The sequence below is a fragment of the Eucalyptus grandis genome, chromosome 4, assembly GCF_016545825.1.
Source record: "Eucalyptus grandis isolate ANBG69807.140 chromosome 4, ASM1654582v1, whole genome shotgun sequence".
Taxonomy (NCBI): domain Eukaryota; kingdom Viridiplantae; phylum Streptophyta; class Magnoliopsida; order Myrtales; family Myrtaceae; genus Eucalyptus; species Eucalyptus grandis.
In genome coordinates, this window is record NC_052615.1 from 30,313,351 (window position 1) to 30,385,439 (window position 72,089).

The 72,089-nt window shown below is 38.8% G+C and overlaps 2 protein-coding genes, 1 long non-coding RNA gene and 2 pseudogenes across 3 annotated transcripts in view; 1 reads left to right on the plus strand and 4 right to left on the minus strand.

Annotated features, from left to right (window-relative positions):
* Window positions 1-12,269: 12,269 nt before the first annotated feature.
* Window positions 12,270-21,523, minus strand: LOC120292609 (annotated as a pseudogene).
* Window positions 21,524-31,232: 9,709 nt separating this feature from the next.
* Window positions 31,233-34,086, minus strand: LOC120292960 (annotated as a pseudogene).
* Window positions 34,087-38,799: 4,713 nt separating this feature from the next.
* LOC120292959 (heavy metal-associated isoprenylated plant protein 39-like) lies at window positions 38,800-39,708 on the plus strand. The gene is made up of 3 exons (XM_039311574.1): window positions 38,800-38,875; window positions 39,071-39,149; window positions 39,319-39,708. The coding sequence occupies exons 1-3, from the start codon at window positions 38,867-38,869 to the stop codon at window positions 39,501-39,503; spliced, it is 273 nt and encodes a 90-aa protein (XP_039167508.1). The 5' UTR covers window positions 38,800-38,866; the 3' UTR covers window positions 39,504-39,708.
* An 11,266-nt stretch (window positions 39,709-50,974) lies between these two features.
* LOC104441766 (O-glucosyltransferase rumi homolog) lies at window positions 50,975-54,708 on the minus strand. The gene is given in 6 exon segments (XM_010054983.3): window positions 50,975-51,630; window positions 51,710-51,920; window positions 52,012-52,076; window positions 52,350-52,542; window positions 53,521-54,083; window positions 54,395-54,708. Coding segments are annotated over 6 exon segments (1,578 nt in total). The 5' UTR covers window positions 54,575-54,708; the 3' UTR covers window positions 50,975-51,264.
* A 16,960-nt stretch (window positions 54,709-71,668) lies between these two features.
* LOC120292859 overlaps window positions 71,669-72,089 on the minus strand; it is a 689-nt gene continuing 268 nt past the window's right edge. Inside the window, exons 2-3 of the long non-coding RNA XR_005550476.1 lie at window positions 71,922-72,060; window positions 71,669-71,839 (exon numbers count right to left, since the gene is read on the minus strand). This is a non-coding gene — a long non-coding RNA (uncharacterized LOC120292859). The remainder of the gene's footprint in view (window positions 71,840-71,921; window positions 72,061-72,089) is intronic.

The window sequence follows — 72,089 nt, forward strand, 5'->3', positions numbered from 1 at the left end:
CCACTTAAAGATTAGGGTCCGTCCAATTACATATGGTCTTCCAAACAGGGAGTTTGAAAATTCTGTTCCTAGGAGTGTGTGTATGTAGTGAAGCCCGCTTTGTTGAAACTTCCCTTCTTTTCTTTAACTAACCCCGCACTATCAACCCCATTGAAAGTGGCAAGCAAGTCGACGTTGATAAACTAGCTTTAATTGAGATCTTTACTCGAAAATTATTAGATGCCATCCCAAGTTGATGAGTTTGTTTCTAAGTTGCTCCTACGTTTTCACATGGCAAATGTAAAACAAACAAAAATATCATTCGTCGCCTAATACACTTTTATCAAGTGGGCATTTGATTTGTTCTTTATTTTTGAGATAAGCGTACTAGAAATCTTAAAACTTATCGTAAAAATATTATTGAATTCTAAAATTTTCAAAAATATAATCAACTTCTCCATTAATTTTGTCCAATTTAGCTTATGAAAAACAATGACATGGCTTCTTCTATTATCTTCTCTTTCTACGTGGCTGTCAACATAAAAATCAAGCATGAATCAATGCACAAAACGACTCGTATTTGCCCAAAATCTTGATTTTTTCGCTCAAAACTTAATAAAATCCTAACTGCGAATAGGTCGTGCTGGTATCTGCTTTGAGGTTTGGACCGTATCTTGTAATTGCCTGGAAATTCATCCTTAGTTTCGTGCCCCAGTTTTCCACAACTGAAATAGAGCCGCGGAAGACCTTCACAACAGAATTTGATCCACAGTGGATTCTTGTGTTGACTGACATCAAATTCGAATCGACACTTATGAACTTATGCTTAGTTCATTTTTAATGATGGGACAGTGAAGATACGAGCTCTGGTAAGGTTGCTTTCTGATTGCAAATCAAGGGAAACTTCCATAGATTTGCACCCAGAACCGAGCGGTGGTAAAATGTTCCCTCATATGGGATTGGGTTTAGGTTTACACGTAAAAATCCATGGAATTTCCCTTCACTTTGCCTGGTAAAGTGGTGGGAAACTCCTCATGCGCAGCATCCCGAAATAAAGGACGTAGCACGAGATAAGCTCCCAACAGAGCCTAAGGAATCCCGAGCTCAACTCCGAAGCTTATCAGGCTCTTGTTCGAAGGTGAAGAGGATAACATTCACCATCCTTCCTTCAACGCGTACCCATCGAGAGGGGAGACCGGAAGCAGTGTGCAGGAGCCACGTTGAGGTCACCTTGTCACTGGCAAGTCCAGCGAGCCTCGCCAAACGCCGGCAGTAGCCGCCTTTGACTCCGAAGTGAGCATGTACATTTACATAGAGAGAGATAACCCGCCAAGGCTGCTGCAATTGTAGGCCTTGCCATTGGTCAGGGAGGGCTGTACGCGTGCTTAGATTGTGAAGAGGGTATGGCCCTCGCATCAGATCTTCTGCGAGCGAGGGACTCACTGCATAATGTTGGCGACGGGGCGACCTCGCCCATTGGCCCAGATTTCTTGCTCACTTGACTAAATTGATTTGTGAGCAAGGGACCCTCGATTCTAATTTGTCGGCATCGAATATGACCCTAGCCCACTCACCCAGATCTGTCGCGAGTGAGGGACCCTAGCTGCTCGTCTGACGCTGGTGCTGGCCGCAACCCTAACCCACTCGTGCAGACCTGCTGTAAGTAAGTCCCAACTTACTTAGAAGTGCCACAACTCTTGTGGGTGGCTGTTGATGTTGATAACCCTATAAGGTTGCTAAATGAGACCAAAAATCAATTCTAAAATCCAAAATCCGACTATGATTCATTAGGATTCAAGCACCTTGAGGATAGAGTTAAACCAAAGCTTGCAGGGCGATATTATAATGGTAGAGATGCCCGAATTGTTTTCTAAAGTCAATTCGCTAAATGGTGTGGAATACTATAAAACCATAATGAAAACCAGTGGTCATAATCAAATTTTAACTATTACCATCTCGTCTCATTTATAACACGGAGACAGCTGAGAAATGGAGAATTTTTTCAACTTTTGTTCTTTCCTGAAGAATATGCACGGTACCTTATTCTCAGGTTGCCAAAGATATATGTGATTCCAAGCCAGTAAACATGAAGGACTCTTCTAGAAAATTGAGTTCTCTTCTTGCTTCAGTTTAATGAATATCGTTTCAAGTTTTATCTGCAGATAATTTCAGAAAAGCTACGCAGGTGCGGCATGGACTCAGACCAACTTACGTCGACCCCCACTATGGCTTCCTGGACACCTGGAGTCGATCAACCCCTTTCACCACTGATCCAGCGCTTGCAGAGCTCCTCATTCCGGTCGCTGAAAACATTTTGCTCGCCTCTAATCCTTCTGTTGGAATGCTAGTCTCTTATGAGTCAATTGCACTTCAAAGTCGAATACTATCTTTATCTGCCTCTACTTGTGTCCCAACCAGTGACTCTTATATAGAAGAGATTGCTCTTCAGCCCTAAAAAAAGAACAAATAGACCTAGCACTAAAAAGAGAGAAAAAGCAAAGAACACGCAGTCATAAAATAGTTTCGCCCGTACTCAGTTTTCGGCTCCCGATTGAAAGGACAAACATTATTGCAGTATTATATTTGAAATAATGAACAGGCAAATCATGTACAGTTTACAAGTGGCATAACTTTAAGATTCTAGTACTCGTTGATATTGGTTGACAGTGTTCATCACTAAGAATCCCCCCGTGATCGATTTGCTCTTTTTGGTCCATAAAAAAGGGGATTTATGTTTCGGGGACAATGAATTTCTGTCCCTACATTAAGCAGAAGTCCCATGATTTTCTGTTCTCAGAAAACAAGTATTTTCACTAAATTGTGAAAATGGTTCTATAAGCAACTCGAGTATTCCCAGATTGACAATTGACGATTTATCTATGGAATGTGAACTTGATTTCCTGTACACATGCCATTTTCCTAACATGGTTAGTGGAAGCTATGATCCGTGATCACAAAATGGAAGGGGTATATATCCATTTATAGACTTGTGTATGTTGGTCGATGTGAATATTTGGAAAACTAATACTCCTATAGAGTCAATGCGCATCTCATTGTTAAGTCCTTAGACTAGAGATAGTAAAATCCATTTTATTGCAGACCAATAGGCGAAGCGAATCATAGAGCATGAAAGTGGCATCTATGTCGATTGAAGAGGCGTTCAAGGTTAAGTCCAATTGTAGTATGTTTGGCTTGGTCTACAGAAATCTTGTTCTCGGAATTTTATGTTACAGGGACCCTCATAATGGGGAATTATTTTTGCCTAAACCTGGATTTTCAGAATAATTAACAGTATATTCATGTCTTTAGAAATTGTATCTTACAAAAAACCTGGTTTATCAGGATGAATAACAGTATGTTCTGTTCTTAGAATTTTATATTACAAGAACTGTAAAATTGAGAATTTCTTGCCTAAACCTAGATTTATGGACCGAGTGCAAGCACAATTGTTGATCTTATGGGGCTAACAAATGTGCTCACCAGAAACCCTAGTAAGCAATTGTTGTGATTAATTTGGTCCACCTAGAATTAGGACTAGGCAAGAAATTCTCGGCGACCTGGTCATTAGCACGTGGTACAACCAAAGGTAACTAAGAAAAGGAAATTAAAACCCCACAAAGGTGCGATGACAACAAATACTAGGTAGGTCTTTTCCCCTGCTAATGCAAAAGATACGGAGGAGACAACGTTGCAAATTCACACCACACATGACCAAGGAAACACCCTACCATAAAGCACTTAACCAGCACCGGTCTCCACTGTAATTAATTCCGTCCACCTATATCGGTCAACTTAGGCGTTTGTTCATGCCGTCTGCATTTGGGTAACCATACGAGGCAAAAGTGGCCGTGGTAATCTTCTGTTGTGCAGCCGAAACGGACGTAGCAAGTCCATGAAAAAGAGCGCAATCTGGCATTGAACCCGCCCATGAAGTTTTCGAAGGAGACCATGCAAGTGAAGCCCAAAGAGCAATACAAATGGCACTACAAAGACGCGTTTGGTAATCATTATGTTCACGGGAACATTCTTAAGCATTTTAAGCCATTTGGTAATTGCCTAATTTTTTTTTTTCCGGAATAGAATTGTGTTTGGTACCATTCTGAAAATTTCTAATCCAAATTATTTTCTTTTTAATTTTTTAATAATTTTATTATTTTCTTCTTCTTCTTCATCTTAAGAACAAGAACAAAAGAAAGAAAAGAAAAAAGAAAAATTAGGTTGATTTGATTCTCGAATTGTTTCCGAGAACAAAAATAATTTTTTTATTTTTTATTTTTACATTTTGGTTGTGTTCTAAATCTACTTTCGGGAAAAAAAAATAAAAATTTATTCCCAAAAATAAAAGTTTTATCAAACGGATTTTTATTTCAAATTTACTCCCTACGATAAAAGAATAAAAATTTTCACTATTTAGTCGGTTGTCATAGACGAAGTGAAAGGAGCCCAAGAACGACAACGATGCGAGGGAAACCAACGAGAGCGAGGCAGTGAGGGTCATGAGTCTTGGTACTAAGACCTGAGCGCAAGGACGTGAACCAGGAGTGATGGCTGATACAGATGGTTGACCAAGAAGCAATACAAAAGAAGGCCAAAAATGGCAACGGAGGCGGTGACTGGATGGGGCCAGAAGGAGACTGGCCTTCCTTTGTACTTCACTTCAATGAGATTCGCCAGGACTGGAATGATGAAGGTTCAGAGTACCATGGCGGTGGGAACTAATGGTCGGACATTTCAGCACTTTTGAAATATTAAAAGTTATTAATTTTGTAATGATTTTTTAGTGTTATCAACTTGTAATAACTTTTGTTTGCCATTGATATAAAATGGTTGTGACATTTTACAACAGTTATTTAATGATAATGTAATGATTGTATAATGGTTTTCTAACAGTTTATAACATTGGATTATTTTATAATGGTTATATAACAATCATCTTCTTCGGTAAATATCAATTTATTGTAATTGTTTCTTAACGGCTCTCTTTTTTCTTTTACCTATAAATTGCTTCTTCGAGCATAATTGAAAAGTGATATTGATATTTTAAAACCAAAATATCTTTGTTTCTTTATTTCTATTTTTCTTATGTATTTTTCTTTTCATTATTGGGTTATACAATTAACATTGTTTCTGTTTTTTATTATTTAGTGCGAAGTATAAAAGAAGGTCTATTATATTTTGAGAGGATAGTTACTAGAGTCCATGTACTAAGTTTTGTATTCCAAGAGGCGAAATTATCCGTAAAAGATAATGTTTGCATGCCTCAAACAATTCATTTTAATTTCTATTATTTTTTAAAGTATTTCCAATAATAATAATTTATTTAATAATTTATTTATTATTATTATTATTATTATTATTATTATTATTTCCAATATTTTTCAACAATCTTAAGGATAATGCCTTATGGATTTCAAGGACGTGCTTGCTAGGTGTGCAACGGAAACCGCCCAAACCGAGACCGAACCGGACCGACCGAACCGGCCGTAGTTTTGGGCGGTTCACGGCCACGGGTCCGCCTTCGGTTCTAAGGAACCGAACCGGACTAAATTTTTTTATATATAATTTATATACACAAATTATAAATACATAATATTATTGAATATTAATGAAACTTTTGCAATCGGAATTGCAATTAAGGTAATAAACTCTTATGTGGCCAAGAGACCACCAAAACTCTTAGAAAAACTTATTTGTTAGTTTTATCTTCTCTTGATGTAGGATAAGGCCTCCTAGGAGTTCCTCATGCTCACTCTCTATCTTGCTCTCCTCACTTGCAAACGACAAGACACTTCAAACCTCAAAGAAATTGATATCGACTAAACATTCAAAGCATAGAAAGAGATTGTCTGTAAAACCTAAGCTAGCACAGATTTTACTCAAATTGTTCATGGCTTTTATGCTTAAAATTAAGAGTGAAACATATAAATTATGATTAACTAGCTTTGATCACGTACATGCACCTGATATTCTTATTTCTCATCACACAATATCATGTAATTGATCCGGAATGTATGTGCAAACATCGTCATTGGACAGCTAGTACTTTTCTTATAAAATGAACATTTGGTTTAATCTTTAGTTTTAATAATGAGTAATATGGGCTTGGGCCCCGTGTCATTTGGTCTAGTTTTTATTTTATTTTTCTTGTGCATCTGGTGATGGCGAGCGATTGCGTGATCATCATCCGAATGCAAATAGGCTTCAATTTACTCATAACAAGTGCCTTAATTGACTTGATTTGTTAAACGATACGGTATACTATGAACACATAATAACATCTAGTGATCATAATTGAATTTCAACTATTGCCATCTCCATTAATTTATACTTGGGAGAGAGCTTAGAAATGGAGGATTTTTCAACATTTGTTCCTTATTCGAAAAGTATACAAGGTGCCTTATTCTCGGTTCGTACAAAGATACGTGATTCCAAGCCAACAAAGCATGAAGAACTTTTTTTCCTAGAACACTGGAGTGCCTATGCTTTACGAAAAATTTAAAATTCTATAAATATCTTTTGAAAATAATTAATTATATCGTTAAGAAAAATTAATTAACAAAAGTGTTCATTATTGATAATAATTTATACCCATCTATTTTTGTGGGCCATAAAAATATTTTTTTATAACTTCTCCAAATTTTAAATTTTTAATGAAACAAAAAAAAAAACTATATTTCGTCGTTTTTTTCCTTAAATTTATTTTCAGATAATTTGAGAATAAAGATAAGACTGGTTTTCCGGTTATAATTTGTCTACCTTTATTTTCCCTGAAAATGAGAAGGCTCGTATATTATAGAATTTTGCATCCGCCATTGTTTTCTCCGAAAAGATCCTCCATTTCGCAGCTGTCTACGTCGTTCTCGCTTGTCGTCTTCTTCCGGACTGCCAAATTCCAATTGAAAACTCTTCAACTGATGAGTGATGAGCTAGCTACTGAACTGCATTTGATTCTTCTTCGAAATCCTCTCTTCCTTGTCAACGGCGTAAGTTCTGAAATCCCACACCCCCGGTCTTCCCTTCACTGAATTTCTTCTGCTTTCTGAATCTGTATGCTCGGCCTGAGCTCAAATCATGTCCGACGCGGAGTTTGTAGAGTTCCATAAGCTCGTTTCGCGTGGATGGCTCTTGGGTTTTTATCCATGTCTGATAAAGTTGGCTTTTGTTTAGCGGCAACTCTTTCTGGGTAGCTTATGTGATGTAAAAAGACCTGCTTGATGCTGGTAGATTGATTTTGCTCAGTCGGGTTTTGGAAAAATCCGATTTTTCTTCAATTTGTCTTGCGGGGCTTTGACTGTGTCCAATGCTATAGTCAGTTTGGTTGCTTGCGTGTGATTACAATCCATCTGGGGAATTTCTAAGGCATAAGCGTGTTGTTCTCTTCCCTCCTTTTTTTCACCAATCCATCTGACAGAAAAAATTAGTCTTCTTCTCTTTCTCTCTCACATGTTATTTTTCTGCTGTTAAATATCAGAGTTTAGTGATTCTCTGTTCAATCTCATCAGTTTGATGGGTAATATTTGCTGTTCAAATTGTTCAAATCACTCTTGCAATCAAACAGAGGTTTAGCCTAGCAAGCCACTGATTATGCTGGCAATGTCTGGACACATCGGTTGGGTCCAGTCAAAATAACCTTACTGGGATTTGGGAAAGAACTTCATTTCTTGTTTGCTGACTTTGAGCTGTATATATCTTTTTCCCTAAAAGTGAAACGGTGAGATGAAAATCCAGTGGGAGGAATATGTAAATACATTTTTGGTTGTCAGATAATGTGTGCAAAGCTATGTTGAGATTTGAGTTTCTTCACCAGTGCTTGCTGAAAACTTTTAACTCTATTTAGAGAAATTACAGAGCAAAGTGGTTGCTTCATGATGGACGCAAGTATCAAGGAAGGAAAGTACGCTGCTGATATTTCCTCCATAAGAGAAGCACACGCACGCATCAGCTCGTTCATACACAAGACTCCTGTTATCACTTCAGAATCTCTTAATGCAATGTGCAACAGAAGTTTATACTTCAAGTGCGAATGCTTTCAGAAGGTGAGAAGTTCATAAGTGGAGTGCCTTACTCATAGTATATGTGTTTCTCCATTTGGTTCATGTTCAGATTTTGCTTTGGCCAAAGGAATTAAAAAAAAAAAAGTTCAGATTTTGCACAACAAGCATTCCCTTTTCTTTGGCATGAGTTGTTGGCTAGAACCATAGGCATTTTTCTTTTACAGTCAATTTAATCTGGGGTCTTCAAAATCACAGCGGGGCATTTAAGTTTAGAGGTGCTTGCAATGCCATATATTCCCTGATGATGCTCAGGCAGCGAAAGGGGTTGTTACACACAGCAGGTAAGTTTGGTATTCAATGATGTTCTAGACTCTTACTTTTCTGACTCATGCTTTAACTATCCCCAAGTTCTTCGAGTTTAGCGGAAACCATGCTGCAGCATTATCCTTAGCTGCAAAATCACGAGGGATCCTGGCATATGTAGTGATACCAAAAATGCACCGAAAAATGCAAAGTTGATAATGTCATTCGCTATGATGGTCAAGTTATCTGGAGTGAGGCCACGATGAAGTCGAGGGAGGACACTGCTTCAAAGGTGTCGCGAGAAACTGGAGCAGTTCTGATTCATCCATACAATGACAAACGGATAATAAGGTATTGCATTCACTGTATATGTTTTTCTCGCCCTTTCCTATAATGACATCATCCAAAGTCTAAAAGCTGTGGATTAAAGGAATTGGTAATCGAGGACTTGTAATTTTCTTAATGAATGCTTTCAGAATAATACAAAAAGTTAAATTGCAAACGAGAGGCGAGACTGCATTGCCATTAAGCTTAAGTGAATTTAGACCCTTCCTCTTCTTGCCTTTTCCATTTCGATACTTTCAGCTTCCACATTCAACTCTGAAATTCCTTCTAGATGTGGTTCATGACTGGAATTTCAATGGCAGCTATTATCGTATAATTTTGTTCTGATTTATCCAGTGGACAGGAACAATATCTGTGGAGCTACTGGAGCAGGCCCCACAAATAGACACTATCATTGTTCCAATTAGTGGTTTGTCTGATAGCCTTTCCCAAGTCCAATATTCTGGTCCTGCATAATAGTCATCCTCATTCAGTGATGCTCTTCACTGAAAAAAAAAATCAATCAAAATTATTGCAGGAGGTGGTTTGATTTCGGGAGTGGCATTGGCCGCCAAATCAATGAACCCAAGAATTCGAGTTTTGGCTGCAGAACCTAGAGGGGCGAATGATGCAGCACAATCTAAAGCAGCTGGAAGGATTATAACTTTGCCCGAGACCAACACCATCGCTGATGGGCTTCGAGCTTCTCTAGAGAATTTACATGGTGAGTTTCATACTGAAATTATTATAGTCCTCAAACCAAACACATGTATTTGATATTTCATAATAGTCAGTTCTCAAATGCCTTAATATATTTTTTGTGCTTCCATGTGTAAGTTTGACACAACTTGACAAAGAATTGCATGCTATGAGGCTGAACTGCCCTTTTCCTTGACCAACTGATTTATATGCTTGTCAATTTCATGCGATTTCCTGTTCATCTTCTGGTGGAGCAGGCCTGTAGTACGTGATCTAGTCGATGATGTCATAGTTGTGGATCTATACGGACATCGTGGAAGCGATGAGACTTTGCTATGAAATTCTGAAAGTGGCGGTGGAGCCAAGTGGAGCCATTGGTCTTGCGGCTGTTCGATCAGAAAGCTTTATGAGTAATCCTGCTTGGAAGGATTGTAACCATATAGGGATCATCCTTTCGGGAGGTAATGTTGATTTGGGTGTGCTTTGGGACTCGTACAGAAAATGAAGGAATGGTAAACTAGTAATATGTGCTCTTAAGGAATCTACCTCTATCAGTCAACAAAGATTTTCCTCTTGATTACTCAGTTACATCAATGCAGAAATATTGTTCTGTTCTGATACACAACCAGGGATTGTAATTTCCAGTTCTTTGCATATGGGAGAAACTGTTCTATTTCATTTATCATCTGTAAACTTGTGAAATTTGTAACAGCATCAATGCAACACTTTCTTTCAATTACCGGTGTAGTTTGTGATGTGTGCCCTTGTTTTTGTTGTCAATGCCATACAAGAAACAGCCTCCGGTTTACGGAGGGGGCGGAGTATGTAAACGCCACTGCTCTACCTTCCTGTCGACTTAATCTGCAATCTGCATCGTCTTTGCTCACGTCTCATAGCGCATGAGACAGTAACCTTAATCAAGAGGCATTGGTACACTTTCTTCTCGCAATCAGTTGAAAGCCCCCACATCTGCCATGCTCTCCAACTTGTCTCTAGTACATAGTACAATCTATTCTTTTTTTTCTTTTTTTTTTTTTTTGCTAGGAATAGTACAATCTATTCGATGTAACAAAACGTGAATAAATCATAGTAATCCGTAGATTTACTGAAGGTTACTTGGGCAAACATTTATTCCAAAAGTTTATAACACTCCCCTATAACACTCCCCTTTACTAAAGGTCGATTTGATGACGAAGGCCTTAAATATGCAAACCTAATGCTTGTGGGCGAAAGATTTTTTGAAACCCTGTTGCATATAATGAAAGGGGAACCCTTAAATAGATGAAAAAGGAGGTGGGAGGAATCCAACTCGAGACTCGGCTCTTATAACAATTGAAAGTCATATGTGCAAATTGTTGGAGTATGATGCAGAATATATTTTCTTAGACTTTAGCAGTTTAATGTCAATATATAAAAGCACATAAAAGATAGCAGCAAGGTTTAATTTGCGAGTATCATCGTCTATGCATAGAACCTAATATTATTAAAACCACTATGTGGTCAAGTCTTTTAGGACGACTGTTACTTGCATCTTCTTTGATTATACCTTAGTTTTAGCATTTGCAAAGCAGGTGGATAAGCTTGGCCTCACTTAAAGCGCATGCGGTAATTGAGTCGTTTAGCGCTCGTTTGGTTCGCTTGTTATTGAATCATCAGCAAAGGAATCCCATTCCACCAAATGCCTCAATCATTGTCTCTCGATGGTGTTCCTCGCTGAGAAATGCTTCAACGTTAACAAGTGTCCATGATGCAGATGGGCTGCACATTGAATCAAACGATGGCATGGTGGACGCTGGGCTATTGCAGGCGTTCTTGTGCAATTCTGCACAAACACCCTCGTGTATCTATCGAGGCCATGCCCAGTCCATATTGAATATTGGTCAACATGTGTGAGACTTCAATCAGCTTCTTAAGGGATTCATTTCCAATTATGAATGAATGTTATTCTATCAAGGACGCTGAACTCGAACTCTCTCAAATGCACTCTTACGTCAAGAACACCAAACGTGGACCAAATGTGACACTGGCGGTGGGCAGGAGAAACGTTCCTTGTGAATTCGACGTCTCTGGATTGTACAGGGGCTGAGAGGCATCAAAGTTTGAGCTCAGTGGAAGTTGGTAATGCCCGGGAATTGCCCTTGATTTCAAGCTCAGCGATAGCATCTATCCTCTTGTTACATGTTGATATGCACTTGCCTCAAGTGCAGAAAATGATATTGACTCGAGCTCAACGAAAAAGAGCACAACAAAATAGAAAAAAGCAAGCAAATAACCAGCTGATTCCATCATTCGTTTCCTGCAGTGCTGGTGCGCGTGAGCTCCTGGACTGCGCACACACGGTAGCTTTGAGAGCCTGAAAATTAGATGTCGGAAACCGGCCATGAAGAATTGAAGCCCTGGGAATGATATGAGATTCACTGCAAGCTTATCAAGGTCTGAGATGATCTGGCCAGGGAAGCAAAAGCAGTACGTTAACTCACTCATCTTGGCCAGAATTCAGTTGGTTCAGGTCTCCAATAGATCACGAGAGGAAACTAGATAATTATGAATGGAAAGGCAAATCAGAGCGCAAGTCATGTTCTCTTCCAAACCAGTTTGGGGAAATGAGATGTCATTCAATCCTGAGACGTTATTGGTACCATGGAAGTGATGACACGTCTCACCGACGGCTGTTGGCCTGATAGAACAGCATCATTTTCTCGCCACCATCGATTTATCATCCTGCATTCTGATCATTGCTACAGAATTTCTATACACCGGGATGACATTGGAGGAGACATTACACGGCAAAATGATCTCAATCCCCTTAGCAGTAGGGGAGAGAATATGGTCTGACCTCTAATATCCCAAGTTGAAAGATGCCATTTTTTTCCCATTGATCCTACACTGAAACCCTAACCAAAAGCTTCAGACTCTTATATGAGCCCACCAAATTGAATCTCCTTGGAAAGGACAGAAAGAAAAGTTAAATTTGAGCCTAAGCCAAGGATTATATTGGGGAAGAAGCTCAAGACATCCTAATCCATTGGTTGTAGCTTCAGAACTGTACCCATCAATAAATGGTACATACGGAGTACACTGTCAAGCTCGACACTCTTTGTTTTTCCTTCTAGCACTCGAAACATTTACATGAACCAGTAAGAAAATTGAGAGATGAGGTATCAATGACGAGTATTACACTTACATGTTCCTGATTTACAGTATGTTAGCTTTTCAAATCAAACTTCAGCTCTGCTATGATGAAAGCGCAAGCTCAGCCCATGCCAAAGACGACGACTTCAGCTCGGCAGAAAAAGATGTGTCGATCCGGGTCTCCAACATGGAGCTTATTTCTTGCATCAAAGGCCGCTTGGTAGTATCTGGATTTAGGCATAAGTTCACCACCTCGCACACCGCTTTAAGGTCCTCATACTGGAAATGTTTCAACTCAGGGTCAACCACGTAGGACATTACTTCTGGCAGTTCGAGATATTCCTTAGCCTGCAGAGAAAAGAAATTAATCGCAAAGATCATTTGAAGTCTCCCATGACCCTTCGATATATTTTCAATGCGGAAGTTCATGTCAAAGAAATGAGTTTCATAAGACTACTTACCCAATTTTACCAAGCTCCCTTTGTCCTTGCAGTATGGAGGTCTTCCGCTCACTATTTCCAGCAGAAGTACCCCAAAAGCATAGATATTTCCCTGAATATCCTCATGGCGTCCTTCTAAGGAATTGGCAAGAACACAAATTGAGCCCTGACTGTCAATAGATCCCGAATGCTTTTCTGATCTCGCAAGAATCGTCTTCCAACTCTCGAAATCGACAAGCTGCAGTTGAAATTAGCAAACAACTTTTTCTCAAAACAAACCCTAGGTTTTGCACATTTCTATTTCTCCATCAGTACTTTAACTGATACTCAAAGACCGAAACAATGTAGTGCTCAAAAACGGCAAAGCAGAGGAAAACTTGGTTGTCATATTTATTAATTTCAAGGTGCCTGCTAAAAGGAGCCATGAATTTTATAGAATAACCTCTTCAATTTTTTTGTTTTGCATCTGTCTTTACTCATTTTAGGTATTCAATCACATTTTATAGGAAATCCATTTTCACAGAGCAGCTCAATCTTTCGTCTCTGTGTGATATGTAATGATTTAGGCACTAGCATACCTTGGGGTAAAAATCTTCTGTTAGATATACGGCACTGGAATTCAACTCGGATATAGTAAAGGTGGGTCAAGCTCATGAAGATACTTCAACCCACGAGCAATGCCCAAGACTATTTTCATACGCCGTGTCCAAGATAATTGGCAGCCTTCTCCATCTGCATTAGTTTTACAGTTAAAAATGGGAGGTGACAAAACACTCCAAGGCCAGCGCGTGCTTTGAACAGGATGGTCATTTCACTTACAATGAAGGTGTTCATAAAGTGTCCCATTGGATGCATACTCAAAAACAAGCATCCGTGTGAAAGGTGTACTTTCCTTGCAGTAGCCCAACAATCTTCCTGTATTATCATGATTCAGTCTAGCTAAATCTGCTACCTGGATGAAAACATAACATAATCTTTAACACAGGTTTCTGTACTCACAATCTCAACTCTAAGTTTTCTAGTTTTGAAGCTGAAGTTTCATATTGGGATGAGGAACCAATTACCTCTCTTTTGGAAGTAGAGTTCTAGATAACCTGTCCAATGCTCTTCTTTGATGCAAAAGCGATATTACGGCAATCTCAGGACCGCCTTTAATGGTGCCCTTGTAAACCAAACTATCTGGTGATGAACCAATAATATTGCTGAAGTCTTCACAAGCTACTTCTAGCTCTTGTCTGCTAAATCTCATTACGTCCTTCAACGCATCAGAATCTGCAGCAAAACCAACATAAATTTTAAGTAGGTACTTTTTGAAATACCAGGGAAATGCATCGAACATAGTGAAGGCTGACTTCTGACCTACGTATACAGAAATATGGTCCTTCTCACTGGCTGATTTCTTCCAGGGTATGATGATGGACGGCTTGCTATTGCATCTCTGAAGACCAGTCAGAAGAGCAATGAGAAACAGAGTCCCCACCATAGTTCCCGTCTCACAATCTCTAAAGCCAATAACCAGCCAGGTCTTGATGTTCTCTCATGCTTGGCTTTATCTTTGGCAAAGTGATTTTTTGGACCGCCACCTGAATGGCTTTTGCCAGGTGGAGAAGCACCTAAGCAGCAGATACTGTTAATAATGAAACAAGAACCAGTAACAAAAGGTTCATTTTTTTCTTTCCTTAAGTAAAGATCAATCTACCGATAGAATAGGATATAACTTTTCAAAATAAACCACAAAAATCAGCGATAGCATACTGTCTTATATAAATCATGATTGCACATCAAACCAAAATTTAGCATAACCTACATATGACCACATTACAGAAATTACAGATCACTTAATTTTCGTTGACACCACAGGGGAAAAAGAAGAATGAACATCAAACATACCACACTGTGCACCGGAACGCTGCTTGGCATCTTTATTTTGAAGGCAATTTCTTGAAAGCTCACACTGCAAGATTGAGTGAGTGAAAAACAGGTACAAAGAAAAAAGAAAGCAGACAAGAGAAAGCAAAAATAAGGCACCTTGGAAGATACTCCAGGCATTTCGGTATGCCCCCACCAAAAATTAAATGAAAATCTGCCACCTTCAACTGGGATAAGCGACATAAGCCGCTTGAAGTTGCATTTGAGGCATACCTGACAAAAGCGGCAGCATAAAGGCATCAATATAGAGGATAAAGCCCCCAAATCACCATAACCCCATTAAAAGAACTTAGTTGACAACATATTTGGCTTGCATTAGCATGGTCATCTCTGAGCTTTAACTTTACTGGTAAAGGGTCATTAAGGACATCAGTTCATTTTCCATAAGCTTGCAAATCGCAATTACTGTTCTATCGCTCCGGCATTTTTAAAGTTTCAAAACAGGGCATAAAAATATTCTGAGGACAATTTCCTTGATCTCCACCTTCAGCTAACAAATTGCCTACGTACAGTTTATCTGACACGGGCTATGATTGGAAAGTCTTTTAATTTTGTTGAAAAGGCAGGTTGAATATTGAGAAATTATATTGAGCAAAGGCACAAAGGTGGGGGCATGAATCCTTATCCAGATGTGCTAAACTACTGAAATCAGAGAAAGCACCTCCGGCAAGGATCATCTACTTACATGCCCTGTACATTTGATGTGAAATTGATGCTGCTTTCAGCAGGAACATTTCCTTGAAGCTTATTCCTGTCCAACAGAAGTTCCTCGAGATACTTTAAATTTCCAAGTTCTTGAGGCATCATGCCAGTCAGGCCATTGGACTCTAGATTTCTGCACATACAAAGCAAACAATGAACAGAAAATGAGAATGTATCATCTATATTCTATAACTGTTCTACACAGACAATTAAAGAACCCTCATACATTCTAATAAGATTTGTCAGATTCCCCATCTCAGGAGGTATTGTGCCTGATAATTGATTCATCCCCAAATCCAAGACTTTAAGGTTCTTCAACATTCCGATTTCTTTTGGAATTGTCCCGATCAGGTTGTTATTGTGCAAAATTCTGCAAGCCACAAGCGCACAGAGAGTAAGCTTCACTTATGTGAAACGGGTTTGTAGAATTGACAACAGCATAAGTGTATTGCATGATATCTTGAAAGCAACAACATACAATTCCTGTAAGTAGGTGAGGTGACCGAGATCTGGCGTAAGAAACCCTTCAAACCCGAATTTGAAATGTTTCTGCAAAAAACAGAGATTGCACATAAAAATGAGCAACAAGAACATTCCTTCTGCCGGCAGTGTAAGCAATCTAGGGGCAAAAGGTGTGATACATTCTTGATTACTAGACAATCGAGAAAAGTCTAGATCAAAACTTACATTTTGAGTACATGGTCCCGAGCAGCCGAACAAGAGACGCCAGACCAGTCACAAGGATCTGCATCTAGGGCATTCCAGTTGGACAAAGCCATATTGGGGTCCTCATAGATGGCCTCCCTTGAAAGTAATTAGTGCCCAACCTACGCAAAAACCAGAAAGCAACACACGATTTAGCACAGAAAATTGAAAATACACTAACCACAACATCGGAGCTAGACAAAAGGTCCAAGATAATGACTATTTCCTATGCCCAGTACTAATTTTGCATTCTTTAATTAAGATCCCAGTAGGATAGCAGTGCTATCTTGGTGACTGAGAAGTAAAGCTCACAGAGAGAGCAATCAAGTTGTTGATCTCAAATTTCTCCTCATCCATTGCATCAGAATATCAATTGCAATATTTGATTTTCCTTGATAAAAATAAAGCAACACAACACAGAATCAGAGTACCCAAAATTCCACACAGTCCAGATTCTTTTTTACATTTGAACACTGTTCAAGAGCTTTTGACTAAACAAGATCTGTGGATCAGATACGAGAGTGATCTACATTAAACAGCACGTACCTTCGTATGGCGCAAAAGAATCGCAAGTCACCAGCAGAACCCCAAAACAACAAACAGAGTCCCAACTGCACCGACTGCTCTCATTTCTTCACAAATCTCTACACTAAAACAACCGCTGTCGCTCAAGAAACCCCAAACAAGATCACACCGACCCAACAAAGAAAACAAGAAACCAGGTGGAAAAAGCCCCCCAGATTCGCTCAAGATGGGATTGGAAAGAAAAAGCTTAAAAGACAAAAAACCAAAAGATGAAGCTACTATCTGTTAAGTCCTAAAGCTGCAATCCCCAGCAGAGGAGAAGAAAGAAGGAGCTTCGGCGCAGCCAGCGAAGAAGACCCGGAGAGAGAGTTCGAATCCAAGATTTGGTAACTACCCACCAAACCCAAGTAACCAAGAATGTGCACTGACAAAATGCAGGAGATGGACTTGAAGTTAAAGGAAGGAGGAGTACACTTGCACACCCAGATGTGGGGGTAGAGAGAGAAACACAGAGAAACAGAGAGAGAGAGACTTGGATTCAAAGAGAGGTTTTTGTTGCTCGCTCGCAGGCAGTACAGAGATTTGAAGCATGGGGAAAAGAGCAAAGCCGGGGAGATGAATGCTGATGGGACCCCCCCTCCACCCTCACGTCCGGAACACAAGAAAACAAAATGAGTGAAAGCGAGAGAGAGAAGCGTGTTGCTATGCTACTTGCTACGCGTACAGGCTTTGCTCGGAGGGGAGATTGAAGAAGGTATCGGAACAAGAAAAAAAGACGGCTTCTTTTCTTCTTCTTTTTTCCAGGCGAGTGTTGCGTTGGCATGTGCATGGAAAAGCTGGGAGCTTTGATTTTATTTTGCACCTCCTCGACTAATAAAAATGATTGCTTTCAATAAGGATTTGTTTGACAATATATATATATATATATATATATATGAGGATTTGGAATTTGATTAATTTTGGGAGGTTGAATTTGGACGTTGGTTGGCGAGAGAGATTTGTTATCTACCGCAAGATTTTGAGCGTACGGTCGGGTAGGGCACTAGTTTTGAATATTTTCTCCTAGGAGCCTACAAAACGAATTATCTGAACTAAGGATCACTCGGACTAGATCGGACCAGATCGGCCGATTTATTGCAATTCCCGAAAGTGTTGATTCAATTCTTAATTCCTAAAATAGAACTAATGTTGGCAATCCAATTCCCGATTTTAAGGAAGAACAGTGATTTGATCGACTAAATATACTATTTTATTTTATTTTTCTTCTAAAAAATTAGTAAAATGTGAAGTAAATATTATGTCAATCCGGTTCCAAGTAATGGAAAAAAAGTAATGGGAAAAAAATAAGTAATTGGTTCCATTTGATCGAATTGATGGTTTAGTCTCGATTTCCCGATTTTGGACCAATTGATCGTATCCTCGCCCAGATTTTTTGAACCGGTTTGATTCCCGGTTTTCACCTTGAATTGACTGACCGAAAAACCGATCGTCCCTATTTTTTCCCACTAATTTTATTTATTTTATGTATGCTTTGGAAGGATTAATTATGGTGAAAATATACCGACGGTCTTCTCAACCATGATCAATTGAGTGAAAATGCGTCTCGATCTTCTGGTCAGTATGCAGCATAATAACTTGAAATCCGGATGCGCGCGTGACATTGGATCGTCGGGCATAAAAAAATGAAGTTACCAATCAAATGCGATAAGAGTTTTTTTTATTTATTTTTAATTTGGTGTGGAATGCGATAGGAGATGAAGTAAGGCAAAGACGCCCGGAGTTGGTAGCAACTCGATGGAAGTGGGTGGTAAGTTGATAGAGAGATAAGAAGAGAAGAAAAGTCAAATTTACAATCACGACCTTATTTATTCACCTTGATTTTATTAGGATGAGTGCATTAAAAATTCTAAGATTTATCATGAAAGTGAAATTAAGTTTTAAAAATTTCAAGAAGTCATAGAAGAGATTTGTATTGAATTGCAACGTAAGAAGTGGGTAGTTACTTGATGAAATTAATGATGATAGACGTAGCAATTTACATCAAGATAATGACACAAATAGATCATGAATTTTGGCTTAACATGCAATTTAATCCCTCATCATTTGATTTATTCAATGTGATCCATGAACTTTAACTAAATATGTAATGTGGTCCATAAAATTTTAATTTGTGTAATGTAGTCTTTTGAACTTTTTGCATATGTTCAACATAGTCCCATAAACTCTAAGAAAATGTTCAATGTAGTCGTTCAATTAATTTAAAACCAGATATTATACTGAACATTTTCATGCAATTCATAAACTATATTGAATATATATCAAAAGTACATGAATTATATTAAACAAATTAAAAATTTAAAATTGCATCACACATTGAGTTTAAGTTTAGGAATCACAATGAACAAACTAAAATTTTAGGGATCAAATTACACATCGAGTTAAAGTTCGCATCATTTTCCCACATCCATAGCCTTCTTGTTAACACGCCATTATTTCTATATAGGGTAAATGAGTGAGACAAAGATGTTTTGCCGTTTATATTAACCAGGATACATCATATACATGTTCTCATCAGGATTTTGAGCATTATGTATATGAACAGTTTTTAACTCACCTGTATTCGAAAACTCTATGGTTCGCATGCCAAGCGTTTCGATTTTGCATGCTCAATTACCCGTGATGCCCACAATAATGCGCGGCGGTGATTTCTCGACTAATCTGATCGGATGAAAAGTCCTTCAGAGAGACCCCAGCGGAGCTCCGCTTGTCGGGACTCGAGAGGAGCCAACACAGTAATGTTCATCTGATTTTTGGACCTCTTTCGCTTTGATTGCTGGGTTACTTTTTTGAAAGCTTCCAGCGAGTCAAATTTGTAATGCCAAAGTCACAGGTAAAGTCAAAGTTCAAATTCATACTAACTAATAAAAAGCTCATTAGCTGGCAGATTAGAAAAAGAGTCTTCTTATAAGATTTTTCAGTGGCCCCACGGGCAAAGCAGGGGCGTCGTACTCGTCCCCGACCATGTTAATTTAAACACCGAGCATTAGTCTTATTTAATCATGGCCATTATGGTGTTTCATTTCGCTGATTGATGTCGCGAGCACGAGACAGCCCGGAATAATCCAAAGAAGAGTTCACAGGGTTTGTCGACGCTGATGAAGGATCTTGTCTTCATCCTTCGGTCCTTTCCTTCGTAGCTGTAGAGCCATTGTTTTTTGCCTTCACTGTAATATAATTATATAACCCGTTCATTCCTGATTGAGGCCAACGTGGAGAGACTTTCAAAATCCTACCAGACCTTGTGGGGCAGATGAATCCAACTCAACATAATTTTTCGGGTCGGCCTTGTCCTTATGGAGGTTCATGAGCCTGCCGACCAGTGTAGGAAAATTTTAATTACAATCGCCCTTTGCAAGGACTGCTTAACTCAGACATATAGTTCCAGGTTCTTTCATTTCTTTTTTTTTTTTTTTTTTTCTAAAGTTGGAGATTTAATCATAAATCCCTACGCATGAAATCTGTATTAGGTGAGTGATGATGGTCTAGCCAGTATGGCTATGTCATCGAATGACCATTTTGAGTAGGTAGTAGGTTTAGATATCTTTAATGGTAGTCCCAACAAATCAGTGCGTACATGGGGACAATTCGAATTGCTATCATATGATTTGTGAGTGTTTTATAATGTTGCTAAAGCTCTATGAGGACCCTGAAAAATATTTATTTTATGCAATACAATTGCCACTAGATGGCTGGCCTAATGATATGAATATGGAGGGATGTAACATGGCAAGTTTTGAGTTCAAATCTTGAATTTGCAGTTTCCAGGCTCCATTTTCACTTAGCTTAAATGTCTAGTATAGTTTTTCTAAGACACTTGTTATACCTAACTCAGCACGCATAAATTGAATTATTGTAGCAAATCCAATTCGAATGTTGTTAACACAAATTCAATCCAGATCATAACCATCTTTGCTAATCCAAATGACCTTATAGACATTTGGCTCTCAACTCTTCTCACGCTAGGACAAATGACGAAGAAATCCTCTACGGTTGGTTGTTTGGGGACTCTTCCATACTTAAGTCAATGCTAAGCTTATCTTGGAAGTAAGGGCCCGTTTGGTTCGGGCTTTTTGAGGAATGCATTTGCCAAAATGCAAATACCTTTGGGTGAACGAGGCCCGAAATGCAAATATCGTTTTAAAATTTGTATTGAAATACAACTTTGGCCAAAATACCGTTTGGTAAAATTTGCATTTGTAAATTACTTTTATTAAATTAAAAAAACAAAAAAATCCATTTTTCTTTTTTGAAATCCGGCCACCGGACCGCCGATGGCGGACTCGGTCACGTGCGACCCAAGCGACCAAGCGACCGTCGCCCGGGTCATGCAACCTCGGGTGGCCGTCGCTTGGGGTCGCGCGACCTAAGCGACCGTGCAAAACGCTCGTGCGCAACCTAGGTGACCATCGTCGTCGCACGACCTCGGGCGGCCGTTACAGGGTGGCCCGACCCCGCGAGTCGTCACAGGGTCGCACGACCTCAGTGTCGCTGGGTCGCGCGATCCAAGCAATCGACACTGGGTCGCGAGATCCGAGCGTCACTTGAGGTCCGGGCAACCTCGGGCGACGGTGCCGCCGGGCCGGCAACCTCAAGCGGCCGGTCGGCGCCGCGCCATCCTTCGACTGGTCATCACCTCCGATCAAGAATCTTGGAGAGGTTGGAGAAGATGAACAGAACCGAGCTACTTGCATTCCTGGGACGCAACTTGCCGATGCACCTCAAGAGCTCCATCGTGGGCTAAAGGCCTTAGACTCCTTTGAGATGCAATTGCATCTTCTAAAGTCGGTTAAAAATACGAACCAAACGCGTTTTGCATTTGGCCAAAGACTTTAGAGTCCAAATGAGCATTTGCAATGCTGGACCAAACAAGTTAGAGCAAGTCGAGACAAAGTCATTGCCCAATGTAATTCACCTCGACCTCAATGCGTTGTTTCCGTTCTATATAAAGAGGTTCCTTATTTCTTGAAGGGTTTGGATGGTAGGGTTGTCTGAGTACGTACGTGACATGCCCCAATTAACTAAGCTTTTGTCAAATTTTGTGATGCTATCCTTTGACGTATAAATAGGCATTTTTCCTAAAACTCACTTATCTTGATATTGACTTTGGAGTTTAATGCCCTTATGTCAAAGTGCGACTCTCGTGAATTAATTCTAGTTTCACTCGTCATTCAAGACCGCTCTCTTCCTATTCGTTTTTTACTTGTTTATTTGGTAAATACTGTTTGTTACCAATGGTAACTTAGTACATTGATAATTTGGTACGCACTATGCAACCCCGACCCGGACCCCAATCCTGACCCGGATTAGTTAGAGAGAGTCTCCGGCATTCGCGCCTGCAATCATGTGACGCATTCCAGCGGAGTGCACCACGAGGTTTTGTCAACTCACGAGACAGTATTTTGTCAACTCACTACAAATACATTCACCCAAAAAGGAAAATAAAATCTAAATTACCATAATTACTAATGGGGTGGGCTTGTCTTATGAGAATTAATTATTGAAAAATATATTTTTAAAAATAATTATTGATATCACTTATAAAATTGAATCGATAAAAAATTATTTACCATTTACATAAACATTAGGCTATGAATTATTCTTGATAACAAAATTATTTTTTATCAACTAATTATTTTAAGCGATATAATTTATCATTTTTAAGAATATATTTTTAAATTATGCATTTTGTATATCTGAGATTTTTTTTTTTTTATAATAACACGTCAGTTTCGTGGAACAAACATGAGAGTCAGTTCAAGACATTGATTGGGCATGACACCTTCAATGCTGTTATATAGATGAGGTTCGGTTTGCATTAGTGCCTAATTGTATTATATTTTCTGGAGTTGCTGGTTATGCTGTTCTCGTGTCATTACATTTCTAATTTATGCCCATGTTGGCCATGTTGGCCATGTTAAATTTAAAAATAATAATAAGGATACATATGTACGGAGTTCACTCATTGAGAGAGTTTATGGATTACAATCAAAGCTAGCTAGTGCAGGGAAGAAATTTCAAACAATCTTTTTTTTTTTTTTTATCCTGAGTTAATGTTAGAATATATATTTTATGAGCCAAATAAGGTGAAGACCCGAATATGAGATCACATTTGTTGGGGTGACAATTTGAACATCTGTTGTGTCTTGTATGCTAGTCTCTACATGCATATCAGTTTTCAACGCAAGATCAACCTCAGGGCTTAATGATATTAAAAAAAAAAAAAAACACTGGTTTATGAAAAATTAGAACAACCCCTTCTCTCATTTTTGTGTCAAAATTGAAAAGGAATCTCAAATAATCTCCACCCACCTCAATATAAAATTAAACCGTCCCATCATTAAATCTAGTGTAATGATGTATAAGAAGTACATATCTTTCTAGCTACCACAACTTGTATTTTAAACTGAAGGAGTCTGATGTTGTGAGGGGGGGGCAGGTTAATTGAATATGTGGTCCAATTCATGGGGTGCGCAATTATATAAATATGTAATCATCCCCACACTATTTTAATGCCCTATGATTGCCTTTCCTTTTTTTGTCACAAACTCGATGACTTTTGCATAAGGCAGAGGCGACAGAAGACAATGGGGAAATTTGTTTAGACATGAAGGGTCCATGCCGACTATACTTCCAAGCAAGACATTATAAAGCTTGGAGTATATTTTAAGGAAGAAGGAACTAATGATTCCCAACATGCGGCGTGATTCAGTGAGGTCGAAGGTCCCTGAGCTCAGGCACGTGTCGGTCCTTGGTGGTCCAGAAGATGAGATGGGAAATCAGATATTTTGGTCTCTATTTAATGCGTGGGTTAGCTAGGTGTGAGCCATCGTACGCTGTAATTATGTCATTAAGAATTCATAATTTTAACAAGGAGGAAAATATGGGTCATAAATGAGGAAAAAAAGCCTTAAATTCAATATTTAAAAAAAAAAAAAGGGAGAGAGAAAAGAGAGGGCGGGGAGGAGTGGGGCCTATGTGGCTGGGAGTTTCGACGATTTTGATGTTGCGTTCTAGGGGAAGACCATTACATTTACGTGGAACAGGTTCAATTGTCTTCTTGTATCTTGTTGGGAGCAAGCCCATGTGCTTTCTTTCATTGAGATAGGACCCTCCCTTTTATGCTTTGGGGACTTTTTTTGTTAGGTCTCTACATTTAACTTGCTCCCATTGACCGACGGGTGTCGTCGGACCAAGTCGGTCGAGTCGATATGCTGCCAAGGCCAAGCACGACCTGACTAGCATGTGTGGTGCTTGAAGCTCGATCAAAACTCGATTGGATATCAATTTTCCCACTCAATCTTGATTGACTAGAAAAATGGAGAGACTCAAGATCTATTTCTAGATTACAATTAACTTATAAACACAATTTGAGCTTGAATCTAATAAGCTTGAATGTAATGCAAATTTAAATATACCGTGTCTATTTTTATATGCATCAAATGTTTCTAAAATTAATAACAAGAGCTTGACCAAGCTTGCAAGCTTATCAAGATCAATATGAATAAGCTCAAGCTCGATAGAACAAGATACTTACATAGCTTGAGCTCAAGCTCCACTTGAGATTAGGCAAGTGGATCTTGAGTAGTCATTGAGTTGGACTCAAGACACTCGAGTGCCTTCATTCAGTTTCACCCCTACCATTGATCCATCTTCGATATTTCCAATTTTTTTCTCACCCTTTTTACATAATTCTAATCATGTTATGATTTATAATTGAATGAATGAATGAGGAGGCCGAACTAACAATCATGTTAGAATGCAAGGTCGCTTGATTTTCAATTGTGAAATCTGATATGCCACGCTGCATTAACCATATAGCAGTCAAAATAAAAGAAAAGAAGATTCGCAAGAATCAAATCTGACGCTTCCTAATTGCAGTTAGTTGGATAGATCTCGATACTATAGAGATGATCCTGTCAACTTCGCCTTCCCCTCCTATAAAACTTGTGATAAAAAGTAATTAGCGAGCTATGATGGGTCATCCACTGTCCTTGCTCTAATTATGCATCTGTCCCGCTAAAGCTGAGGATTAGGTCAGCTATCTTCTTCAGTAAAATAGTTGATTCAAGATCAAGAAACTCCAACGGCTTGTTAATAATTGAACATAGCATAAAAGCGAGAGTACATAATTTGGTGAAGAGACACATAAACCCAAGAGCCTAATTTTCCCTAGATACATGGGTTTGTGCTTATATCAGATCTTAGCATTTCATTTTCATCGTCAAGAGCCGTGTTTCTCGAGGAGTCGCTTTTTACTAGGCTGCCTTGTTTTCGTGAAAGTCGAACATACATGTAACGACGGTTTTTCGTGACAGTTTATCAAATCGCCTCATATTTTTCACCACTCCTTAAAAACAGTGGATTAAAATTCCAATTTATATTGAATTTCAGTAAGATCAAAGTTTTAAAAGTTCAAGAATGAAATAAAAAGGAGATTAGAACACGAGATCTTTATCCATATATATAATTTATATTCCTTTTTTTTTGAGTAAATTGGCCTACATCTGGGAGGGACATTAACATCGTACTAAGAAAATGCTTTAAGTTGGTTATGGGAAAGCATTCAAAAGCAGTTTGATGTCCACATCGCTCCATCAGGCCAGAATGTTGATCAGTCGGTCGCTCGAAGACAGAGATCGAGGAACAACGACAGTAGCTCAGCTCAGACCAAACACTCTTCGTTTTGTACAAGAAACTGAGCCACATCATTGGGTTTGTTGCTACGTCTTCAGCAACAGGTCAAATCTTTTCTTCTCGCACCATTTTTTTTAATTCAATATTTCTATAAAATCAATAATTTTAAAACTATTTTTTTAATTAAAGCATAATGAGAAAATGATATTAATGGTCTATGAACTTGGGTTCAATGTGCCATGTGGTTTTGAACTTTTAATTTTCTCGATATAATCTATAAATTTTGATCCAATAATCCTTAAAATTCAAAATATTTTCATATGGTGTGAGGATTATATTGAACATTTACTAATAATTCTAGGACCACATTGAATAAATTAAAACTTAGAGCTTATATTGTACATTGGGCCAACGACCACCTTGCACAAATTTAAAATTTTGGGACTATATTGTACATTGATCAAAATTCAACAACCATTTGTACTATTATCCCAAGCATGGACAATGTCCTTGAGATAGTAACTTTTTTAAGTGAATATGGTAATGGTCAAGAAATTATAGAGAAAAACCTTATAAAACATGATAGAGTACCGATAGATAGGAATAGTTTTCGAATAAAAGGTAATGGGAGAAATTATCCATGTAGTCATAAACCTATTGTATTAATCTTGGTTCAATCCTAAACTTTTCATTTTTGCTGCTTTAGTGCTAAATATTTTAGCAAAATATTAATGTAGACCTCTGACCAATTGTCACTGAAAATTGTTAACATGGCGGTGTGTCACATAGGATAGCCAGTGTGAATAGACCACCACGGCAGCGATTTCTAGCTATAATTGACCAAGATGATTATATTGAAATTTCATGTAAATGTATAGGGTTGTATTAACAAAATTGAAAAGTTTATGACTGAATTGACATTTATACAATATGTTTAGGACTGATTAAGTAATTTTCCGACCAATTTAGGTATCTTATCTATGTTCCCTTATTAGTAGCTATTTATTCTCAAAGTTTGTTAAATGGAAAAACAAATTCTAATCAAGATAGACTGCTCTCTAAAAACCTCTATTGAGTTCATAAACCATTTTGAAAAATTATGAGCACGACCAAAATTTTGATCGTAGAACTAAATAGGTGCATAATATCTATATATTTCATTTAATGTTTATAAATAAATCAAAAGGGAAGGGCGCAATTCGTTCTGTTTTATTTTCATCATTTTCTGCCGTTCTCTCTTTTGTGTTCTATTCTCCTACATGCAAACAGTTAATTTCAAACAATCCTTACAAATTAGCTAAATACTAGTCCAGAGACTAGGCCTCGTAGCTAGACACTCTATGTGCATGCGGAAAATAATTATGTAATAGGCATTGGACCGATCTAAGAGGGCAAAAATAATTTTGACATGATATGCCTTAGGAAAGAGGAAAGTCACTTCTTAAATGCCGAGAAAGATGTGGAGCCTTACTTGACATAAACGACTCTCTCAAACCCTAATACACATAGATTTGGTTGTGAAGCTTCCTTTCGTTCCTAATGACACTACCCATTTCGTGGATTTGGCGCACATACCTTGTAAGCCTCTAAGCTCATCCTAACCTACAATATACTAGTGGCATGGCGGCAACACGCGGTGTAGTAGTTAGATGGGGACGTGATTTGATCTATTAAAGCTCTAATACTCCTTTCACGCATAAGACCAAGGCATAGAAGTGAATTGTAGTTAAGAGTTAAACGAGGGAATCATTGTCTAAAATTTTTAAATCTAATGTACAATGGCCAACTCAATTCTAAACCTTTTAATTATGTCAATTTAGTATTGAATCTTTTGACGACTTGTCAATGTGGTTATTTTGGTTAATTTGGTTGGAAATAGCTCATGTGATGGTTTAATAATCGCTAACCCTACTACGTGGCATGTCTAACACTCATGTGGATCAATTCTTTCCTTCTTTTTTACCTTCTCTGTTTTCCTTTTTTCTTTCTCTATTTCCCTCTACTAGTTGCTAGGCCTTGGTGATAGTCAGTAGAGGTTGCTTGGATCTGGCAAGGCAAGGTTCACCCTTGCAAAAGGTTGGCAAGGGATGCTCTTGCTAGAACGGATGCAATGACCATCACTATCACCAATGCTTGCGCAATTGGCGGAAAAAAAAATAGGAAAAAAAAATGAAAAGAAAAAGAAATTCAAAAAAATTCAAAAATCAAGGCAATTTATTAAATTGCAAAAATAGTCAATGCTAGCGTTTATTGTGTGAAATAAGATGCCGACATCTATGTTAGTGATTTTTGGTTAATATTGGCCGAATGATTATATTGGCAAATCGTTAAAATGTTTAAGACTAAATAGACATAATTAAAAGATTTAGGATTGCATTAGCCGTCGTACAATAGGTTTATGATTTATTGAATAATTTTCCCACTAAACGAAGGATATGACAATGCTTGAATACACCGAATCCCTAGCTTTGATAACAAATTTTATTAGACTCTTACTAAGTTTTCTGAAAACTTTAATTGCCGAATGAATGTAGAATTTGATATTTTCTTTTTGATCGATGAAGAGGATTGTTCGTAAAAAATGACAAAGCCTATACTTGTGGTTTAATATCTAGATTACAATGTACTTGAACTAAGACTTAGTTTGTTAAATGACATGCAATATTGCAGCATGGCTGTGTTAATCGAAATTTTATCTATTTTAGGACACATGAAAACAAAGTAATATCGAGATGAGGTTTTGAGATTGAGAAAAATATGTTTGATTTCGTCATGCCAAGCAACTACCCAATTATGAGAACCGTGATTTTCACGAACACCCGTTGAGATTGTGACATGTTCAAGATTGAAATTTATTTACTATCCATAGTAAAATATCTCATTTTATACATTTTAAGCATTTTCTTTAGCGAAAGTAAGCTTACAACCGATAATCAAAAAGCAAGGAAACAAAAATGAGTTATCCAAAATATTGATAATGGAAAAAAGGTGTGCATTCATTGCGCAGAGGAAAACAGTGCAAAAGTTATTTGCACGGATGTATGTTGACATTTCGTGAAAATGATGATAACATATTTATCGATGCTGAATTCGCGAAAAAAAAAAAAAAAAAAAGTACCACAATCATTGCCGTGAACGGTCAAGAGCAAGGCCTACCGAGTTAGGTAGAAAATTTGATTAATGAGCATGGTCCTTGCGTTGTTTTCCGATCTTCGAATATAAGGGGGAAAAAAGGACCTGGAGAGAGCTTCCCCACCGGTCAAAATTGAGCTTTGACATGGTAAACAAACATGGTATAAATATATGCTAGGCACAGAAACTTATGTTGAAAGGGGCAAAACATTTCATTCAATTGAAGGAAAATTCGTGTTATGAGTAAATAGTTCATTTAAATGGAATATTTTTTTTTTATTAAATAAGATTAATTATTCCCGGCATATTCGTTAACAAGATTCATATGAAAATTGGGGTGAATTATTTTCAACCCCTTATAACAAAAGACACTTCCTTTTATTGTGTAATGACCAAAGTACCCTTCTATCTTCTTCCTCCAATATGCTTCAACTTTGTATTGACATGTCTCTCTCGAGCACCTCCGCTTCATGTGCAAAAATTTGCTACCCAGCTACCATCACCTCGCCACATCAGCACCACCACCCACCTTCGTGCTATCATCACTTTGCAGTCCTCTCTCTCTCTCTCTCTCTCTCTCTCGTTTGCATGGTCATCTCCCTCGATCTATTTATCCCACCATGTCTCAGCTTAGTTGTCCTTTTGTTGTTGATGAATGGCCCAAAGCTTGACATCGTGTCGAGCTCCTTCGTGGCCGACATGGAGCTCGACTCTCACACATCAAGAGTAGGGAGGGAGGAAGCGAGAGGGAGAGATAGACTATGTATAATCGATGAGTGATATGATGGGCAAAATGGTTATAATCGGGAGGTGGGTATAATCAACAAGTGGCTATAATTGAGAGGTAGGTATAATCGGCAAGTGGGTATAACTTACACAAGGTTAATATCACTTAGGTCTAGTTTCGTTATTTTCACATTTTTCGCATCCAATATTCTACCACATGTCATGGAAATCAATCAAACACATCTTAAATATGTAAGATTTTATTGAGACAAGTTAAATCATGATAGTACCTCAACACACCATTATTAAGGCTTGCTTACACTTATCATCAAATTCAAACTAAATTAACAAACATTAATCAACTAAGTCAAGAGTACAAAGTAGATCAACCTAACTTAACCCCTAGAGTTTTCACTTAACTTAACAAAAGTTGGACAACTCAAAGCTTTAACCACCTACAAAGCAAGATAATTAAGAACAAGGATTAACAACTTTCAATCTTTTAACAAAACTAGTTTAAGAAAAGAGAATAAAGTCCACCAAATCACCTTGTAAACTCTTGAAGTGTGAAATTTTGAAGCTTTGACATGACAATAATGGAATCCTCGCCTTCTATTGAAAGATTAGAAAGTGAAAATATAAGAGAAAAGCGACGGAAGATCTCATTTTCTTCACAAGAACAAGTCGGAGTAATTTTGAGACTTGAAGAGGTAAGAAGACACAATCATAGGGCCAAAGGGAATGAATTGAGAAGACTACTCAAGAATTACTAAGAGATAAGAACAAGTAACTAAGGTAAAAAGAAATGATGACATGATATTAAAAATGCTACATGGAAAGCGTGAGAGATGTGTTCTGGTTAGAAAGTTACAAGTAGCATAATCATAGGGTCCATCCAATGGTACGACTAAGGGGATGAACTTAGAAGAGAGTTACAAGAGATAAGAATGAATAACTGAGGTTAAAAGTAATGATGGCTCGATGTAAAAAACACTTTGTTGAAATTGAGTGAGAAAAGTAAAAATTAGAAAAAGACAAATAACCCATTTCGAAGTAGACATTTTGTTAAGTGACCAAGATATCTAGTAATTCGGTGTATAAATAAGGAAAATGATATCATTTATAAATTATGATAAGTCTGAAATATATTTTGAATCTACTAAAATTATTAGTGAACAATATCGGATGTCAGGAAAATCTCAACGTATCAACACCTTTATATAACAAATATGGTAATACTGTCGCTCTACCCTATTAAAGTACATGTCAACATCTATCAATTTAACCCTAAAGCAAATTCATGTTTCGTACCTTTTGCACCCCACCAAATTGATGACCCAACTAGATTCCTATGTGCCATCCAAAACTCCAAGCTAAATAATACTCAACTTTATAACCCAAACATTATTACCGATTTGGATGTCACATCGGCGGGGAGGAGTGGGCCACAACGGTGGGGTGAGAGGAGGTAGCCCCGTTCACTAGCAAAGACTTCACCTGATGGAGGCAATGAGCGGTCGGGCAGTGGCTGAAGAGGAGGGGAAAGAAATCAGGACTAGAAATGATAATGGACATTACTTTAGATTGTTCCTTTTGATCGCATCCAGTTCAAAGTGAGATTCATATCAGATAACGATGTATTTGGATTGTCGTTGATCTCTATCTCACTTTCCATCTTCATCTTTCCAGTGTAAGCTTTGCTTGATCAAAAGGAAGGTATAGTGGAATGCAAGCAAAAGTTGTCGCCTTTAAATTGTTCCGTGACCTTTCTTTCAGGGTAAGTAAAAGATGTGAGCGCTAAGCTGTTTCAGCTGTGCAAGCCAAGAGGCGGTCAACCAAGCGAAAAACAGAAAGAAAAGGGTTGCAAAGACATTAAGATAACGAAGAAACAGCCAGTGGAAATGAGTGCGCGTGTTGAAGAGAGGATACAGGATGGATTAGAGGGTGATTTGATCGCTGCCCAATAAAATGAATGTTTTAGCCTCATTGAGATGGAAATAGTCCGCCTCTAAAAACTATACACGTGATCTCGATAATGACAGTAGAAATCAATTAAAAGCTGCACCGGGAATCAAGCTGCTGAACACCTCCTCCCCGCTGCCACTTGGACTGGCCATTGTTCCCAAGCTATGGATTTCTAGTGGATGTAGTTATCAAGTCAAATACTCTTCGTAGCTACGACGCGATGCCAAAAAAAGATAGTTTGATTTACAAAGTCAGTCTCTTGCTCCGTTTACAAGACAAGAATCCGATTCTGCACATGTACCCAACTAAGCTGATCTGTTCTGAGACTTTTGCCAGAACTCATTTTCCCACCTCTCCACCCTCCTGATTGCACTGGCACTTTTCCTCCACATGGCATCGACCAATTTGGGCTCGTATGGTGGAGGCATAGTGCATGGGCCTGTAGCAGATGGGCTCATGGTCAATGACTCCACCATGAACTCCTTCTCCGTCCCACCTGCAGGGCAAGCCATTAGCTCAGAGCAGACCTCCACTGCTCCTTCTGGGACCTCTGGCTCAAACCTGAGAAGCTTGGCGTATTCATTCATCAGTTGAAACATGTAGTCGTACACATTGCTCATCTTCACTCGCTCTTGGATGAAGTCACTTGAAGCCTTCCCTATCTCTCGTGCCTATGCAAGTCCATCGAGAATTGCGCCCGTAAGGCCAACACGCTTACCATGGAATTCAACTGTAGCTGCTAGAGAAAACGTTTACCTTTGCTTGTGGCTATTGCCCCAGTCCACGGCGAATTTGAGGGATCGGCACTTGTCCTCAGTTCTGATGGGCCAGTAGTGCTGCAAGGGGTTGAGGCTCCTGGTGAAGAAATCATAGAACTGAGGCTTCACCAGTAGAGTCGTGGAATCACAGGCCAGGATGTACTTCTCACTGACCGACCACGCATACCCTTCTATGTAGATCTTGAATCTAGCCACAACATGTTCATTCGTAAATTCAGATCTCTAACATACCAAGTAAAGTAAAGCTGTTTTTGCTTATGGAAATGATACGGTTGGTGTTGCTGAGAGCTTGATCATCACCTGTGTGCGCATTGGCGTGCTAGGTCTGAGTTCTTGAATCCTTGTTGTGATTCAAGGATCCAATCCTGCAAAATTACCGTATATTCAAGCATATGAAGTTCCTAAGTTTACAAACTCAAAGTGACCAAGCAGTTAGAATTAGTCGGCGAAACAAGCTAACGATATACACGAAAGCTGTTCGTGATTATAGTCAAATAAGGATAGAGTGGATTCTACAGGCTTGAATGTCGAAACCCTAGAAGTTCCCATATCATTCTTAGTTGAAGGAGTTACATCAACTTCCTACATTTGTAATCTGACTTCACACGTGGATAGGAACCGTTATTCAGTAATCCATTGTTCATAGTAAATATATACCTGGATGAACAAGCGAGCATTCCAATCTTGGGTCTCAGAAACGTTGCACTTGAGGAGGTCTCTTCTGGATTCAGCCACAAAAGGGTTTCCTTTCCAATATGCGTGCGGTTCTCTTTCTATCCATTTCTTCCTCTCATTCCCTTGTTTCAGCTCCATCTGCAGCCTCTCCCATGGCTTTATATTAATCTCAGCCCTTCATAAATTCCGAGGAAAATAAAAAAAACTCAGTACAGATATATATATATATATATATATATATATATATATATATGTGTGTGTGTGTGTGTGTGTGTGCAATTATTTGGTAGTAACTAGATGAGAGAAATCAATTTCCTCCCAATCCTAATCAAACATTTTCTTTTAATAAGAAAAAAGTGAGAAGGAGGCAACTAGCACAGCTACCCTATTACTTGTAACCATATAGATCTATCATGCTATGGGATCTATCAAGCCTCGATTAGACAATTTTATGGTAACTTTTCCAAAGTCTATTTTCACATCATGAAAAGACACATTTTATGATCCCAACGATTAATGTACGGTCATATTCGATTTTTTCAATCGGAATCTTTAAAACTATATCTGTCCATTCCTGGTAATATGCTATCTCCAGCCGACAAAGCAAAGAGGCCATGGAAAAAGAAAAGACATCAAATGACCTCAACCGGTAGGTGCCCGTCGCTAGCACGAGGGGCCGAAACCCTCAGTAAAATTCATTTCGCATCTCAAATAATTCTCTCCCGCATTCTCTCTCCCGCATTCTTCAAAGATAACTTTTTTTTTCCCAATCGAAGTACTTTCTTTAACTTTTCTACTTGTGGGCTAAATTTAACAACTACAACCGGAAAACTACTGTCATTATTGATCCAAATTCCGTATGTTCTAATGATTGTCTTTATAACATGAACCGACTCCATGCAAGCATTTCTCCGATTTTATATTCCCGTACTAAAGATTGAATCAAAAGACAGACCAAAAATGACGAGGAATGTTAATCAATTACATACCAGCCCCAGAAGGACCAATCTGGGAAGACGATGTCCATCGTCCATCGATCCCCGCAATACCGGAACAACGGTGGCGGGCTTGTCGCATTCTTCCCCGGTAGTGCCGCGACTGAATCACCGGCTGGTCGTCGCAGTCAAACATGAGCTCCAAATCGGGTATTTGACCGGGATACCTCCTCAGCAATTGCAAAATACCCCACACGGTGAACATGTCCCTAGTTTGTATTGACTTCCGATACTTTTCCACATAAGCTTTGCCTTTGATGATCACTAGGCGAAAATGGGCGGTCGGTTTCGCCCTCTCCACCATGTCCTCGTGATTCCTGAGTCCTTCCACGGACGCAGATCTTCATGGATCCACCGGAAATAATCTGGGCAATCGGGTTCCGTTGATGGGTCTTGCGGCGAAAACGACGTCGGATAGTTTGTTGGGCAGGTTTGGGTCTGGTTTTCGGAGCTGCAATTCAGTGGGAATTCGAGCTTCTTCGGTTGGAGATTAAGCTGGTTCTTATCCGAGATGACTATACTTTGATTACTTGGATTACCCGCAGAGATTGTAGACTGAAACAAAGGAAAATTTCATTAGACAATTGTCCAGCAAAAACAGACATGTATGGAGTTTGACGTTCCAACATTTACAGTATGTACAATTAATATAGATGTACTAATCCGCTTGCTCGCCAATTTTTTTTTTTTTTTTTGAAATTAACCATGACTTCCTCAACAAGCCTAGAATCAGAATTTCGATAAAGAAAGAGTGAGAAAAGAAAGTGATAAATTGTAGCGCAAAAGACACCAAAAAAGTTTAAGATCAAATTATATAAAGTAGCTAGAAGCGATACGAGGCAACTAGAAACACCAACAGAAGGAATGAGAAATCACCGTGTCAATCTTCAAAGTGGAGTTGAAAGCAAGAGCAGCAAGGATCAACAAGAATAGCAACAAGGAAGGAACCACAGGGAGGATCCTTTCTTAAGTGGAGAACGCCAAATCGCCGTCCTTCTGGCGAAGCGACTCCGCAAGGCCCGTGGTCCGCAAGACGGTGCTCGGTAATCTTTGCATGGCGTGCGTTTGATTTCTTGAGGATTTTGTGATTCACTGGCTATGGGATGAGAGAGAGAGAGAGAGAGAGAGGCATGTACAGAGAGCCCAGTTTCTTGCTGAAGCTAGCGTTTCGCCTTGGAATAGTTGGCTTAATTCGTGGTTGGGATGGGCAGGGTTGTGTTTTTTAGTGGCAAGTTGGAGAAAGCGTGGGATTGCATCTGCCCAGTCATCATTATTCTTTCACTTCGATTGATGACTCGCATGTGATACGTTTCCTTCTTTGATTATTAATTAGTGGTGGAAGCTAGTCTGGTTTTCAAAGAATGAGAAGTCAAGCACATGCCCTACATGCTACAGTACTAAGGTAAACTCTAGACGCATGATTCCCCCCTAGACATTCCACAAATGTACAAAGAAATGGGGGGTTTCTATCTATTCTCGGTCCCACAAAGAAGTATGATTAGCAAAGGAGCGGCCCTTTCATCGGTTGGATTCCATGTCAACCGTACAATCTACAATATTAAGATTGACAAAACGACAAAAATAATTTTTAAATTTTCTTTTAATATTCAATGTTGTTTCTGAATTTTTAATTTACTCAATGTGATTTTTAAACTTTAGCCCAATGTGCAATATTAGTTATTAATTTTTAATTCGTTCAATGTGGTCCATAAACTTTTTATGCATATTTAACCTAGTTCCTAAATTATATGAAAGTGTTTAATGTCGTTCATGAATTTAAATTAATGAAAAGATAATATTGAATATTTTTATATAGTATATGGGTTAGTTTAAACATTTAACAAAATTTTAGGGAACATATTGTATAAATTAAAAGTTCAAGGGTAATATTGTGCATTAGGCTAAAGTTAAGGACGTCATTAAATAAACTAAAAGTTTATGGATTATATTACACATCAGGTCAAATTTCAAAAAGTATTTATGACATCATCCCTAACACTTGTCCAATGCATCACACAGTTGATTGGGAAATTATTGAAGAACTCACCTTATTTTAGCAACAACCTCTACCCCGCCACGTCTAGCCATCGCATTCCATCGTCCCCTTGATTCTCGCCTTTGCCACATTAGTCTTGTAGCTACCTAAATGACAGAGGACCACATCTCTCTCTCTCTCTCTCCCCCTGCTTCCTCGAAGACCTCAATGCATTGTCAAGCTCTCCTCTCTTGACAGAGGCGTCTCTTGGGGGGTGGGGGCTATGATGTTGGAAGAGGAGACCGGCGTCTAATTGAGATGTTTGTTTCTGGAAGGTGGAGCAATTTAGAAAAATTACAAGGATAATTTGGGGAAAAAGGGATGATTTTGTGAATAAGTCTAGAATGTTGAATGACGAGAGATGGAATATTTTGGTATTAAATCCTGTATTTATGAAATAAAGAAAACAGTGAAGCATCTGGCTACCCAATCAGATACTTCATTTTTAGTACAAGGGGTTGTTTACCTTGTATTTTTAGTATAAGTCAGTGGCTAACCCTCCAAGTGTGGGCCATCCACCCTGGGCCTTGCACCTTTTGGGCCCTTTAGGTCACACAATATTCACAAGACATAACATACTTAGGAATTGGGCTTGGCTTTGGAATTGGCCCTCGGTAGGACATTGGCCCAATCCATTATTATCCTCATCGATATGCTATTGCTTCCAAGTTAATTCCAGTAGGGCAAGAAAAGAACTTTTTTGTTTCCCCACCTGTCTGCAAAAGGCGGTGAAAAATATGTCCTAAGGAAAGAAAAAAATTGTAATTTTGTTTAGATAAGATATGGATATAGTTTTTCCCAAACTAAATGAGATTTTTGTCAACTCTTTCCCATTAATTTTGACTTTTCCTTATCATTCCAATAACTCTAGTCCCTGTTGAACAAGTGAATTATTTCACCTGGTACAGCTTATAAAAATTTAAATTGTTTGAAAATTGAGATTAGTAAGCTTTTGGAAACAACGCAAGGGAAACAAAAATGCATTCTTCCATTGACAAATCGCATTTTATTGCAAGCAGAGTTACCGGCTACTGATTATCACCTTGGTAAGTTATTACCTCACTAACTAGCTAATTAGATATGAGACAACTGTTTAGATACACCAAGGAGGGTAAAAAGAACTTTGTCCTAGCAACTTTTGATGGCATAGTAGCAGTATCATTTTATGCTAAATCCAAAAGAAAGTACCGACTTATATCTCAGGATAGATAACTTTACTTTTTAAATGACAAAAAAATAAAAATAATGCACAAATTTTTGTTTGAGGGAAGAAAATATCCGTCGACTTGCACCCTTCTAACAAAAATGAGGTCACTTTTCAAATGACCCTAAAAAAGTACGAAGTTTTCTCTGAGGGACAAAAACATCCGCTATTGACTTTCTTCCATTCAACTACGTTTATTTGGCACTTTCAAAGCTAATGACAGTGATGTGACATGTCAATTAAGTGAAACAAGGCTGTTCCACTTTGATTATGATGGAGTATTTGCTAAATTCATAGCAAAATCCATGACTTGTCACCCCAATTTGCAAATTCCAAACACTAATTGAACTTCATGATTTACTCAAACTCCTCAAGTTAGCAGCAAAACGATGATTTGAAATCCAAATTTGCAAACTCGGTTGGGGGCAAAATTCCTAGCCATTTAATCTGCGAATTCAATTTGGAATTAAACTCTCTTTGGTCTCTTTGTTATTTGAAATTAATGACCCACGACCTCACTCAAATTACACCTTTCTTGTTAAAAAATCCATGGTGCCCTGTTGGCTTAGCTGATTTGTCCATTGTACTCATCACCGTCGTCAGCCATGTCGGATGCTACATAAGATTTTTGTGAGGAAAAGGTAATGGTCCATTTATTTGTCGCTTGAGTGAAAGTTTGCACTGTTCTTTTAGATTGTATTAATCCTTAGCATGACCTTAAACTGCTATGTTGAATCGGAGCCCTCCTCGAGGCGTAAATTGAGGAAAGGGTTAACTGCGGGGGGATTTGAAACCAAATTAGGGAACAACCCCGGCCAAACCAAGCTCTAATTCCCCTAGGTTGCCAGGGCGCGCATCTTGGAATGACGGCAGCTGGTTTTATAAAATGGTCCTTAGCATGACCTTAAACTGCTACACCGAATTGGAGTCCTCCTTGAGGCGTAAAATTGAGGAAAGGGTTAACCGTGGGGGATTTGAAACCAAATTAGGGAACAACCCCCGGCCAGACGAAGCTCTACTTCCCCTGGCTTGAGTGAAAGTTTGCACTGTTCTCTTAGATTGTATGAAAAGCGAAATTATTTTTTGCCCAGCAATTCATGCTTTTTTCAAACCCCTCATTTGGCCAATCTTAATACGCGTTACACGGCCAGCTACTTATGTAGAAGATCTTTATGTTCACCGAAAATGGAATTAATAAAAATTCACAGAAACTTGCAGACCAGTTCTTCAAGTCGTGGATCAATTAAACATGCATCATCTCCACATGGGAACAAATCCTAGCATTACATTTTTGTCTGTGGCACGTTCTTGCTGAGTCATTTCACCATCATGCTCGCTGTCCAGCGATTGAACACCCAGCATTTACACATTGACAAATCAAAAAACTAATATCAATCTATTCTAGAGCGCACTACTTTTATTAAATCTCTAATGTAGGAGCCGCCACACATGCTCGCCATGAAAACCAAAACCGACGACCACGCTCCGCGTGCAGAAAAGATTGGGCAACAAAAAAATTGAATTAAGCCAAGCAGCAAGCTCCGATATTAGACTGATTTATCTGGGCAGAGCCGACTCGAACCCGTCAATTCCAGGAGGGTAACAAGGCGACATTGAATCAGTGACGATGGTTTTGTTTTTTTTTGTATTTTTTTTTGGCTTGGAAGTATGAAAAGAAAAGAGATAATCAATAGAAGAGCTGGAATAACGGGCATGAGTTATGCTTCTTCCAAAAGCGGTGAGGCCAGCACGTTGACCTCCTCTCCATATTCAGCCCTCAAAGGTTTCTAGGAACAAACGTCTTCTCACATCATGTTCTCCAATAAGCTTATAAACCATGCGAATCCTATTCCCCCCCAGCACAAACCCTCAGTTCGCCTCGTGTCTCTTGTGTGTCAACCTTTGCAGCACCCTCTCCGCGAGCCTTCGATGGCACAAGTACGTGACAGGCTATCATGCTTTCTCTTCTTCTAGCAATTTTCCTTCTCTAGACGAGTCGTTATTGATTCGATGCCAGTATTATAGTCTTGCGTCCTCTGGTCATGAAAACCAGAGAATCAATTCTTGATACGAAATCATTTCTGTTTGTAAGCAATGTTACGTATCTAAATTTGTTTTTTATTTTTTTTATAGAAAGTGGTTGTCAAGCTCTTGACTATGAACGATGAGAAGATGAAGCAGAAAGCCATCGAAGCCGTTGCAGATGTTTATGGTACTAATAAGAGATCCTTCCTCATGTAAATTACCAAAGAAAAATCATCTATGTTGTTCATGCAAGAAGAATGCCTCAATGCATATGAATATTTGGTGCAAAATCAATTTTGAGCTTTAAGTTCAGTTGTATTGAGCTTCTTTTTGTTCCCTTGAAACCAATCTTTCAGGGGTTGATTCCATAGCAGCGGATTTGAAGGAGCAAAAGCTGACTGTGGTAGGTGACATGGACTCCATGGCTGTAGCAAAGAAGCTGAAGAAAATTGGAAAAGTGGACATACTATCTGTTGGCCCAGCTACAGAAGAAAAGAAGGAAGATAAAAAGGAGAAGAATAAAGATGGCGACAAGAAATAAAATTAAAAACACAGCATCCTCTTCAATTCATTTCAGTATTTCCAATTATTTAGACATAGAGAGCTACTGTGACATGCATTTGCCTGTTGTCTTATGTTTACAAAAGATAAAAGAAAAATGTGCAATTACTCGTGAAAAAGAATTATGCAGCATTTTTAGCGGCTCCATCTTTACTCAAGCGAAAATTTCAAATAAGGGTTTGAAGTGCCCCTATTTTTTTTTTATATAATAGTTTGAAATGGACATTGTTTAAAATAAGGTTTGAAGTGCCCCTATTTTTTTTTTTTTTTTTTTTTTATATAATAGTTTGAAATGGACATTGTTTAAAATGAGGACCCAAAATACTCTTATTTTCTCAAATAAGGGCACGGAGTGGACTTTAATTTAATTAATGGTATGAAGTGTCCATACCGATTTCAAAAAAGGACTTGAACTCACTAACTGTCATGGGTAATTTTATCTTTTAAAATTTTTAATTTCTTTCCTTTTTTTTTTCTTTCTTTTTCTTTTCAAAATAAAATTTAAAGGAATACGTAGGCGAGAGGGATTGTTGTGGCAGCTGCCCCATCACCGATGGGGCAAAGTGGCAAATCGTGGTCGCCAGTGCCTAGACGAGGGCTGGTGACCCTCATCGACCAAAGGTGAGGGTCAAAAGTGGGAGAGGCCAAGCGACCCTCGCCGTTATGGGGCGGCGGCCACAAGCACTTGTGTTTTTCTTTCTTTCTTTTTAGATTTTTAATTTAATTTAATTAAAATCTAACTTATGTTTGGACAAAAATGTCCCGATTGCTTGAATATTTTGCTGGCCTGCAAGCCGACGATGCTAGGTTCTTGTTTGAAACAATCATAATTATTTAAGCTTTTCTTTGAGATTGATATGACTATTTCAGACCTTATTTAAAATAAGGTTCACTTTAGGTCATTATTTGAGAAAATGAGAACATTTCTAACTCTTATTTGGAATTTTCCTTTACTTGATAACTTCTTTTCTATAATACGTTACAATTAAGGGGTATTTATATCCCAACAATACATATAAAGGAAATGGTCTTATTTTAGGAAACGACGAAGTATTAAATAATACCATCCATATCTAATAATATCTCTAATATCACCACCCACCTAGGTGGCGCCGCTGGGCGAGCTTCTCCCCTAACGCAAGGGGAGGAGTTCGATTCCCGGGCGTCGCAGGGTGACTTACCCGGTGGCACGTGTGTGGTAGCTAGCACGTGTTGCCCCTAGGGTAGGGGCATCTATGTTGCTGCCGTAATAATTTGGTATTTCTATCATTTTGACACTTGAGGACATGCTTGGAGTTGATATAGGGGCAAACTTAGCACTGCCCATTCATACTCATTTTTACCACTTTCTTTAACACCCGATGTTCTTTAATCTCAACTGTCTAAAATTTTTTAGCACTTCTAATTTACTCTCAATTGGATCACCTACACTTCCCGGTGATGTTCTTTGCCTCATACATTGAATAGAACTCCCCGTTGCCAAATGTTGCAGATAATACTTCGGCTCTTAGCCTATTGCCACCGGCTCTCCTCCGTTTTCTTCTATAGTAGGTTGCTTCCCTCTATCTCATCATGCTATTGTAAATCAGGAGCGTCCTGCAATGAAAAAGTCTTAATTGGGTATTGCATAGCTGCCGGACAGTCACTATCATACGAATATTCTCAAACCAATTGTAATAAGTAGTCCAACAATATACATCGAGCATATTTTTCGACCACGACTTCCTCTTGCTAGCTGAGCTCTATGCATGAAATTCAGAAAAGAAAACCACAAACAGTTGAACAGAATAGGATCAGAAGGGAGTATAAAGCGAAATAGCTAGAGCACGATCAATCTGATGATAACCGCTGCAGCACCTGGCGTTAGGGTTTTATAAGGTGGTACAAATCGAAATAGAGGAAGATTAATATACTAAATCTCAGCAAATCTTATCATAGTAAATATTGTCACACGATATACCTATTATGGACCTAAATATCAGTAAATATATTGTACAGAATAATACCCCCATAAATTTGAAAGACTACCGTGTAATTAATATGTGACCTATGATGGAAAGAGCACCACATCGAAAAACCGCACGGCAACATAATGGTGAAAAAGAGAAAGAAGGGATGGGCTCTCTCTCTCTTTTGGTATAGACCCCACGACGGGATATAAGCTCCATGGTAGAACACACCTCTAATAATTGTGTTGTTATAATCAAAAGGATTTACGTAGATATAATTTACACATCATTAACATTTTGAGGATCGCTATACAAATTTTTTTTCTTAATAATTAGAAAGAAATTATCACCTATGAAATGTCCCTGCAAAATAAAAGATTGCCACTTTAATTTGTAAAATTAAAAAAATGATAAATTTTTTTATGGGAATGCTTCAATCCATAAGCATTGATTCATAAGTAAGTCCATCCTCTAGAGTTTTAGTAAGAGAGAGAGAGATAAAAAAATTTATGTGAATGCTTCAATCCATGAGAGAGAGAGAGAGAGAGAGAGAGAGAGAGAGAGAGAGAGAGAGAGAGAGAGAGAGAGAGAGAGAGACCTCAATCCAAAATGAACCAAGTTCAGCGGGAGTAAAAATTTGATTAGGTGTTGGTAAGAAGAGACACGGAGAGAGATTTCAAGGGTGAGAAAATCAAGGAGCGATGCATTGCATTTATACATGAAAACGAGCCCTATGAATGGAGATTCATTTAATGATAAATTTACTCCTCATATATTTAAGGCATGTTAGTGAATTTCTCCCTTCTCTTTTACACATCTGTTTGATACATTACTGGGAATGACTCCTTTAAATGAATATTCTTTTAACGGTAGATAGGCATCGTGTATTACAATGGCATATTATTAAATAAGATTTACTCCTTCGCGTGATTAATTTCTTGCATGTTTTCTCGTTAGTCATCTATATTGTCAAAGTTCAATGAACCTAAATCACAAAGTCAACCCCGCATGTCCTTTTTAGGTCAGAATTTGGATTTATATCCCTCTTTAATCCAAACATTCATGGTAGCGTAATAATAAATGAATAGCATACTACTAAGAAGTGTGGAAAAATTGTGCAAAAAGTCATAATCTACGATCAATTCAGTTATAAAAATTTCAATTTGGCCAATTTAGTCCTACAACTTTTAATGATTTGTCAATATAGTTCTTCTAGCTAAGAATGGCTGGGAATCATTGATGTGTATGGTCAATTCAATTATAATCTTATATGGCACTACCAATACTGACTTGGATGATTTTTGCAAAATTATCACTTCAATAAAAGAGATTTAAGTTGGGGGCCGTGTGCAAAATTAGCAAACTGCATTTTATATATTTTGCTTAGTTTTTTTCCGCTCTTTTTCGATCTTCAATGCATGCCTTCTTCCCAAAATAGTAAACGGTACACATATTATTTACTCATATTAATTCATGGATCTGTTAATTATTTCATGTTGAAGTTGAATCAAAGGTGGATTTTGATGATACCGTGGGCCAAAGGATAGAAGTGCAACCATGTGTAATATAGCCCATCAAGTTTAATGAAACGATGTGGACTTTTGGAATAAAGATTGAAAAGGAACAGGTAACTAGTTAAGTTAGAAAAAGTACAAACAAAGGATCCTAACCTTATTGTACTTATGTCAATTAAGTCATAAATCTTTCAATTATGCCAATTTAAGTCATAAATTTTTTTATATTTTTCCAATTGAGTCTATTTGGGCAATTTACATTAGGAATTGCTAACATGGAGGTTGGTGGTCCTACATAGCGCAATCGACATTGATGTTCACATTTTATTTTTAATAATTTTAATAACTCTAAAAATTTAAATAATTTTTTGGTTTTCTTTCTTCTCTTATCTTTATTATTAATATTAGTTTTTAATTTAGGGCCGGCAATCCTCACCGACTTTGGGTGAGGATCGTGACGCTCTTGCCAGCCAAAACAAGGGCATCCAGCTTCTTGCCTAGATTTGGCGAGGGTTGCTACACTCTTGCCACCCTTGCTAGATCTAGGCTAGGTGAGGGTGCCATGGCCTCACTGACCCGATGAGGCTATGACACCCACATATGGCAAGGGCATTGCAGCCATCACTTAGAGCCGACGAGGGTTGCCATGAGCTAGCGAGGGTTGGTTGGCAACCCTTGCCGGTCCTTAGCCTAAAAGGAAAAGAGAAGAAGAACTAAACAAAATTATAAAAATTCTCAAAAAATGTTCACGTTAACACCAATTGTATCATATAAAACGGCTAGTGTGCACGTCGGCGATTCTAGTCTAAATTGATCGGATGGATTCAATTGACAAAACGTAAAAATGTTTAGGATTAAATTGACACAATTGAAAGTTTAGGACTGAATTGGTATAAGTAGAATGAGTTTATGATTTATTGGGTGCTTTTCCCGGTTAAATCATTAACAAGTAATTTTCTACATTAGCTAGTGGAAAAATTTATCAGCATCGAGAGGTTAAAGTAGTTTTTTTTTTTAACTTATCCATAGCAGGTAACTTAAAAGATAGATAGAAAAGTCATTCTAAATGGTCAGTAATTTATTCATGTGTACTACTAAGTTTCCAGTAAAGCAACAAGTGTTTCTATACCTATGATCAATAACGTTCATTGGTGTAGAGTAACTTTTCTACTTAACATGAAGTAATTTTGAACATCTCTCTTTTTTCCTCCGCTAAGTGAGCAAGTCTTCTACTAATATCAACCGGAAGCAGAAGATTACGCCTCGTATAAATCCAGGCTATTTAAAAATCACAAGCAAGATTTAGACTTCGCACCCCGACTGATTTTCATATGAAGTTTTGCGCTGCTCATTCCAAGAAAGCACGCCAATCCTTCCCTCCAATCTGAACAACAAGCGCCACCTCAGCCTGTTAAACTCAAGCTCACGGCGGTCTAGAATTACCCAAAATTATGGTATTGGTCCCCATCGTGACGCGTGGTAGGTCAGATGCTAACCTATCATGGAGGGCTGGACGAATATATTATGTGCTCGATAAGTTTGATCATTATATTTTTCCTCATTTTTTATACGGACTAGTTCGGCAAAACGTGACCCCAACCTGTACAAAATTCAAGATGTCCATTTGTATGATTTCAGAAATCTCCCACATGCATACTAAACTTTGATCCAATGTATTATGTAGCCTTTGAACTTTTAGTTTGTTTGATATGATCCCTAAATTATGGTCCAATGATCTCTAAACTTTGAAAATTTTCATATAGTGTAGGTATAACATTGAACATTCCTCAATAGTTCAAGAATCACATTAAATATATTAAAAGTTTAGTGTCTATATTGCACATTATGTCAAATTTCAGGGATCACATTGTATATTAGAGACAATATTGCACATTGAATCAAGAATCAACTATCATTTGTGCTATTATCCCAAGTATAATGAATGTCTTTGAGATGGTAACTTTTTTAAGTGAATATAGCAATACTAAGGAATTTATAGAGAAAACCCTTATAAAACATGATAGAGTAACGGTAGATATGAATGGATTTTTTGAATAAAAGAACAATTTAGGGGAAATTATTTATTTAGTCCTAAATCTATTGTAAGAATTTCGGTTTAGTCTTAAACTTTTTTCATTTGGCCAATTTAGTGCTAAACATTTTTGGGAGATTTTAATGTTGCCATTCCGATCAATTTTCGCTCAACATAGTTGACATGTTGGTGTGCTAGGTAAGACAGTTGGCAATGATCAGACTGCCACATCAGCAATTTCTAGCGATATTTGATTGGGATGTTACATTTGAATTTTGTGCAACTATTTAGAGCTAAATTGGCAGAATTTTAAAAGTTTATGATTGAATTGACATTCGTGTGATAGATTTATGACTTATTAAGTAATTTTCCCGACCAATTTAGGTATCTTATCTATGTTTGCTTATTAGTCTCTATTTATTCTCAAAGTTTGTAAAATAGAAAAACAAATTCTAATCAAGATAGATCGCTATCTAAAGAGGTGTAAATGGAAAAACCTCTATTGAGTTCATGGAACTTTTTGTAAAATTATGAGCACGACCAAAATTTTGATCGTATTACTAAAGAGGTGCATAATATCTATATTTCATTTAATGTTTGTAAATAAATCAAAAGGGGAGGGCGCAATATTTCCTCCCAGGAGAGAGCTTCCCCGCCAGTCAAAATTGAGCTTTTGACATGATGAACAAACATGGTATAAGTATATGCTGGGCACAGAAACTTATGTTGAAAGGGGAGGTTGGGACACTTGGAGTGTCATAACAGCGCGGAGGAGGGACACTTAAGTATTATAACTTTAAAATGGTACACTTAAGTTTCAATATCGAAGTAAAATGTGACACTTAAGTGCCACTGGGCGAAAATCCGGCCAAATGGCTGACGTGGCAATTTTCCGGCGAGTTTGGTCCAAAACGACGTCGTTTTGCACGCTGACGTGGCAGAGAAAATGCAAAAACAACGTCGTTTCGTGTCTACATGTAAATAATAATATAAAAATTAATTAAATTAGATTTAAAATTAATTTTATTTAAAATATTCAAAAAAATTTAAAAATTAAGAAAATTTTTAAAAACTTTAAAAATTAAGAAAATTTTAAAAATTTTAAAAAATTAAGAAAATTTTAAAAATTTTAAAAATTAAAAAAAAGGGGGAGGTCGAACGGGGCTGAGGGTCGAGCCCCTTGCCGTCGCCGGAAGGGCCGCGACGGAGGGGGAGGGTCGGCGGGGTCGTCGGCCCCCCGGTTGACCGACGGCAGGGCCGCGACCCTCGCCCCGCATCCGGGCGAGGGCTCGCGGGCCCTCGTCGCCGATCGGCCCGGCCTCGCCGAGCCCGGCCGGGGCCCGGTGACCCCGGTCGACCCTCCCCACTCCGTCGCTGGCCCTTCCCGACGGCGGCGGGGAGGCGGTTAGGGCCCGCGAGCCCTCGCCCGATCTGGGCGAGGGCCGCGACCCTCGCCTTATTGCTCCTCTTCTGTTCTATTGATCGAAGCATCCCGAGCGCCACGCGCTTTGAACCCTATCGATCGGGTATGGTTTACTCTATGTCGGCCTAACCAAGGGCATGACATCAATTCCAACTTGTCAAGAGCCTAAATTACATGATTCCTTTCCTAATCAAGCGAGTGCTGGCGCTCGGAACAGGAACCGGTTCCGGCGAGCCGGTCTAGTCTTTGATACTCCATTCCCTTTCCCAAAGCATTCCTTGTCCTTCGCCTCCAAGTTGATTAGGATCTGGGTTTGGACTTAGGGCAAGGGTCGCGGCCCTTGCCCAAATCGGCGAGGGCTCAGGCCTCGCCGCCTCCCCGCCGCCATCGGGAAGGGCCGGCGACGAAGTGGGAGGGTCGACGGGGTTGCCGAGCCTTGGCTAGGGGCGGCGAGGCCGACCGACCAGTGGCGAGGGCTCCGGCCCTCGCCATCGGTCAACTAGGGGTCGGCGACCGGCCGACCCTCGCCCCTCCGTCGCGGCCCTTCCGGCGACGGCGGGAGGCGGTGGCGACGAGGGCTCGGCCCTCGGCCGCCCCCATTCGACCTCCCCCACCCCCCTTTTTTCTTAATTTTTAAAATTTTTAAAATTTTTAAAATTTTTTAATTTTTTTTAATTTTTAATTTTTTTAATTTTAAAATTTTATTTTAATTTTTTGAATATTTTAAATAAAATTAATTTTAAATCTAATTTAATTAATTTTTATATTATTATTTACACGTAGATACGAAATGGCGTCGTTTTTGCATTTTCTCCGCCACGTCGTGCAAAACGACGCCGTTTTGGACCAAACTCGTCGGAAAGTCGCCATGTAAGCCATTTGGTCGGATTTTCGCCGGAGTGGCACTTAAATGTCCCATTTAACTTCAAAACCGAACTCAAGTGTACCATTTTAAAGTTATGGCACTTATGGCGTTTGGTAACCATCCCAACAAGTCTTAAATTCGATTCTTTGTTCCGGAATCGGTTTCGGCCTAGAATTGCGTTTGGTAAAATTTTTGTTAGGAACAGATTGGGAATAGAATCAAGAATAAAAAAAGTTGATTCTTGTTCGTGAACGAATTTGAGAATCAAAATCAATAAATTTTCTTCTTCCCTTCGGCCATCTCGCGACCGCCGTCCACCACCGCCCGCCACCGCCATCCATCGTCGCCGCCGCCCCCGCCGCCGCCCGCCGCTCCCGCCGGCCGCCGGTCCGGCGAGCTCGCCGGAGGCAAGCCTTCCCACCGGCGAGGCTCGGCCTCCCGTGATCGGGGCGAGGCCGAGCCTCGCCTAGGTGATGGCGGGCCTCGCCGGGGCCGGGCGAGGCCTCGCGGGGCGGGCGAGGCCCGCGGCCACCGGCGAGGCTCGGCCTCGCGAGATCCGGCGAGGTCGAGCCTCCGCCGGGGACCGGGCAGCGGGGTTGGGCGAGCCTCGCGACGCCCCCCCCACCGGTGGCCAGCGAGGCTCGCCCGGCCCCGCCGGTGGCACAGCAGCCTCGCCCGACCCCGACGAGGTCGGCCGGCCACCGGCGGGACTAGGCGAGCCTCGCCCGGTTGTCGGCGAGGCTCGCCCCGACGAGGGCCGGCCTCGCCGAGGGTCGGTGACGCTCAGGTGAGGTCGCCGCCGAAGAAGAAGAAGAAGATGAGAAAAAGAAAAGAAAAAGGAAGAAAAAGAAAAATAAAAGAAAAAAATTAAAAAAATTAAAAAAGAAAAGAAAACAAAGGAAAAAAGTAAAAAAATTATTTAAAATTTAAAAGAAATTGATTTGGAATAGAATTAATGAACACGGTACCAAACACAATTCTATTCCGGAATCGAAATTTTGAACGATTCCAAACGGCTTAAAAATGCTTAGAATCGGTTAAAGGAAAGGAGAATAAAAAGAATCGGTTCGATCAAAATTAGCTTAGGGAAGAATCGTTCCAAACGCGCCCTAAGTGTCCTCCCATGTCAAGTTATGGCACTTGGGCTATTCTTCTGCCGTTGGGCTATTCTTCCGCCGTTGAAAGGGGCAAAACATTCCGTTGAATTGTAGGAAAATTCGTGCTACAAGTAATAAGTTTATTTAAATTGAAGATATTTCTTTATTAAATATGATTAATAATTCCCGGCATATTCGTTAACAAGATCCATATGAAAATTTGGGTGAATTATTTTCAACCCCTTATAACAAAAGACACTTCCTTTTATTTTGTAATGACCAAAGTAACCTTCTCTCTTCTTCCTCCAACATTCTCCGACTTTGTATCAACATGTCTTTCTTGAGCACCTTCGTTTCATGTGCAAAAAATTGCTACCCAGCTACCATCGCCTCACCACACCGGCGCCACCACCCACCTTCGTGATATCATCACTTTGCAGTCCTCTCTCTCTCTCTCTCTCTCTCGCTTTCGCGTTTGCTTGGTCATCTCCCTCGATCTATCTCTCCACTTCATTTATCCCACCATATCTCAGCTTAGTTGTTCTTTTGTCGTTGATGATTCGTTAATGGCCCAAAGCTTGACATTGTGTCGAGCTCCTTCGTGTCCGACGTGGAGCTTGACACTCACACATCAAGAGTAGGGTGGGAGGAGGGGAGAGGGAGAGATAAGACTATGTATAATCGACAAGTGGTATAATGGGCAAAATGGTTATAATCGAGAGGTGGGTATAATCAACAAGTGGCTATAATTGAGAGGCAGGTATAATCGGTAAGTATGTATAACCTATGCATGGTTAGTATCACTTTTAAGTCCAGTTTCGTTATTTTCACATTTTTTGCATCCAATGTTCTACTCCACCTCATGGAAATCAATCAAACACATCTTAAATATGTAAGATTTTATTGAGACAAGTCAAATCATCACAATATCTCAACACGCCATTATTGAGGCTTGCTTGCACTTACAATCAAATTCAAATTAAATTAACAAACATTAATCAACTAAGTCAAGAGTACTAAGTAGATCAACTTAACTTAACCTCTAGAGTTTTCACTTACCTTGAACAAAAGTTGGACAACTCAAAGCTTTACCCACCTACAAAGCAAGATAATTAAGAACAAATATTAACAACTTTCAATCTTTTAACAAAACTTGTTTAAGAAAAGAAATAAAGTCCACCAAATTACCTAGTAAACTCTTGAAATGTGGAATTTTGAAGCTTAGACATGACAATAATGGAATCCTTGCCTTCTTTTAAAAGATTAGAAAGTGAAAATATAAGAGAAAAGTGATGGAATATCTCATTTTCTTTACAAGAACAAGTTGGAGTTATTTTGAAACTTGAAGAAGTAAGAAGACACAACTATAGGGCCTAGGGAATGAAGGAGAAGACTACTCAAGAATTACCAAGAGATAAGATAACTAAGGTAAAAAGAAATATTGACGTGATATTAAAAATGCTACGTGGAAAGCGTGAGAGATGTGTTCTGGTTAGAAAGGTACAAGTTGCATAATCATAGGGTCCATCCAATGATATGGCCAAGGGGATGAGCTTAGAAGAAAGTTACCAACATACAGGAATGAATAATTGAGGTTAAAAGTAACAATGGCTCAATGTAAAAAACAGTTTGTTGAAATTGAGTGAGAAGTGTAAAAATTAGAAAGTGAGTAATAGCCCATTCCAAAGTAAATATTTTGTTAAATGACCAAGATATCTAGTAATTCAGTACATAAATAACGAAATTAATGTCAATTTTAAATTATGATAAGTCCCATATATATTTTGAACCTACTAAAATTATTAGTGAACAATATCAAATGTCAGGAAAATCTCAACATATCAATTCCTTTATACAACTAATATGACAATATCATCACCCTACATTATTAAAGTATATGTCAACATCTATCAATTTAACCCTAATATGTTAGACTTTGGGCGACGACGGCTGTGGAAATTTATGTGGAAATTTATGTTTCATACTTTCCGCATCTCCAAAATTAATGACCCAATTGAGTTTCCTACGCACCATTCAAAACTCTAAGCTAAATAAAACTCAACTTTATAAACCCAAATATTATTATCGATCCGGATGTCACATCGGTGAAGAGGAGCTCGGCCACAACAGTGGGGTGAGAGGAGGTAGCCCCTTCACTAGCAACAACTTTACCCGACGAAGGCAACGAGGTTGGGCAGTGGCAGGGAAGGAGGGAAAGAAATTAGGACTAGAAATGATAATGGACATTACTTTTCATTACAAAGTGAGATTCATGTTGGATAACGATGTATTTGGATAGTCGTTGATCTCTCTCACTTTCCATCTTCATCTTCTCGGTGTAGGCTTTGCTTGATCAAAAGGAAGGTATAGTGGAATGTGAGCAAAAGTTGTTGCCTTTGAATTGTTGTGTAACCTTTCTTTCAGGGTAAGTAAGAGACACGAGTGCTAAGTTGTTTCAGCTGTGCAAGCCAAGAGGCAGCCAACCAAACACGCACACACACACACACACAAAAGAGTTGCGAAGACATTAAGATAACGAAGAAACAGATAATTGAACGGAGTGCGCGAGTGTTGAAGAGAGGAGACAGGATGGATTAGAAGGTGCCTTGATCGTTGCCCATAAAATGAGTGTTTTTAGCCATATTGAGATGGGAACAGTCCGCCTCTAAAAACTATAAACATGATCTCGATAATGATAGTAGAAATCAATTAAAAGCTGCACCAGGAGTCAAGCTGCTGAACACCTCCTTCCAGCTGCCACTTGGACTGGCCATTGCTCCCAAGCTATCGGTTTCTAGTGTATGTAGTTATCCAGCCAAATTCTCTTTGTAGCTACGACACGATTATGCACATGTACCCTACTAAGCTGATCTGTTGGGAGACTTTCGCCCGAACTCATTTTCCCATCTTTCCACCCTCCCGATTGCACTGGCACTTTTCCTCCACATAGCATCGACCGATTTGGGCTCGTATGGTGGAGGCATGGTGCATGGGCCTGTAGCCGATGGGCTCATGGTCAGTGACTCCACCATGAACTCCCTCTCCGTCCCACCTGCAGGGCAAGCCACGAGCTCGGAGCAGACCTCCACTGCTCCTTCTGGGACCTCTGGTTCGAATCTGAGAAGCTTGGCGTATTCATTGATCAGATGAAGCATGTAATCGTATACATTGCTCATCTTCACTTACTCTTGGATGAAGTCACTTGAAGCCTTCCCTATCTCTTGTGCCTATCCAGGTCCATCGAGGAGAGTTAGGCCAACACGTTTATCATGGAATTCAATTGTAGCTGCTAGAGAAATTATTTACCTTTTGCTTGTGGCTATTGCCCCAGTCCACGGCGAATTTGAGGGATCGACACTTGTCCTCGGTCCTGATGGGCCAGTAGTGCTGCAAGGGGTTGAGGCTCCTGGTGAAGAAATCGTAGAACCGAGGCTTTACCAATAGAGTCGTGGAATCACAGGACAGGATGTACTTCTCGCTGACCGACCACGCATGCCCTTCTATGTAGATCTTGAATCTAGCCACAACATATTCATTCGTTTGTTCAGTGAAGCTGTTTTTGCTTATGGAAATGATACGGTTGGTGATGCTGAGAGCTTAATCATCACCTGTGTGTGCATTGGCTTGCTAGGTCTGAGTTCTTGAATCCTTGTTGTGATTCAAGGATCCAATCCTACAAAATTACCGTGCATGAAGTTCCTAAGTTTACAAACTCAAAGCGACTAAGTAGTTAGAATTGGTTGGTGAAACAAGCTAACAATATACGCGAAAGCTGTTCATGATTATAGTCAAATAAGGATAGAGTGGATTCTGCAGGCTTGAAAGTCAAAACCTTAGAATCATTCTTAGTTGAAGGAGTTACAACAACTTCCTACATTTGTAATCTGACTTCACACATGGAAAGGAACTGTTATTCAGTAATCCATTGTTCATAGTAAATATCTACCTGGATGAACAAGCGAGCATTCCAATCTTGGGTCTCAGAAACGTTGCACTTGAGGAGGTCTCTTCTGGTTTCGGCCACAAAGGGGTTCCCTTTCCAATATGCGTGCGGTTCTCTTTCTATCCATTTCTTCCTCTCATTCCCTTGTTTCAGCTCCATCTGCACCCTCTCCCACGGCTTTATATTGATCTCAGCCCTTCTTAAATTCCAAGGAATATACAAAAACTCAGTACAGATAAATATACTCATGTATAATATGTACGATTATTTGGTAATAATTAGAAGAGAGATATCAATTTCCTCCGGATCCTAAAAAAACAATTTCTTTTAATAGGAAAAAAGTGAGAAGGAGGCAACCGGCACAGCTACCCTCATTAGTTGTAACCATATATATCTTATCATGCTATGGGATCTCTAGAGCCTCGGTTAGACAATTTGTGCAATTACAATAACTTTTCAAAAGTCTGTTTTCGCATTATGAAAAGACATACTTTATGAGATTAATGTATGGTCATATTCGATTTCGTCAATCGAAATCTTTAAAATGATTTCTGTCCCTACCTAGTAATATGCCAGATACAGGATTTCCATCGTCTTGGGCCGACAAAGCGAAAGAGGCCATGGAAAATGAAGAGTAATCAGATGACCTCAATCGGTCATGGGACCGAAGCCCCCAAAAAGATTCAACTGTGTGCTGAGCAAAGATGACAGCCCATGGAATATCAATGCTTGGGCTGAGGAATGCAAGGCACTACTGGGCGGGCTTAGGTTTGTTCGGCTACAGTATTGTCCAAGAGAAGCAAATTGACAGACCGGGTGGCGAAGACGAAGAGGAAAAATGAACTTCCTTCTAATTGGTTGCTTTACCCCCGCAATCCATGTTAGATATTTTACGTTTAGATATTGACAAACTTGGTTTTAATTAATGAAGTTTCTTAGCTTTCGATCAAAAAAGAAAAAGTACTTTCTTTAATTTTTCTACTTGCTGGCTAAATTTAACACCTACAACTAGAAAACTACCGTCATTATTGATCCAAATTCCGAAGGTTCTAATGATTGTCTTCATAAGATGAACCAACTCCATGGGAGCATTTCCCCGATTTTAGATTCCCGTACTAAAGATTGAATCAAAAGACAGACCAAAAATGACGAGGAATGATAATCAATTACATACCAACCCCAGAAGGACCAATCCGGGAAGACTATGTCCATCGTCCATCGATCCCCGCAATACCGGAACAACGGTGGCGGGCTCGTCCCATTCTGCCCCCGGTAGTGCCGTGACTGGATCACCGGCCGGTCGTTGCAGTCGAACATAAGCTCCAAATCGGGTATTCGACCAGGATACCTCCTCAGCAATTGCAAAATACCCCATATGGTGAACTTGTCCCTAGTTTGTATTGACTTCCTATACTTCTCCACATAAGCTTTGCCTTTGATGATCACTAGGCGAAAATGGGCGGTCCGTTTCGCCCTCTCCACCATGTCCCTCGTGATTCCTGAGTCCTTCCACGGACGCAGATCTTCGTGGATCCACCGGAAATAATCTGGGCAATCGGGTTCGGTTGATGGGTCTTGTGGCAAAAACGACATCGGATAGTTTGTTGGGCAGGTTTGGGTCTGGTTTTCGGAGCTGCAATTCAGTGGGAATTCGAGCTTCTTCGGTTGGAGATTAGGCTGGTTCTTATCCGAGATGACTATACTTTGATTACTTGGATTACCCGCAGAGATTGTAGACTGAAACTAGGAAAAATTTCATTAGACAATTGTCCAGCAAAAATAGACATGTATGTAGTTTGAAGTTCCAATATTTACAGTATATACAATTGATATAGATATACTAAATCGCTCGCTTCCTAAAAGTACTTCAAAATTAATTGTGACTTTCTCAATAAGTCTGGAACCGGAAATTCGATAAAGAAAGTATGAGAAAAGAAAGTGAACAATTGGAGTGCAAAAGATACCAAAAAGTTTAAGACTGAGTTAGATAAAGTAGCTAGGATCGATACAAAGTAACTAGAAACACCAAAAGAAGAACGAGAAATTACCGTATCGATCTTCAAAGTGAAGTTGAAAGCAAGAGCAACAAGGATCAACAAGAAGAGCAACAACAGAGGAACCACAGAGGAGGGTCCCTTCTTAAGCGGAGGACGCCAAATCGCCGTCATTCCAGCGAAGCGACTGGCGAGGCCCGCGGTCCGCAAGACGGTGCTTGGTAATCTTTGCATGGCGTGCGTCTGATTTCTTGAGGATTTTGTGATTCACTGCTATGGGATGAATGAGAGAGAGAGAGAGAGAGAGAGAGAGAGAGAGCAGCAGCAGCAGCAGCCCAATTTCTTGCTGAAGCTTGTGTTTCGCTTTGGATAGTTGACTTAATTCTTCGTTGGGATGGGCAGAATTGTGCTTTTGAATTGGCAAGTTGGAGAAAGCGTGGGATCGCATTTTCTTAGTCCATCATTATTTTTTTAATCTTTGATTGATGACTCGCTTGTGATATTTTTACTTCTTTGATTTTTAATTACTAGTGGTGGGAGAAAATATTGGGTGGTCCAAGAGCGCCGTGTCAGCGTGGTCCCCAACCACTCATGTGGCGCCACGTGGAATCTCCACTCCCACTTCAAGAGAAACTTCAAACCAAATCAACGACGCTGACATGGCACCCTTGGACTACCCAATATTTTCTCTGCCGGTGGTTTTCAAGATATGAGAAGTCAACCACATGCCCTACAGTACACGTAAACCCTGGACGCATGATTCCGCCTAGACATTCGGCAAATGTACAAAGAAATGGGGTTTCATCTATTCTCGGTCCCACGGAGAACCATGATTAGCGAAGGAGCGGTCCTTTCATTGGTTGGATTCCAAGTCAACCGTACAATCTACAGAAATAATTTTTCAAATTTGATTAAATTTGTATTGTGGTCATTTAATTTTTAATTTATTCGATATGATCCTAACCAAATATGTAATATCATCATTGAACTTTCAATATGTTCAATGTAACTCCTTAATTTTTGTACATGTTCAAACTAGTTCCTAAATTACATGAAGTGCTTAATGTTATCCTTGAATTTAAATTAATGGAAAGATAACATTAGATACTTTTATATATCATAGGAAACAGTTTAAATATTTAACAAAAGTTTATGAATTATATCGAATAAAATAAAAGTTCACAAACAACTTTGTAAATTGGGCTAAAATTCAATGATCATATTAAACAATTAAAATGTTCACATTATATATTAGATTAAAGTTTAAAGACCATTTATATCATTATCCCTTTTAAGACTTGTTCAATGTGTTGCACAGTTGATTGGGAAGTTATAAAAAACTTTCCTTATTTTAGCAACTGCCTTTGCCTTGCTACGTCTAGCCATCGCATTCTATCGTCGCCTTTGACTCTTACCTCTAGGGATGATCAGTTCTAGGGTGAGTAGGTTCTACACCTAAAACCTGAAACATATCCTATTATAATTAGTTATTCTTTTTTGGACTCTGTATCCTATCTTGTTCGCATTGAAACCTGTTTTAAAACTACTCTGTTTTCCAATCCTATTTCAAGGTCTAACCTGTTTGCATTAGACCTTATTTTACAACCACTCGATATTATATACCACTTGAATTTTACATAAACATGAAAGAAAACAGCAACATAATTTTCCTGATTTGTATTGAAATATTAAGCATGAGTAATCAATAAGTATATGAACTTTTTCACTAAATGAAAATTAAAAATCCACAAGACTAATTATCATAAACAAACATCACAAAGCAAAACAAAAATCCTAACATCGCATAAACATTAGCACCAAACATGGATCTAATGTTAGTCTCATTCCAACAATTACTACAAGAAGCTATAGTGGTTAACAAATCTTTAGTACAAGCATAACTCCTTATCCAAAAGTGAAATTAGGTGAGTCACTCCACGTGGTACAAAATTTCTAATAAAGACTTGAAATTCATACATAAAGAAAAATCAACAAGACCAAGTGAGTTAAGATCATGTGAAAGAGAGACTAGGAGGGAGGGAAGTGGGGAGAGAGAGAGTTGACTAAGTGAGTTATTTTTTTTTAACCTTAGTAAAAACAGGTTCCAAAATTGATCCGGGTGAGCTTTTCCTTAAAATCGGAAACCGGATCAATTCCAGTCGGTTCTCAAAAAATGGAACTGGTTCTCGAACCAATTCAAACAGGAACTTGTTCCTAGAACTACTTTCCGGGCGGTCTAGATTGGTTTTGAGTAAACCCGGTCCGGGTGCACACCCTATTCACCTCTGCCACATTAGTCTTGTAACTACCTGCAATGATGGTGGAGGACCACATCTCTCTCTCTCTCTCTCTCTCTCTCTCTCTCTCTCTCTCTCTCTGCATTTCCTCGAAGGTTCTCAATGTATTTTCGACCTCTACCTTTCTTGACTAAGACGTCTCTCTCTCTCTCTCTCTGCATTTCCTCGAAGGTTCTCAATGTATTTTCGACCTCTACCTTTCTTGACTAAGACGTCTCTTGGGGGTTACGGCTATGATGGCGGAAGAGGAAAATGGCGATTAGAGCTGGGTTAAGGTGTTAGGATCATTCTAATTAAAATGTTTGTTTTTGAAAGGCGGAGAAATTTAGAAAAATTACAGGGATTATTTGGGGAAAAATGGATGTTTTTGTGAATAAGTCTAGAATGTTGAATGATGAGAGATGCAATATTTTAGTATTAAACCTTGTATTTATTAAATAAAGGAAACAATGAAGCATCTGGCTGGGTAGCCAGATACTTCATTTTAGCACAAGCGGTTGTTACCTTGTATTTTTAGTACAAGTGAGTGACTAATGCTCCAAGTGTGGGCCATCCACCTTGGGCCTTGCCCATTTTGGGCCCTTTAGGGTCACACAATATTCACGAGACATAACATACTTAGGAATTGGGCTTGGCTTTGCAATTGGCTTTCAGTAGAGCATTGACCCGATCAAATTTATCCTCATCAATATGCTATTGCTTCCAAGTTAATTCCAGGAGGGCGATGAAAGAGCATGTTTTTTTTTCTTTCATCCGTCTGCAAAAGGCGGTGAAAAATATTTCCTAAGGAATGAAAAGAATTGTAATTTTGTTTAGTTAATGAAATGCCTATAAGTTATTTCAAAAGAAGAAGAAACATTAAACTGAATGAGATTTTTGTCAACTCTTTCCCATTAAACCTGACTGTTCCTCATCATTCCAATAGCTCTAGTCCCTGTTGAACAAGTGGAATTATTTCACCCGGTGCAGCTTATAAAAATTTAAATTGTTTGAGAATTGAGTAAGCTTTAGGAAACAGTGCAAGGGAAACAAAAATGCATTCGTTCATTGACAAATTGCATTAATTTGTAAGTAGGGTGATCAGCTATTGATCATCGCCTTGATAAGTTATTACCTCGCCAACTAGCTAATTAGACACAAGAAAATTATTTTAGATACAACAAGGAGGGTAAAAAGAACTTTGTCCTGGCAACCTTTGATCGCATAGTCAAATCCCAAAGGATATACCACCTTATACCTTAGGACAGATAACTCTATTTTTAAAAAAAAAAAAAAAAATGCACAAAGCTTTGCTCAAGGAAGAAAATATCCATCGACTTGTACCCTTGGAACAAAAAAACATCACTTTTCATACAACCCCAAAAGAGTACCGAGTTTTTCCTTAAGGGGCAAAAACATCCACTATTGACTTTCTTCCATTGAACTACATTTATTTGGCATTTTTGTGGCTAATGACATTGATGTGACATGTCAACTAAGTGAAACAGCGCTATTCCACTTTGATTATAATTGATTATTTGCTAAGTTCATTGCAAAATCCGTGACTTGTCACCCTAATTTGCAAATTCGAAACACTAATCAAACTTCACAATTTACGTGAACTCCACAAATTAGCTCCAAAATGATTATCTGAAATCCAAATTTGTGAACTTGGTTTGGGGGAAAATTCCTAGCCACCACCCCGCTCAAATTGGATCATTTTTTTTAAAACATCCATGGTGCCTTGTTGGTTTAGCTGATTTATCCATTGTACTCGTCACCATCGTTAGCCACGTTGGATGCTACATAAGATTTTTGCGAGGAAAAGGTAATGGTCCATATTTTCGTCGCTCGAGTAAAAGTTTGCACTATTCTCTTAAATTGTATGAAAAGCGAAATTATTGTTGCCCAGCAATCCATATCCATGCTTTTTCACCCCCCTCATTTGGCCAATCTTAATACGCGTTACACGGCCAACGTAGAAGATCTTTATGTTCGCCGAAAATGGAATTAATAAAAAATTCACAGAAACTCGCAGACCAGTTCTTCAAGTCGTGGATCAATTAAACAAGCAACTTCTCCACATGGGAACAAATTCTAACATCAGATTTTCGTCTGTGGTGCGTTCTTGCTGAGTCCTTTCACCATCACGTTCGCTGTCTAGCGATTGAACACCAGCAGTTTCACATTGACAAATCACAAAACTGATATCAATCCATTCTAGAGCGCACTACTTAAAGTCTCTAATGGAGGAGCCCCCACACATGATCGCCATGAAAAGAAAAACCGACGACCACGCTCTGCGTGCAGAAAAGATTGAGCAACAAAAAAATTGTATTAAGCCAAGCAGCAAGCTCCGATTTAAACTGATTGATCTGGGCAGAGTCGACTCGAACCCGTCAATTCCAGGAGGGTAACAAGGTGACATTGAATCAGTGACAATGGTTTTTTTTTTATTTTTTATTTTTTTGGCTTGGAAGTATGAAAATAAAAGAGATAATCAATAGAAGAGTTGGAAGAACGGGCATGAGTTATGCTTCTTCCAAAAGCAGTGAGGCCAGCACGTTGACCTCCTCTCAAGATTCAGCCCTCGAAGGTTTCCATGCACAACCGTCTTCTCACATCATATTCACCTATAAGATTAAAAACTATGCGATCCTATCCCCCCCTCAGCACAAACCCTCGGTTTGCTTCGTGTCCCTCTTGTTTCGACCTTCACAGCACCCTCGCTGTGAGCCTTCGATGGCACAAGTACGTGACAGGCTCTCATGTTTTCTCTTCATCTAGCACTTTTCCTTCCCTAGACGAGTTGTTATCAATTCAATGCCAGTAGTATAGTCTTGCCTCCCTCTGGTCATGAAAACCAGAGAGATTCAATTCTTGATACCAAGTCATTTCTGTTTGTAAGCAATGTTTTCCTGAACGCATCAGAATTTGTTTTATCTTTTTATAGAAAATGGTTGTCAGGCTCTTGACTATGAACGGTGAGAAGACGAAGCAGAAAGCCATCAAAGCCGTCGCAGATGTTTTGGTACCAATAAGAGTTCATCATGTAAATTACCAAAGAAACTCATCTGTGTTGTTCATGCAAGAAGAATGCCTCAAAGCATATGAATGTGTGGTGCGACATCAATTTTGAGCTTTGAGTTCAGTTGGAATTAAGCTTCCTTTTGTTCCCTTGAAATCAATGTTTCAGGAGTAGATTCCATAGCAGCGGATTTGAAGGAGCAAACGCTGACTGTCATAGGTGACATGGACTCCATGGCTGTAGCAAAGAAGCTGAAGAAATTAAAAAAAAAAAAAAAGAAAAACACATCATTCCCTTCAATTCATTTCAGTATTTCTAATTATTTAGACATAGGGAGAGCTACTGTGACATGCATTTTTTTTTTAATGACTCGGGAATTGTCATATAGCTGGCCTCCTCCCAACCTCCCCCCAACTGGAAGAGGGGGGAATGCCCGAACCAATGCGTCCATGGCGGGGTGGGTGTGACATGCATTTTTTGTTGTGGTATGTTTACAAAAAAACAAAAAAAAGGAATGTGCAATTACTCATGAATAAAAAATTATGCAGCATTTTTAGCGACTGCATCTTTACTCAAGTGAAAATTTTAAATAAAAGCCCGAAGTGTCTCTATTTCTTAAATAAGAGTTTGAAGTGTACATTGTTTAAAATAAGAGTTTGAAATGCTCTTATTTTCTTAAATAAGGACTTGAAATGGGTTGTATTTCAAATAATGATATAAAGTGTCCATACCAATCTCAAAAAGTACCTGAACTCATTGGCTATTAAAGGCAATTTTGTATTTCAAATTTTTAATTTTTCTTTTCTTCTTTCTTTTTTTCTTTTCATAAAAAATAATAAAACTTTTAGAAAAAGGAAAATGTAGGCAGGAGGGACCGCTATGGCCACCACCCCATCGTCGGTGGGACGGCGGCAAAGGCCGACGGGGTTGCCAATGCTTGGGTGAGGCCGGTGACCTTCACTGACTAGAGGTGAGGGCCATAAGCAGGAGAGGGTGGGCAAACCCTCGGCAGTTATGAGGTAGCGGTCACAGGCACCTGTGCTTTTCCTTGTTTTTAAAGTTTTTTTTTTAAATTTTTTTTTGCCTAATTTAGTTTAAATTTAATTTGTGTTCGGACGAAAATGTCCCCAATCATCAACAAGGTGAGGCCCTTATTTGAAATAACCATAATTACTTCAAGTTTTTCTTTAGAACTGATATGACAACTTCAAGTCATTATTTGAAATAAGGTCTATTTCGGGCTTTTATTTGAAAAAACGAAAGTATTTTGGGCCATAATTTGGAATTTTCCTTTTACTCAACAATTTTTTTTTTCTATAATACCTTATAGTTAAGGGGTATGTATATCCCAACACTATATATAAGGAAACAGCAAAGTATTAAATAATATCACCCATAGCTAATAATAGCTCTAATATTCATAAATATACTAGCATCATCTTTGTTGTCATGAGGATCGACTTCTTCATCCAAGTCCAAATGTTGTTCGATGGAATTCCCCAGCCATAGTCTTATGCACTCTGTCCGATCTCGCTTCTCCATATCAAGTTGTCGGTCTTCAAACTCATCTAAGTAATTGCAACGGTGGAGGGTGGCAGGCAAGGTCAAGGGTGCACCCACAGGCGGTGGGGAGAGAGAAAAGGGCAGAGTAAAGAGGTGGGAGCGTCTATGCTGCTGTCGTACTAATTCAGTATTTCTATCATTTTGACACTCGAGGACATGCCTCAAGCCGATATAGGGGCAATCTCTTTAATACACGATGTTCTTCTATCTCAATTATCTAAAAAAATTTACCACTTCTAATTTACTCTCAATTGGATCACCTACACTTCCCGGTGATGTTCTTTGCCTCATACATTGAATAGAACTTTCCGTTGCCAAATGTTGCAGATAATACTTCGGCTCTTAGCCTATTGCCACCAGCTCTCCTCCTTTTTATTCTATAGCAGGTTGCTTCCATCTATCTCCTGATGCTATTGTAAATCAGGAGCGTCCTGCAATGAAAATGTCTTTATTGGGTACTGCATAGCCGTCGGATAGTCACTATCATTCGAATGTTCTCAAACCAACTGTAAAAAGTAGTCCAACAATGTACATCGAACGTATTTTTGGACCACGACTTCCGCTTGTGAGCTGAGCTCTATGCATGAAATTCAGAAAACCACAAACAACTGAACATAATAGGATCAGATTTAGGGAATAGAAAGCTAAATAGCTAGAGAATGATCAATCTGATGAGAACTGCTGCGGCATCTGGCGTTACGGTTTTATAAGGTGGTGCAAATCGAAATAGAAGGAAGATTAATATACTAAATCTCAGCAAATCTTATCTTAGTAAATGTTTGTCACACGATATAACTAATATGGCCCTAAATATCAGTAAATATATAGTACATAATAATACCCCCACAAATTTGAAAGACCACAGTATAATTAATATGTGACTCATGATGGAAAGAGCATCACATTGAAAAACTGCCCAGCAACATAAGGGCGAAAAAGAGAATCTCGCTTTTGATATAGACCTCAATGGGTATAAGTTCAATGGTAGAACACGCCTCTAATAATTGTGTTGTTATAATCGAAAGGATTTACATAGATATAATTTACACATCATTAACATTTTGAGGATCACTACACAATATTCTTTTTTTTAATAATTAGAAAAGAAACTAGTGTCTACGAAATGTCTTTGCAAAATAAAAAATTGACACCTCCATTTTAATTCAAAAAATTAAATAAATGACAATAAATTTTATGGAACGCTTCAATATACAAGCATTGACTCATAAGTAAGTCCATGAACCCTTCTTTCCGAAAATATCTGTCATTCCTCTGCTTGAGAGGCATCCCAGAAGTAGCTAGTAAGGGCTTGCTTTTGTCCATGCTCATGCTTATCAACTCAATTAGCTTCTGATAGTAGTAGCATTCGATAGGATTCCTACCTCAAGACATAGGGCTATTAATTCAAGAAAGATCTTGGACATCTCAGTGGCGGGATTGGATACCCGCATCTGATCGAAGTTCTATTTGAGTGCCCTAGGCCAGGAGAAAGAGGTAGTCTTTTACTACCCTTCTTTTGGGAGTTGGTTTTGGAATTCCATTGATAGTAGCCATTTTTAATGCGATTATAAAAAGATATCCCTAATGTTAGAGAGAGAGAGAGAGAGAGAGAGAGAGAGAGAGAGACCTCAATAAAAAATGAACCAAGTTCAGTGGGAGTCTAAAAATTTGATTAGGTGTTGGTAAGAAGAGAAAGACAGATTTCAAAAGTGAGAAAATCAAGCAGCGAGGCATTGCATTTATATATGAAACCCTGCCCTTTAAATGGAAATTCATTTAATGATAGATTTACTCATCGTAAATTTGAGGCATGTTATTGAATTTCTTCCTTCTCTTTTACACATCTGTTTGATACATTACTGGGAATGTCTCCTTTAAATGGATATTCTTTTAACCGTAGATAGGCTTCGTGTATTGCAATGCATGTTATTAAATTAGATTTACTCCTTCGCGTAATTAATTTCTTGCATGTTTGCTTGTTAGTCATCTATATTGTCAAAGTTCAATGAACCTAAATCACAAATTCAGCCTCGCATGTCCTTTTTAGGTCAGAATTTGGATCTATATCCAAACATTGATGGCAGCATAATAATAAATAAATAGCATACTACTAACAAGTGTGGAAAAATTATGCAGAAAGTCCTAAACCTATTGTATGATTGTCAATTCAATTATAAAATTTTCAATTTGGTCAATTTAATGATATAATCTTTAACAATTTGTCGATGTAGCTCTTCTAGTTAAGTTTGGTCGGAAATCATTAATAAAAATGTTAGCCCCGACATAATCGGCGACTTGGACAATTTTGCATAATTATCACTTCAATAAAAAAAGATTTAATTTGGGGCTGTGTGCAAAATTAGCAAACTGCATTTTATTTATTTTGCTTAGTTTTTTCTTCCCTATTTTTTGATCTTCCATGTATACCTTCTTCCCAAAATAGTAAATAGTACACATATTATTTACTCGTTAATTCGTGAATCTGTCAATTATTTCATGTTGAAATTGCATTAAAGTTGGATTTTGATGATACCGTGGGCCAAAAGATGGAAGTGCATGACCCGGTTAATTCTCTCTACCGCATGAGTAGCTTTCCTCTACCTCCTGTGTAGCCATGGCCTCCTCTCCAACTTTAAACCCTAAACCCTTCCCCACCAAAACTCTCAATCCTCCATCTTGAGATGTTTTCCCCTCTTAGTGCTTCCCCCCTTCACCATATCTGCCCTTTCCGCCCAGATTCTAATAAACCCACAAAACTCTAGAACCTAAATCGAAAAGATTACTTTCCGCCCATAGCCACAAAATCCCACCAATACACAAATCCACCTCCATAAACCAACCCATTCAGAAGTTCTGATTTCAACTACCCAATCAAAATTTCTAGAAATCATCACAAGCCTCAGTGCCGCAAAACCCAAATCCTTGGCATGTTAAAGTTTTGCCAGAGCTCCCTTCAAGCTAGATGTGGCTACGCCAAAATTTTCAGTATAATCTTGGGCATCGACTAGCATGATACTCTCCTCCTTTGGGTAATGTTCTGACCCAAATCCTTCTAGACGAGCAGCTGTGGGTCATAGCTTTTCCTCCTCCTGCATAAGTAAAAATAGAAATGGCCCATGAGCATTATGAGGACAAAAGAGTAGTAGCTCTGTGTAAAAGCCTTGGTGATTTATGGTCCGAAGATGATGTTGTTGATGTGAAAGATATAATATCTGAAGAAAAATTAAAAGAATGCAACCTGACTTTGTTTGGGAAACTATATTCCAAGCCTAATGTCAACTCTCAAGCTTTACAAAACACTATGAAGAAAGCTTGGAGGACTGAAAGTGTTAGCTGCACTTTATTAGAGCCGGGTTTTTTTTTTCTCATTTTCCTTTACCTCATAAGCTGAAAAACATAGAGTTTTAGACTCAGGCCCGTGGTATTTTTTAAGCAATCTTCTAGTTTTGCAGCAATGTGACTTAGATACTCCTGAATTGTGTTATGAGTTCACTCATTGTGCCTTCTGGGTACACCTTTATGGCCTCCCCTATGGTTGTGTTACTCATGATGTAGTGAAGGAAGTGGGCTGAAAATTGGAGATGTTGAAATAAAATTAGAAGCAAAAAGAAATAGCAATTACAAGGTAGGCAAAGCTAGAGTAAAGCTAAACCCGGTAGCCCCTCTAAAGACCGAAGTAATTAACTTGGGAAGCGAGTGGCTTTGGATAGAATTTAAATATGAAACACTCCCGCACTATTGTTATTCTTGTGGAAGAATTGGGCATTATGCTGCCTTTGTAAAGAGATACCATACAAAGAATCTAGACTTGAGGAAAATTTCTCAGGAAAGTTTGGGCAATGGTTGAGAGTAGAGGTGAGGGAACTCAATTCGTATGGGAAGACTTTCTATGGCAAACAAGTTATTATTGCAGAGTAATAGGAAATGGTGCTGGAGACCCATTCGTATCCTAAGTTTGAGGTACCCAAGGAGTTGAAGGAAAAGAATAAGGAGATAATCCTACCTATTTATGGATAGCAGCTTGGGGAGAATGAACCTCAATAGAAAGGCAATCAGCCTAACTCCTCATTAGCCTTAATGATTGTAGACAAAGGAACATAAAAGAGAGGGAGTAGCTGATTGGATGAGGAATCTACGTTGGTGCTTTATAAGGAACAGCTAAAGGACATTGAAACTAACATGCTGGAATTTCCAGAGGTTGGACAGGGGATTATAAGGCCAAAAACCAGAGGTACCAAGCTTCCGTCAGACAAGAAAGGGAAAAGGTTTGGTCCTTATGGAGCACATTCATCAAAGACATCATCAATAGACAAAACTCAACTTTTTGAGACCCCGATTTTTGTAGAGGAGAAGTCAACTCAGTTGGCTTTGGTGGCTAGCCCTAATAAGCTGTTGGGGTATCCATGAAGCTTCTTAGCTGGAATTGTCAAGGGTTGGACAACCCTTGACAATTCAAGCTTTGCGAGTCCTAATGACTCAAGAAAGGCCCGATATCGTTTTTTTTATAATGGAAACAAAAAATCAAGAGCAAATGGTGCAGCGCATAAGAAGACGGCTCAAATTTCAGAACTGTTTTTTGGCAAATCCAAAGAGTATAGAGGAGGATTGACCATTTTATGGGATGACCAAGTAAATATAACAATTGAGTCATATCCGGATACATTTATAAATGTTTGTTGTAAAATTCTAAACCAAAGATAACTCGTGAGAATCACTTTTCAGCATGCCCCTAACGAGTTTAGAGAAAGAGTGTTATTATGGGAGACTATATATAAAACAAGCATTACAAATTAGCTCCCTTGGATATGTTTGGGCGATTTTAATAAAGTATTATATCATTGGGAGAAAGATGGCTGAAAGAGGGCTGAACACTACCGATTGACAGCTTTTAAGGACTTTTTGCATGCCTGCTCGCTAATGGACTTGGAATGTAAGGGATGTGTGTTTACCTAGACAAACAATAGAGAATGTGATGCATTTATTAAGTAGAGACTCGATAGAGCGTTATGTACGATGGAGTGGAGAATAGCTTACCCTAATGCTGAATGCATAACTTTACCAACACTTGGTTCAGATCAAAGTCCACTTATTGTGACACTATTCCCAAAGATCAAACGTAGAAGAAGATAATTTAGATGTGAAGCTTTCTGGGTGGAGAATGAGGAATGCGCGCTCATAGTGAAGAGAGCTTGGACTTCAACAGATTCCTTAAGGGTAAATATAGTAGAAAAACTAAATATGGTGACTCAAAAGTTGGCTGAATGGAGTAAAAACGGATTCTTTAAGGCTCATAAGAGAATTTCATGGCTAAAGAATAAGCTCCAACTGTTGAAGAACAAACCTAGAGGGTCAAATGACAGCGCGAAAGTCCAAAATATAAACCAAGAAATCGAGCTTCTCTGGCGACAAGAGGAATTATATTGGCGTATAAGATCAAGAATCAACTGGCTTAAATGGGGTGACAGAAACACGAAATTTTTCCATGTAACCACTATCCAAAGAAGGACCCGAAATAGAATCACTATGTTAAAAAAACTCGGAAGGAGTTTGGATGAGAGACAAGAGGATTTTAAGAAGATGACGGGAAATTTTTTCAAAGACCTTTACAAGTTAGTGGCGAACAGAAACTTTCAACCTATATTCGACCTGTTTCGTTGCTCTATTGATGCAACAACGAATAAAAAACTGATGCAACCTGCCACCTTAAAGGAAATCACATCAGTAATATAGTAATTAGAAGCTTCCAAGTTTTCTAGGCCTGATGGTTTAAATGGTCTATTCTTCCAACATCATTGGAAGAACTTAAATCAAGATATCTTCAAGGAGGTGCAGTAGTTTTTTGACACGGAATCTTAAACCCCAAGTTAAACAAAACTTTAATCACCTTTATCCCTAAAACCCTGAATCCAGAGAAGCTAGAAATGTTTTGCCCTATAAGTCTATGCAACTTCATCTATAAGATCATCTCCAAGATCCTAACGAACCGGTTGAAGCCATTGCTACCAAATCTAATCGCAGAAGAATGAAGTGCATTTGTAGGAGGCCGACAAATTTAAGACAACATTTTGTTAGTGCAGGAGGTCCTTCATAGACTGCGAACACGAGAGAGAAAAAGAAGTTCCAAGTGATATTAAAGCTAGATATGCAAAATGCCTATGATCGAATAGGATCGAATTTCTTCCGGGAGTGTCTAACCAAAATGGGTTTCTACAGAAAGTGGGTAAACTGGGTAATGTAATGTGTGTCCATGGTATCTTTCAGCATTAAATTCAATTGGGAGCCTATGCCTTATTTCAAACCAACTCGAGGAATTTGCTAGGGTGATCCGTTATCTCCCTATCTATTTATTGTCGCGACCAATTTTTTCGGGTTGTGGATCACTTAGGGTTTGGCTAATGGATTATTAAGCCTAGACTTAACTCGGGCTCTCTCAAGCCCATACAAATTCGTGACTTAGGTTCAAGTTCTTAACATGCAATTGATTTTTAATTAGGAGTCGCCACTAATCTATTTTTGGTGGGTCGATTAGAAACCCAAGTAAAATAACGGGAGAATTATTTTACTCCTACTTAACCGTAGACTATGGGTGCGGGGACTTGGTTACGTTAGATTTCTCTAACGCCCTTTCAGTACCTTTATTTTTATTTTGAAAAATGTTTGGCAAGCAATTTGGATTAATTTTAAATCTATTTTCCTAACAGGTGAGTGTGTTCATGCAGGTGCGCAGCAAACCACTAATTTAACACCCAAGAAAACAATTAAATAATAAAGGACTTACCTCAAAGCAATGAAAGCATCTGCAGTGTTAAATTGAAATCCACATCAACAACCCTAGATATGGTTTATAATTAACAAGCAATTACTCAATTTTATGTTTTCGCTTTTCTTAATGAAAATCATGCAATGCATTCTAATAATCTAATATGACATGGCAGTATGACCTAAACTATATGACATGAAGAAATGCAATAATTAGATGCAATCTAAATGACTTAATTCTAATGACATGCAATGCGATGCGATGACATACAAAATTATTTAAACTAAGATGACATGCAGCATATAATTTAATACGCGAGCTATATGTCACGCGACATTTATTAAATGACCTAATCTAATGACGGACAATTTCTAATTAGAAATGAACCTAACAAAATGACATGCATTTCATGAACCTAATTCTATATGACATGCAAATGACATTTTTTATTTTAAAAATGCAATCTATCATAGAAATTGCAACTAATTTGAAATGCAATCTATCCTAAGACAAATTTTATGAAATTTGAAATGATCTAGCTAGATTAAGATTCTATTTAATTTAAACTAGGGATTAAGTCATATTAAATCCTAATTTAAACTAAGACATTATCTAAATCTAAAATGTAATTTATCTAAAAAGATGATCTAAATTTAAAATGAAACATGCAATTTTAATCTAATATGCACAATGATTTTTTTTGTGTTTTTCTTTAAGAAATTGAAATTAAAACTAACACATAATTAAACATGCAATTCAAATAAAAAACTAACAACCTAAATGATTGCACTTTCTTTTTTGGATTTTTTATTTAAAAATTTGAAATAAGATTGCGATTTTAAACCTAAGACTAGGAATATTCTAAAGCAAATCTATTCCTAACTCAAGTATTTTTTTTGGATTTTTCTTTTTACGAAAATAAGATTGACTCAACTAACTTGACGATGGAAATCAAACAAGATAAGATTGATATCCAAAATTAGCGAACCATATCTCGCGCATGAGATCGGGTTGGCTAATTTTAAATTAAATCGCGAATCAAATCTCGGGCCAGATTGGATTGTCAATTTTGTAAGAGATTGCGAGTCGGATTTCGGGCGTGAAAATCGGACTGTCAATCCCTAATTTGAGGCAGTCTCATGTCGGGATATCAATAATATATTAAGGAACAATTCCACTAAAACAAAATATTAAACAAATAATAATAAAAATAAAATAAAAAAAATAAAAGAGAAACTACCTAATCTGATTTTTCTTTTCCTCTTTTTTTTCTTTTTTTCTTCCTTTCCACACACAGCCGTGAATCTCCAAGGAGAGAGAGTCGTAGGGCCTGCAAGAGCAACTCCGGCGAGGGTGAACCGGCGGCGGCAAGCGGTAAAGAGGTGAATCGGCGGTGGGCGAGCGCGCGGAGGTGAATCGGCGGTGGCTTCGCGGACAGGGGCGTCGGATCGCTGGGGGTCGAGCAAAGGCAGAGGCAGCAGCGACGGGTTCGGGGCCTGCTGGCGTCGAGCGGACCACCGGGTCTGCAGCAGCGACTGGTCACGGACCGGCGCGGAGGTGCGAGCTACAGGGGACGCCGGGCCATCAGACGGGCGTATGGTGGCTCAGGCTCCAGATCTGGAACGGTACTGCGAGCAGGGCAGGTGACGTCGGGTCGTCGGGGCAAGGGCGAAGCGGCGCGGGTCGGCAAGACGTCGGGATTTGCAGTGCAGGCGCAGCAACAGCGGCTTCTGGCGTCACAGAGGGCTTAGGCGTGGCTGCTGGCGTCGCGGGAGGAAGGGGTGCGCGGCGTCGATGCCCGGGTGCGAACGCGTCGGGGGGTCACCGCGGGTGCGGCTGAGTCGCGGTGAGGTGTGGCTCCGTTGCTGGGGTCGAACAGCGAGGCGAGTGCAGCGCGTTTGAAGAAGAGCCGGCCGGTCAATTGCAGAGGTAGGGTAGCGGATTTGGGGAAGATGATGAACAGTAAAGGTCAAATCACCCTTTACTGTTTCGGCCTTTACGCTTCCCCCTCAAACTCACTTCTCTCTTTTACTTTTTTTTTTCCTTTTTGCCTTTTTTCCACCAAAGGAAAAGAGCCCCCCTTTACTCTCATACGCATATGGCCTTTTACAGGGGAAGGAATTGGATTTTTAAATTCTTCCTCAAATCAACATCCGCAATATTTTCCACAAAATTCATCCTTATTGATAAAGATTCGAGATTAAGATAAATTTTTCTCTAAATCCAAATCTTTCAAAACCAAATCACAATATTTTTTTACCTATCTACCCTATTCAAAAAAAATTCATCTCTCGGAAAAATTTTAAAATATTATATTCCCATGAGATAATTTTTAATTATTAAACAAACATAAGTAACTGCTTCGTGAAACGATCCATCTAATTCTAACTCATCCGCCACCGGCCCAATAAAATGCAAAAAATGCAAAAAACAAAATAAATGCAATCTAAATCTATATGCTATGCAATTAATAAAATTAACCCATAATTTCCTATGCAATAAATAAATAAACTAAATCGTCAAAATTTAGGTGTCAACATTTATCCTAGTGGTTAATGCATTCTTTCATTTGATGAAACAATCAATTTCAAAAGAGGCACTATTTGAAAAATTAAATGAATCATTGCTGCCCAACTCTTTCAAATCTTTTATTTGCAGACGACTCTATTTTCTTTCTAGATGAAAAAATAATGGAATGTCAAAACCTTGCGTTTATTCTATACCAATATTGCTTTGCATCTGGTCAGGCTATTAACCGGAACAAATCCAATATCTATTTCAACAAAGGTTGCCCAGAAGTTTAAGGAGGAATATGGCTTCAGAGTTAAGGGTTCGAAGATTGATAAAATTGGAAAATACTTAAGAATTATCTTTGGATTGGGGGGCATCAAAGAAAGAAATGTTCACTTGGATTCTTGCTAGAGTCAATATGAAATTAGAGAGTTGGAAGGCAGTAGTACAGTCAATTCCTCAATATGTCATATCTATCTTTAAAATCCCAATTTCAATTTGTAAAGCCATAAAGAAGAGAATAGCCAATTTTTGGTGGAGAAATAGCAACAAAACAAGCAGCTTGCATCGGAAAAACTTGGGAATTGGGAAGTATTAAAACTCAGGAATGATGAAGGGGGGCTAGGTTTTAAAGATCTATTAGCGTTTAACAAAGCAATGTAGGGAGGCAAGCATGGATTGGAGTCAAGTTATGAAGAGATTATACTTTCCACAAGGTGACTTTTGGCAAGCTGGAAGAGGATCCCGTCTGTCATGGGGTTGACAAAGCCTCATAATTGGAAGAGATGCTATATCCCCTCAAGTTATGTGGGCAGTTGGGAACGATAAGAAAATCTCTATCAAAAAAGGATAAATGGTTATGACCTATAGGTGACTCGACGACCAGTAATGAGCCACATAAAGTGGCTGATTTGATGGACATTAAAGCGGCAAAATGGAATGTATCATTAATTAAAACTATGTTTGACGAACCGATAGTGATGGAGATCCTAGCCATTCCTATCGGACTACCAACTTCAGAGGATAAATTAGTTTAGACCAACAAAAAATTAGGGACATACACGATCAAGAGCGAATACATCAGCAATAGAGTTTCAACAACTAGCGCCCTCACAACAATAGCATCATCTTCTTACTAGGCCAAACCAGAATTGTGGAAATATATATGGAAAGGGAATACCCCCAAAATCAAAATCTTCCTATGGAACACATGTCATAACGCCTTACCTACTCTAGATAACTTGTATAGAAGAATGATCGTACTTGAACCAGCATGCCTGATTGGCAAACAGGAACCAAAAACGGTAGAACACACACTGCTACTACACCCATGGACATCCCAATTGTGGCGAGAGAATTCCCTGCATATTAACATTAAAATAATGGGTTTAACTCGATTTGATGAGTGGTTAATTAAGCTGAAAGAGGACCCTTGACTCTCACCTCAGTTTGAATTGGTAGCGACGACGCTATGGTGCATCTGGAAGGATCGAAGCAACACCATCTTTAGGAAGATGCCCCTCAAGCAGCATCAAACAAAAGACAGAGCAACAGCTCTATTTGAGAACTTCAAGATTTGGAACTGGAAAGCAAAAGGAGGGAAAGAAGATG

Coding starts and splice junctions, on each gene's coding strand:
- LOC120292959 (XM_039311574.1), top strand. Junction 39,150..39,318: donor AGCCGTTGCAGATGTTTATG/GTACTAATAAGA, acceptor CCAATCTTTCAG/GGGTTGATTCCATAGCAGCG.